At 37.3% G+C, this 65,654-nt stretch overlaps 5 protein-coding genes across 14 annotated transcripts; 2 read left to right on the top strand and 3 right to left on the bottom strand.

The window, feature by feature from the left end:
* Window positions 1–21,438: 21,438 nt before the first annotated feature.
* LOC121988769 (co-chaperone protein p23-1-like) lies at window positions 21,439–23,896 on the bottom strand. Of its 3 annotated transcripts, none has more exons than XM_042542378.1 (6): window positions 23,792–23,896; window positions 22,889–23,075; window positions 22,652–22,814; window positions 22,507–22,541; window positions 22,340–22,424; window positions 21,439–21,746 (listed from the first exon to the last, which is right to left on the bottom strand). In XM_042542378.1, the coding sequence occupies exons 1-6, from the start codon at window positions 23,818–23,820 to the stop codon at window positions 21,649–21,651; spliced, it is 597 nt and encodes a 198-aa protein (XP_042398312.1). In that variant the 5' UTR covers window positions 23,821–23,896; the 3' UTR covers window positions 21,439–21,648. The 3 variants fall into 3 exon arrangements, with proteins under 3 accessions (XP_042398312.1, XP_042398313.1, XP_042398314.1); XM_042542379.1 differs by having other exon boundaries at window positions 22,901–23,075; XM_042542380.1 differs by having other exon boundaries at window positions 23,660–23,792.
* Window positions 23,897–35,044: 11,148 nt separating this feature from the next.
* LOC121988768 (ultraviolet-B receptor UVR8-like) lies at window positions 35,045–40,245 on the bottom strand. Of its 2 annotated transcripts, none has more exons than XM_042542376.1 (15): window positions 39,970–40,245; window positions 39,197–39,273; window positions 38,271–38,349; window positions 37,850–37,909; window positions 37,289–37,390; window positions 37,111–37,204; window positions 36,630–36,672; window positions 36,483–36,528; window positions 36,342–36,388; window positions 36,162–36,264; window positions 35,857–35,911; window positions 35,706–35,772; window positions 35,587–35,623; window positions 35,380–35,459; window positions 35,045–35,224 (listed from the first exon to the last, which is right to left on the bottom strand). In XM_042542376.1, the coding sequence occupies exons 1-15, from the start codon at window positions 40,220–40,222 to the stop codon at window positions 35,102–35,104; spliced, it is 1,266 nt and encodes a 421-aa protein (XP_042398310.1). In that variant the 5' UTR covers window positions 40,223–40,245; the 3' UTR covers window positions 35,045–35,101. The 2 variants fall into 2 exon arrangements, 1 of the variants encoding a protein (XP_042398310.1); XR_006114097.1 differs by having other exon boundaries at window positions 35,169–35,224; window positions 35,380–35,465.
* Window positions 40,246–42,103: 1,858 nt separating this feature from the next.
* Window positions 42,104–48,207, bottom strand: LOC121988766 (general transcription and DNA repair factor IIH subunit TFB4-like). Of its 6 annotated transcripts, none has more exons than XM_042542373.1 (12): window positions 47,919–48,207; window positions 47,735–47,811; window positions 47,515–47,648; window positions 47,179–47,452; window positions 47,049–47,095; window positions 46,790–46,827; window positions 46,669–46,714; window positions 46,182–46,235; window positions 46,040–46,108; window positions 44,721–44,797; window positions 42,517–42,612; window positions 42,104–42,331 (listed from the first exon to the last, which is right to left on the bottom strand). In XM_042542373.1, the coding sequence occupies exons 2-12, from the start codon at window positions 47,769–47,771 to the stop codon at window positions 42,286–42,288; spliced, it is 918 nt and encodes a 305-aa protein (XP_042398307.1). In that variant the 5' UTR covers window positions 47,772–47,811; window positions 47,919–48,207; the 3' UTR covers window positions 42,104–42,285. The 6 variants fall into 6 exon arrangements, with proteins under 6 accessions (XP_042398307.1, XP_042398305.1, XP_042398306.1 ...); XM_042542371.1 differs by having other exon boundaries at window positions 47,735–47,843; window positions 47,932–48,207; XM_042542372.1 differs by having other exon boundaries at window positions 47,932–48,207.
* Window positions 48,208–48,316: 109 nt separating this feature from the next.
* LOC121988765 (eukaryotic peptide chain release factor subunit 1-3-like) lies at window positions 48,317–54,819 on the top strand. Of its 2 annotated transcripts, none has more exons than XM_042542368.1 (2): window positions 48,317–48,443; window positions 53,055–54,819. In XM_042542368.1, exon 2 carries the CDS (start codon window positions 53,091–53,093, stop codon window positions 54,402–54,404), a length of 1,314 nt encoding a protein of 437 aa, XP_042398302.1. In that variant the 5' UTR covers window positions 48,317–48,443; window positions 53,055–53,090; the 3' UTR covers window positions 54,405–54,819. The 2 variants fall into 2 exon arrangements, with proteins under 2 accessions (XP_042398302.1, XP_042398303.1); XM_042542369.1 differs by lacking the exon at window positions 48,317–48,443 and adding an exon at window positions 50,936–51,036.
* An 8,304-nt stretch (window positions 54,820–63,123) lies between these two features.
* LOC121991341 lies at window positions 63,124–64,030 on the top strand. The gene is made up of 2 exons (XM_042545353.1): window positions 63,124–63,938; window positions 64,003–64,030. Exons 1-2 carry the CDS (start codon window positions 63,124–63,126, stop codon window positions 64,028–64,030), a joined length of 843 nt encoding a protein of 280 aa, XP_042401287.1.
* The last annotated feature ends 1,624 nt before the right edge of the window (window positions 64,031–65,654 follow it).

Raw genomic sequence — 65,654 nt, 5'->3', positions numbered from 1 at the left:
CGGTAATGCCCCTTTGATTGCAAGAGAAGCATATGATATGCTCCTTGCTCTTCTTTGTTCCGGGAATGGTCTCCTCGGGCTTCTCCTTGCCCTTTTGCGTCACTTGACCCTTCTTCTTGGCCAAGTTGGGACACTTGCTCTTGTAGTGCCCACTTTCCCTACACTCAAAACATATTATATGATTTTTATTTTTAATTGAAACATTTATACCTTCTTGTGTAGGGATGGCACTTGCTCCTCCATTTGCTATTTCTTGAATTTCGGAGGTGGCACCATCTTCTTCTTCTTCACTTGATCCGGATGTAGAAGCTTCTCCTTCTTCTTGATCCGGCGTCACCAAGAATTGCTCCCCCTCAATCCTAGAGGTGGAGGCTTCATCATCTTGAACATGAAACAAGGAGTATGCTCCCTCCTTGTTCCCTTCGTTGCATTCCCTTGAGGATGAAGCTTCTTGGATTTCCTCTTCTTCGGAGGTTGAGCATCTCTCAACCTCGGAGTCCTCCTCTTGGTCTTGCTCCAAAGAGTCACCCTCTCTGGATTCTTCATGATCTTGTACAGTGGAGGGGATCTCTTCATGAAGCTTAGCCAATTTGCTCCATAGCTCCTTTGCATCTTCAAACTCTCCAATTTTGCAAAGGATGGTGCTTGGCAATAAATTGACCAAAAGCTTGGTCACTTTGTCATTTGCCTCACACCTTTGGACTTGCTCCGGGCTCCATTTGCTTTTCTTTAGAACTTTGCCCTTTGAATTTCTTGGAGCCTTGAAGCCTTCCATTAGAGCAAACCATTGCTCTATCTCCATCATAAGAAAATTTTCGATTCTTGATTTCCAAGAATCGAAACTCGTAGAAGTGTATGGTGGAGCCACCCTTGTGTCAAATCCAAGCCCATCTTGGAATTGCATCTTGAAGTTGAGCTTGATAAAGTCTTGAACTTGAAGAATTTGCTCCAACTTCTTCACCCTCTAGCTTTTCTTGATATGCTTGACCCTTCCGGCGATGATTCCGGTGAAGAGCGGCCTCGCTCTGATACCACTTGTTAGGACCAAAAGTAGCTAGAGGGGGGGGTGAATAGCTCGTCGCGTGCTCGTTGCTCGATGTTGCTTGTTTCTTCAAGAATGCGCAGCGGAATTACATAAACAAACACAAACACGCTAACACTAGGAGTTTACTTGGTATCCACCTCCAACGGAGATGACTAATCCAAGGATCCACACCACGCACGCACCCTCCACTATGAAAACACTCCTTTTCGGTAACTACCGAGGGCGGAGAAGCCCTACAAGACTCTCAGTACAAGAAGAAGAAAGGGTAGTAAAGAATAAGCAAAAGCTTACAAGAAATGCAGTAAAAACCCTAGCTTCTTCTTCTTCTCGTTGCAACTCGCCTCTTGACTTGGATGAACCTCCAAGAACCTTCAAGAACTGGCGGTGAGGAGCTTAGAGTGCTGGGAGGAGCCGTGTTGAACTGGAATGAATCGGTGAAGTTCGATGAAGAAATCGCACGCCAACAGCTATAAACGATGCCTAACGGTCGAATCCCAATCGATGGATTGCTCCCAATCGATTGGGAGGCTTTGGATCGATCCACGGATCGATCCGGAGCGCCTGCTCGAAACTCGGATCGATCCATGGATCGATCCAGACTTATCGGCGAACGGCAGGCCCCAATCGATCCACCGATCGATTGGGACCTCGGATCGATCCATGGATCGATCCAGAGGTTTTTCCGCGAGGACTCACCGGATCGATCGGTGGATCGATCCAGATCTTCCGGATCGATCCACCGATCGATCCAACCTCCTGGATCGATCCACGGATCAATCCAAACCTGCTGGATCAATCCACGGATCAATCCAAACCTGCTGGATCAATCCACGGATCAATCCAAACCTGCTGGATCAATCCACGGATCAATCCAAACCTTGGTTTTTGCCCAAAACCAAGCCCAAAGCCCCCTAAACCAACATCTAGTCAACCATGACTTGTTGGTACATAAGACCTAGCATCCGGTCACCCTTGGCCAGCTAGGACTCTCTCACCAAGTGTCCGGTCAACCTTTGACCCACTTGGACTTTTCTCTTGCCAAGTATCCGGTCACTCCCTAAGACCTACTTGGACTTTTCTTCCTCGTGCCAAGTATCCGGTCAATCCCTTTGACCTACTTGGACTCTCACCGGATGTCTGGTCAACCTTGACCCATCTGGATTTCTCTTGCCTGGCTTCACTCACCAGGACTTTCCCAATTGCCTAGATTCACTCACTAGGTCTTTCACCTGGCTTCACTCACCAGGATTTTTCTCCTGCCTAGCTTCACTCACTAGGACTTCCCAATTGCCTAGCTTCACTCACTAGGTCTTTCACCTGGCTTCACTCACCAGGATTTTCCTCCTGCCTAACATCCCAGTTAGGACTTCCCAGTCAAGTATCCGGTCATCCTTGACCTACTTGACTCTTCTTCAATCAATATCTTATTGTCAAACATCTAAACCCAAACCAAGACTCAGCTTGGTCAACCAGGTCAACCTTGACCTGAGGGATGTTGCACCAACAAAACCCTGCAGATGGACTTAGTCCAACATGACAATAAGGTTGAGTGGTACTACTCTTGGACTAAGATATTAATTAAAGTGAGTTGTCAGTAACTCAATTAATTAGTGGACATTCGACATCTTAAACACAGGGAGATTAACACACTCATAATAAGAAGGAGCCCAAAATGTAATTTGAGATTGGTGCGGTAGTTCAATGATAGTTCTCTAGTGGAATGAATTATTATTGATAAAATTAAGTTGTGTGTTCGGGGCGAACACGGGAAGCTTAATTTCATCGGGAGACCAAAACCAATTCCTCCTCTCGGTCCCTATCTAGCCTCTTGTATATAGAGATTTATACCCACCACATACCCACTTCTTACCCAACCAAAGGGGGTCGGCCAAGTTAGCTTGGAACCCAAGCTAGGGTCGGCCAAGACCAAGTGGTTGAGCCAAGTTGGTGGCCGGCCAATGCTTGGAATCCAAGCATGATGTGGTCGGCCACATCACATTAAAAGGGATTTTAATTATAAATTTTTCTTATGTGGATTCCATGTTTTTAAAAGAGAGTTTAAAATTTAAATCTTTCCTTTTATAGCTTTCTACAAAAGATTAAGAAAAGATTTAAAATCTTTCCTTATTTGTAGATTGAAAGGTATATTTTAATTTTGAGAAAACTTTCCTTTTAAAACTATGTTCATGATTTAAAAGAGAGTTTAAAAATTAAATATTCTCTTTTATAAGTTTCTACAAAAGATTAAGAAAAGATTTGATATCTTTCCTTATTTGTAGATTGAAAGGGGATTTTAATTTTTAGAGATAACTTTCCTTTTTGGAAATCATCCACATGTTTAAAAGAAAGATTTTAATTTATAAAATTTTCTTTTTACAAACCATCATGAAGGGAAAAATTATTAGAGAAATTTTTTATAAATTTTCGGAAATAAATTAGGATGTTTTAATTCTTGTGTTAATTAAAACTCTCCTTGTTTTGGAGATTAAAGTGGTCGGCCATGATGTTTAAGAGAAAATAAAATTGATTTTTATCAATTAATTTTTTTCTTTTTCATGGCAAAGAAAATAAGAAAGTTTTATTAAACTTTCCTTATTTGCCAAGGCCAAGGATTATAAAAGAGAGGATAGAGGTGTCTTCATGTATGCTAACTCTATTCTTTTTCTTCCTCTCTTTTCCTCCTTGGTGTGGCCGGCCCTAGAAGTTTTCCCTCTCCTCTTCTCTTCTTCTTTAGTGGCCGGTTTCATCTTTCTTTTGGAGTTGGTGATGGTGGCCGGTTCTAGCTAGGAGAAGAAAGAGAGAAAGGAGGCTTTGTTTCTAGCATCCCTTGGAGCTTGGTGGTGGTGGCCGGACCTCTACTTTTCTTGGAGAATTGATGGTGGTCAAATCTAGCTTGGAGAAGAAGGAGCTTGGTGGTTCTCATCTCGGAAGATTGTTGCCCACACAACGTCCGAGATTAGAAGAGGAATACGGTAGAAGATCAAGAGGTTATTTGCTTACAAAGAAAGGTATAAATAGTAATTATTTTCAGCATCATACTAGTTTTCTTTGTATAGTTATTTTTGGAAATACTAAACACAAGAGGCAAATGATTCTAGAGTTTTTGGATTTGTTTCGAATTTGTGTTTCTTTTGTTTTATTTTTTGATTTGTGATTCGATTGTTCTTTTTGGTTAAACCTAGAGTTATATAAGGAAATTAAATATTAGCTTTCCTTAAAAGGCTTTGCCTAGGCGGTGGTGGATGCTCCCATATCCAAGAAGGTCATGTGCCTCGCCATGCAGTCTTGGAAGCCAATTTTGGAAATTAATATTTAATTAAATTTATAACATAGGTTGATTTGGATCAATAGTGTTAAGTTCCACTTGCGATCCAAGTCTAAGCCATTAAGAACAGATAAGTTAAATTTGGAATCAATAATGTTAAGTTCTGCTTGCGATTCCTAATTTAACTTCTAAAGAACACAATAGGTTGTTTAGAAAAAGGTTCGACACTTGTATAAAATTTTTCTATAGTGGAACCAGTACGATTCTCCTAAGACCAACCAACACCTAAATGTATACAAATGTATTTTGAGGGGCTAGGAATGGTTACCTAGACTAAAGATGGTTGAAAATGCTGAAATCAAGCTTTCCCAGCCAAAATCAGCATTCCCAATCGATTGGAGTTGGGTCATAATCGATTGAACCTGCTTGAATCGATCCACTAATCGATTCAGCTAGTGTGGATCGATCGGTGGATCGATCCAGTGAGCTTCTGTTCGCGAGAAGATCAATCTCAATCGATCGCCCGATCAATTGAGACCCTTCAATCGATCGGGGTGATCGATTGAAGGTCTGAAGTTGCTGAAATTTCATTTCAGTCAACTTCAGAAATCCCTAGAAAATTCTACAAAATTCAAAAAATCATGAAAATTCATGTAGACATTATTTAGGGTATATATTATCAATGAAAAATAGTTTTCTATGAAAATACTTTCTATTTTTAAAGATTGACACAAATTTGAAAACTTGAAAAAACCTTAGTGTTTTCTTCAAGTTTGTGTCTAACTATTCAATGATGATCACTATCAAAAGATAGTCTTCATCAAGGTTTTCCAAAAGCATTTTAAAATCATTTTTAAAACCAATTTCCAACCATGTTCTTTGGGCTCAATGCACATAACTTGTACATTAGCTTTTCCAATGATTGGAAAACACATAACTATGTGTTTTGATGAACTTAAAACTCAAAAGAATGCACTAAATCAACATCTTGAGTTTTGTCCATCATCCTAACATCTCATTTGTATTCAATGTGTACGAAATCACATACAAGTCACCTTATAGTTCTTAGTGAGATGTAAACTTTGCTTTTGCCCTAATCTAAGGGTCATGCATATCTATCTAGGCATTTTGAGGTTATGAACATCCACCAAGGATGTTACTTGTTAATAAATGTCATTTGTCCTTAATTTCAATGAATTTAAAAATTATGCATAATGTGATATGACATACATCAAAGATAAATAATTTTCAAAAGAAAATTTCCTAGAACTACATGATGTATGTATGACATGACATAATATTTTTTGTATTTTTCATAATAAATCATGAGTGCAAGAATAAGCATGATGTCATGACATATGATGGGTAAACAAAGCATGACAAATTAGCATAAACAAAATATCTAGATTATCTATCTAAGTATCCTAAAACCTTAGCTAACTTAACTTAAATCCTAGATTGCCCATGATTTCCCAAGAAGATGACAAAACCCAATTTGACGTTTCTTTTGCTTTTATAAATTTTGTGCCAATTTAAATCAAGCATATTCCTCAAATTTTGACACAATTTACTCTTTCAAGAGTAACCAAAGAAAAATAAGGCTTAGATTTGCCTTTAACTTCCTAAGAACATACCACAATCCCAACTTGATAGTTCTTATGATTTTCCCAAATGTGCCAATTTTATTTTAAAATCAAACCTCTCACATTATGGCACATCTTACTCTTTCCAAGAGTAAATCAATAATCCTTATCATTTTCAAAGGTTAACAATAACCTTGAAAAAGCTCCTAGAGTGACAACTTTATCATGATTTGGTTAACTACCCTTTCAATTTGAGTTGACACTCTCTCACCCATCTAAGGGGTAGAGAAAATGCTCCTAGGAACCCAAAAACTATTGGTGCTCCTTGAATACTCTAGGTACTCACTAGGGATAACCTCCCTAGATACTTTCCTAGTAACCTTGTTAGGTTTCTTAGAGTCCTTGGTCATCTTTTCTAGGTCAACTCTAGGGATTGCTTCCCTTGTGACCTTCTTAGTGACTTTCTTAGACTTCTTAGAAGTCTTAGTCACGTTTGTTGTTGCAAAAATACTTCTAGAGATAACTTCCCTTGTATTTTTGACTTGACCACTAGACCTAGGGTTAGTTCTATAATTATATGGAACTCTATGGTAAGAAGGCACATCCTTTTTGGTTTTAGTTTTGTATCCCAAACCTTTATGACCCTTGGATGACCCTTATTGTCCTAAACCTAGATTTTACTCATTTTACCCTTTTAGGATATTTTTCATCCTTTTTAGGGTCTTTTCTAATTCATCAAGTCTTGACCTCAAGACTCGATTTTCATTCATTAAATTCTTAGTTTTTGATTTTTCATTTAATCCTTGAGCAATTTTATTTTTAGGCTTGTAACTAAAATCCTTAGAATTCTTGCCTAAATTTTTATCTACCTTCCTAGACCTAGGTGTGGTAGTTTTAGCATGAAGAGCTACATGTTTTTCCTTAATGCTATCACGCTTCCTATTTTTATGGTAAATAGCATTAAAATGATATAAATTAAAACTAGCATGCTTTTTACCATTATTTAAAGGGGTAGACTCAACAAATGATACCTTGCGTTTTACCTTGGAGACTCCCCCTTGAGTTGTGTTTCTTCCTTGAGCCTTAACCGCTTTCTTCCTCTTGGGACATTGACTTCTATAGTGTCCCTTTTGATTGCAAGAGAAGCACACAATGTGCTCCTCGCTCTTCTTTGTTCCGGGAACGGTCTCTTTGGGCTTCTCCTTGTCCTTTGGTGTCACTTGGCCCTTCTTCTTGGTCAATTTAGGGCACTTGCTGTTGTAGTGCTCATGTTCCCTACATTCAAAACATATGATGTGTTGTTTATTTTTATTTGAAATATTTATACCTTCATGTGTAGGGATGACATCTTCTCCTTTTGATCCGGAGGTAGAAGCTTCCTCTTGATCCGAAAATGATGCTCCTCCAATAAATTTGACTTGACTTGTGGAGGATGCATTGTCTTCTTCTCCATTAGACCCGGATGTAGAAGCTTCTCCTTCTTCTTGATCCGGTGTCAACGAAAATCGCTCCCCCTCAATCCTAGAGGTGGAGACTTCTTTATCTTCATCTTGTACATGGAATAAGAAGTATGCTCCCTCTTTGTCCTTTTCGTTGCATTCCTTTGAAGATGAAGCTTCTTGGACTTCTTCTTCGGAAGTTGAGCATCTCTCAACTTCGGAGTCCTCTTGATTTTGATCCAATAAGTCATCCTCTTTGGATTCTTCTTGATCTGGTACAGTAGAGGGGATCTCATGAATCGTTGCCAATTTACTCCAAAGCTCCTTGGCATCCTTGAATTCTCCAATTTACTCTAAAATGTGGCTAGGCAATAGATTGACCAAAAGCTTGGTCACTTTATCATTGGCCTCGCTCCTTTGAATTTGTTCTTGGATCCACTTGCTTCTCTTGAGAATTTTGCCCTTTGAACTTGTTGGAGCTTCAAAGCCTTCCATAAAAGTAAACCATTGCTCTATCTCCACTATCATAGCTTTTTGCCCCTTCCGGCGATGATTCCGATGAAGAGCAACCTTGCTCTGATACCACTTGTTGGGACCGAAAATGTAGCTAGAGGGGGGGGGGGTGAATAGCTCGGCGCAATCTCGTGCTCGTCGTTGCTTTGTTTCTTCGATGATGTGCAGCGGAAATACAAGAAAACAAACACACAACGCTAACACAACGGATTTACTTGGTATCCACCTCAAGAAGAGGTGACTAATCCAAGGATCCACACACTCACGCACCCTCCACTATGAAAACACTCCTTTACCGTAACTATAGAAGGCGGAGAAACCCTACAATACTCTCAATACAATAAGAAACAAAGAGAAGCAAATACAAGGGAAAGCTTACACGGTTTACACAATAAACCCTAACCCTAGCTTCTTCTTCTTGCTGTAGATTCGCCTCTTGACTTGGAAATGCCTCCAAGAACTTTCAAGATCTAGTGTGAAAGTGACTATGGAGAAGCTCTGTGGTCGCTGTTGTCGCTGGAGAAGAAAGCCGAGAGATCTACAGAGAGAAACGCTCGTCAACAGCTAAATACGACGCCAACGGTCGAATCCCAATCGATTGGATTGCTCCCAATCGATTGGGGAGGCTTTGGATCGATCGACCGATTGATCCAGAGCGCCTCTTTGCTCTCTGGAATTGCCTGGATCGATCGACCGATCGATCCAGGGCTTATTCCGCGAAATTGCAGCTCCCAATCGATCAGCCGATCGATTGGAGGCTCCCAATCGATCGGCCGATCAATTGGGAGGCTTTCTGTGCGATCGGGAATTCTCCCCAATCGATCGGCTGATCGATTGGGGAAGCCTTTGTCGAGGGGACTCACCCAATCGATCAGCTGATCAATTGGGCATGAGCCAATCGATCAGCTGATCGATCCAGCTCCTTGTTTTTGCCCAAAACCAAGTCCAAAGTCCCCTAAACCAATATCCGGTCAACCATGACCTGTTGGTACATCATGTCTAGCATCCGGTCACCCTTGACCTGCTAGGACTCTCTCACCAAGTGTCCGGTCGATCCCTTTGACCCACTTGGACTTTTCTCCTCGTGCCAAGTGTCCGGTCATCCTTGACCCACTTGGACTTATCTCCACCAGGTGTCCGATCAACCTTGATCCACCTGGATTTTCTATGCTTGACTTCACTCACCAGGACTTCCCTTCTACCTAGATTCACTCACTAGGACTTCTCATCTGCCTGACTTCACTCACCAAGACTTTCCTTACTGCCTAGCTTCACTCACTAGGACTTTCACCTGGCTTCACTCACCAAGACTTCCCGTGTCCGATCAACCTTGATCCACCTGGATTTTTCATGCTTGGCTTCACTCACCAGGACTTCTCTTCTGCCTAGATTCACTCACTAGGACTTCTCATCTGCCTGACTTCACTCACCAGGACTTTCCTTACTGCTTAGCTTCACTCACTAGGACTTTCACCTGGCTTCACTCACCAGAATTTTCTTCTGCCTAGCTTCACTCACTAGGACTTTCCACAACTGCCTGGCTTCACTCACCAGGACTTTCTTCTGCCTAGCTTCACTCACTAGGACTTTTCACAACTGCCTGGCTTCACTCACCAGGACTTTCTAGTCTGCCTAACCTCCCAGTTAGGACTTTCACCTGACTTCACTTACCAAGATTTTCCAATCAAGTATCCAGTCAACCTTGATCTACTTGACTCTTCTTCATAATCTCCCCACATGAACAATTGCACCTGCAATCTCCATGTCTTGTCTCCATGTATTATCAAACATCGAAATCCAAACATCAAGACTCGAGCTTGACCCAATTCAAGCTCAGTCAACCAGGTCAACCTTGACCTAGGGAATATTGTACCAACAATCTCCCCCTTTTTGATGTTTGATAATACTTCCTTTAAGTTAGGCTAATCTCATAGCCTCAACTTCCTTCATACCAATGTATGACTAAGAGTTTCCTTCATTCTCCCCCTTTCCTAGAGGACAAACTCTCTTTTTAGGTAATGAAAGCATAACTTAACCACACAAAAATTTCATTAGAAAAATTAGCTAAACCAAAAACACATTTATATCAAGGCCACGGGGGTTAGGGTTGTTAGAGTGTATACTAAAAGCCTAGCTTTTGGTATAAACATTTATCTAGAAATAAGAATCACATTGGTCAAATATCTACATTTATGATAAATGTAGTTGTTCAATTAATTTATATTGTAGATAACATGGTGTATGGTGTCACACACAGAGGATCATGTTATCAGTACCTTATAAATTATAAACAGTAGCTCACGACCATAATGGAAAGGAACAAACCATTGGAAGGTCGTAGTGTAATTAGGTATTAGTTTATCTTAACTATATAATTACACTAGTACACTTAGAGTGTATTGAGTAGGACCATTAGAGGTCGTTTCTTTTATACTGACTTTATAAAGAAACAAAGACCTCAGTTATTATGGAAGTGTGTGCTCTTAATCCTAATATAATAACAAGCACATATGTTTGATATTTATTTCTTTAATTTATCAATGGGTGAGATTTAGTTCGATGAATCAATAAACCCGATAAGTTGGGAAATGGTATCACTTATAGTGTGTGTTGTTGATTATAGAAGGAAACTGTGTCCTAGAGATACTAGGTTGATAATGTCCCCAAGAGGAGCTCATAAGGATTGTCATGTTAAACCCTGCAGGTGGACTTAGTCCGACATGACGATAAGGTTGAGTGGTACTACTCTTGGACCTAGATATTAATTAAATGAGTTGTCAGTAACTCACTTAATTAGTGGACATTCGATATCTTAAACACAGGGAGACTAACATACTCATAATAAGAAGGAGCCCAAAAAATGTAATTTGGGATTGGTGCGGTAGTTCAATGATAGTTCTCTAGTGGAATGAATTATCATTGATAAAATTAAGTTGTGTGTTCGGGGCGAACACGGGATGCTTAATTTTATCGGGAGACCAAAACCAATTCCTCCTCTCGGTCCCTATCGTAGCCTCTTATTTGTAGAAGTTTTATACCCACCTATACCCACCTTCTATACCCACTAATAAGGGGCCGGTCAAGCTAGCTTGGGAACCAAGCTAGGGCCGGCCTAGGTATAAAATTGGGTGGCCGGCCCTAGCTTGAACCCAAGCTAGTGGGGACCGGCCAAATTAAATTAAACAGGGATTTTAATTTTAATTTTATTATGTGGAAGAAATAATTTATTAAAGAGAATTAAAATTAAAATATCTCTCTTGTAAAAGATCTACAAAAGATTAAAGAAAGAGATTAGATCTCTTTCCTTATCTGTAGATTGATGAGTTATTTTATTTTCTCTTTAAAAATTATCCACATGTTGATAAAATTAAAATTATAGAAATTTCCTTTATCAACCATGAAGAGATTTTTAAAGAGAAATTTTATTTTTAAAATTTCCGGAAACAAATTAGGAAGTTTTAATTTGTTGATTAAAACTTGTCTAATTTATTTCCTTAGAAGTGGCCGACCATTAGAGATTAAATTGGGAAATTTTATTTAATTTTTCTCAATTAAATCATGTCAAGGAAATTAAGGAAATTTTATTGTAATTAAATTTCCTAATTTGCCTAGGCCAAGGAATATAAAAGAAGGGGTGAGGGTGCCTTCACAAAAAAAACAACATCTATTATTCCTCTCCCTCTTTTGTTCCTTGGTGTGGCCGGCCAACCTCTCCCTCTCTTCCTCTTGTGGTGGCCGAACCTCTCTCTCCCCTTTGGAGCTCTTGTGGTGGCCGGATACTACTCGGAGAAGAAGAAGAAGAAGGAGAGAAAGCTAGCATCTCTTGGAGCTTGGTTAGTATTTTGTTTTTCTTCCTTGGTGAAGCTTCCTCTTTGTTGGCCGAACCTAGCTAGGAGGAGAAGAAGGTGATTGGTGGTTTCTCGTCTCGGAAGATCGTTGCCCACACAACGTCCGAGGTTAGAAGAGGAATACGGTAGAAGATCAAGAGGTTTTTCTACAAGGTATAACTAGTAAATTTTATTTCCGCATCATGCTAGTTATTTATGGAAATAATACCAAATACAAGAGGCTTACGTTCTAGAATTTCGAATATGTTTTTCGAAGTTGTGTTCTTTTGTTTCTTTCTTTTCCTTGTGATTTGATTGTTCTCTTTGGTTAACCTAAAGTTATTTTAGGAAATTAAATATTAGCTTTCTATTAAAGGTTTTGTCTAGTCGGTGGTGGTTGCTCCCATATCCAAGAAGGTCATGTGCCTCGCCACGCCAATATGGGAACCTTTATGGAAATTAATATTTAATGGAATTAATAACTTAAGGTGACTTGGGTCGAACGTGTTAAGTTCCGCAGAGATCCAAGTCAAAACCTAAAGAACAAATAGATTAAGTTTTGGATCAAACGTGTTAAGTTCCGCAGAGATCCAAAATTTAATTTAAAGAACACATGGTAGCTAGGAAAGGTTCAGACCTTTGTACAAAATTTTTGCACAGTGGAACCTATAGATTTTCCGAGTAGCAACCAACAATTGGTATCGAGCTAGGGTTTTGCCTCTGATATTTGGTATTAGTTTAATTATGCACATGTCATACATAATTTAGGCGAGTTAATAGTAGGATGTGCTAACTTTGTGGACGCAGGATCCAACTATTATGGCTTATAGTTATTATGTGTGTAATTGGACCCTTGGACATGTCAAGGGCATTTTATTGTGTGCATGATTGTATTAAAATACAGCAGGAGCTGTATTTAGTTTTATTAGGATTTTATTTTGATCTAGATACATGTACATTCCTTTTATGGAATATAGGATCAAAATGTAAAATTCTATTTATGTCATGGATCGAATCTTGCAAAGCGTGGAACCTTCTAAGGACCGAGGCGCAGTGGAACTAGTAGCAAGATGGATGCGACGCAGCAGCTTGGGATGGCAACAGCTTGGGATGACAACACACGGAGGACAACTAGAGATAAAAGCCATAATAGTTGAAAATTAGATTTTCTATTTATTGCTTTTATATTGTGTGTGTGCATGTTAGTATACATGACTAGTAGGCTAGCATAGGTAAAATTCCTCGTTTATAAATAACTAAGTGGGAGAGGGATTTTTAAATAAATCCCATGGTCTCCATTACTGGTTTGTAAGTGATGCAAACAAGCTTGCGCGTTGGCTCGGAGTGCCTTCCTCCATAACGGATGAGCTTGTTTGTGGATCACTAGAACAGACTTCCATTTTGGATGACTATAGGAAGTTAATTAAGAGCGTGTGATCTTCCCCAACGGAAAGGGCATAATCTTATTAATGGACTTAGTGTCAAGTAATGGTATACACTTAGACACATCTAATAGTATCCTCCCATCGGAGTCACTGCTATTATTTGTGTGACCAAATGAAACCAACTATTAATTTGTCATAAAACTAGGTTGACAAGATAATAAAATTAAAGGGTTAAAACCCCTCTTACAAATGATTGATTTTGTATACGTCCACACTAACGTGGCATACAAAATTAACGGTGTTTGAGATAATTTTATTTGTCATAAAGATACGTTGACAAGATAGTTAATGGGTAAAACCCTCCTTTTACAAATGTTGAATTTGTATACGTCCACACTAACGTGGCATGCAAAATTCACGGTGTTTGAGGTGTTGGTGAATTTAAATAATATTGTTTGAGGAATCAATATTTTATTTTAAATTCAAAGAGTTTTGACCAAATATTTGATCAAAGACAGATCAACTATTAATTTTATTCGTCATAAAGTAAAGTTGACGAGATAATAAAATTAATGAATAAAATCTCCTCTTCGATTTTGTATACACAAAATTCATGGAGATTTTAAGGAGTTGATCTTGACCAAATATTTTTGTGATTCTTAGGATGTTTGTCAATCCCTAGTAGTCATACTATAGAAAAAGACTTATTAGTCCCAATTGTAATGATTGGAAATAGGACTTGGACATTAAGGTAGACTGTCTTCTTAGAACTAAGAACAATTTAGATGTATTTAATTCATTAGTTGAAACATGTCCAGTGGTATTATCTACTAGAACCTGGAGTGTAGATACAAGATGCCATTAATCATGTCTGCAATTCAGGGTTCCAGAAACCCGACAACTAAATGAAAGGTAAATCACCGTCCACATGGGCACTACTGTAAAAGTGGTAGTTGTTGCAGTGGGAGATGTTTATCCTTTGATAAGAATAAAATATGGATTTTAAGTAATTGTCTTTACGCATCAAGTTTAGAAAGAACCTGATTTCAGTTTCTAAACTATTATAGATATTGTGTCTATTTTGATAACAAAGTTGTTATCAAGAAAAATAGGAAAGTTATCTATTCTGGTATGATGGTTGACAATTTATAATCCAATAACTCCCACGATGCAACAAATGGAAATTAGTAACACATCTTCTAATTTTAAGAGAAAGCAACCTTTGAAAATGAACTAATTATATCTTTGGCATATAAAGCTAGGTTATACTTGAGTAGGATTCATTGGTAGCTGATGAACTTTTGGGTTCATTGGTAGTGGAAATCTTTCCAACCTGCGAGTCTTACTTGGAAGAAAAATAACCAAGAAGCTTTTAAGTCCAAGGGTTATAGAGTCAAAGATATGTTGAAATCGGTTCATTCTGATTTGTGTGATCCTATGACTATCCAGACAAGAGGTAGTATTGAATATTTTGTCTAATTTATAGACAACTATTCAAGATACAAATAAATTTACTTAATGTACAAGACTATGTACTTTGATTAGTTCAAAGAGTACAAGGTTGATGTGGAGAAATAAAGTAAAAAGTCACTATGGAAGATCGTAGTGGCAAGTACCTCTTGAGAGATTTTAGGAGTCACTTATCAGAAGTTGATCCCAACTAACTGCATCTGGTACACCCCAACAGAATGGTGTAGTAGAAAGAAGGTAAAGAACTCTTATGGAATAATTAGATAGATGATGAGTTATTCAGAAAATTACCAAATTTGTTTTAAGGATAAACTCTGAAAATGAAAGTGAACATAGTGCCTTCCAAGTCATAACTCTCTACTCATATAGAATTGCTGAATAGGCGTAAGCCTATTTTGAAGCATATTCGGATTCAGGTAATCCAGCATATATGTTAAAGAGAGATAATGATAAGTTGGATAGGAGTTCACTTGTTTGTAAGTTATCCTAGATAAACAAAAGTAGGTTTATAGTCTTAAAAATCAGAAGGTCATTGTTAGCATCAATGACTGATTTTTAGAAAAGGACTATATAATGAACCAAGTGCTCATAAGTAAATTTGTTCTTAAGGAAATAATAAAGGACATGTCTAACCTAGTACCAACTGTACAAGATGAGATACCACAAGAAAACTGCAACACGTATCACAAATGATACACAATTGCATAAAGTGTCTTGTCATAGTGGGAGGGTTGTTAGGCAACCTAAATAGGTTCATGTTTTGGGAGAGTTTTTGGACTCGATCCCTGAAGGACATAAACCTGATCTCCGGACATATGACGAAGCACTCCAAGATAAATATGCAGCATCTTGGCAAAGAGTAATGAATAATAGAATTAGAATATATGTATTCTAATAAAATCTGGAAGCTTATAGAACCACCAAGTGGTGTAAAAGCCTTTGGGTGTAAAAGGTCTATAATAGGAAAAGAGGGATAGACAGGAAGGTTGAAACCTTCAAAGCAAGGCTTGATGAAAAAGGAAACTTTTTTCACTGGTAGCCATGCTTAAGCCTATCCGGATTCTTTTATCTATTTGGCAAGTGGATGTCAAGACAGCATTCCTTAATGGAAGTCTTGAAGAAAGCATCCATATAAAGCAACCATAAGGGTTCATTGCAAAGGGCTAAGAGCATCTTGTGTAAAGCTCAATCAGTCTATGGACTGAGGCAAAGCTTCAAGGTCTTGGAACATCCGGTTTATCAAAGTAATTCAGACCTATGGATTTATTTAGTAACCGGATAAGTCTTGTGTATACAAAAGGTGTGATGGAAGCGTGGTGGTATTTCTTGTACTATACGTAGATACCATTTTTGGTAGTTGGAAACAATATCAAAATGTTGTCAGAAGTAAGGGTATGGTTGTCCAAACAATTAGATATAAAGGACTTGGGAGAATGTATGTATTCTTGAGATCAAAGTAATAAGGGATCGCAAGAAAAGAATATTTTACTTATCCCAAGCTTCATACATCGGAAAAATCCTTGCTCGTTTTAAAGCATGCAAAACTCCAAGAAAGGTTTCTTACCTTTTCAGGATGGAGTAACTTTATCTAAAGATATGTCTCTGTAGACATTAAAGGAGATAAAGGAAATAAAGGCAGTTCTTTATGCTTCGGCTGTCGGAAGCCTAATGAATGCTATGCACGAGATAAGAAATCTGTTTTGCCAAGGGCATAGTTGCCAGATATCAAAGTAACTCTGGACAAGGACATTGAACTGCAGTAAAGTATATATTGAAGTACCTTAGAGGCACTAGAGATTATATGCTAGCCTACAAGGCAGTTAATTTGGTCCTTGTGGGTTGCATGGATTTTGACTTCCAATCGGATAGGGACAATAATAAGTCAACCTCGGGGTTTTGTGTTTACTTTAGGAGGTAAAGTCATAACTATGGAAGAGTGATAAGTATAGGTGTTTTTCTGGATTCCACCATAGAAGCTGAGTATATGGCAAACCTCTGAGGTAGTCATAAAAGTTGAATGACTCAATAACCTCAAGATAGACTTAGATATGATTTTCTGGTTTATCTAAAGATTATTACAATTTATTGTAATAATAGTGGTGGAGTAGCAAACTCGAAGAAATCATGAGTCTATAAGGCAAGTAAACACAAGAGAGCACAAGTACCACCCATTACGAGAAATCGTAAAAACGAGGAAAAGTTGTTGCTGCCTAAATTGCATCAGATGATGACCTATAGATCTTTTCACTAAGGCCCTAAGGCAAGAGCTTTTGATGGGCATGTTGAAGGGTTGGAAAACAGATGTATGGCAGCAGATATGGCAGCTTAGTCTTTTAGTATAAGTGGGAGATTGTTAGGATGTATACTAAAAGCCTAGCTTTTGGTATAAACATTTATCTAGAAATAAGAATCACATTGGTCAAATGTCTACATTTATGATAAATGTAGTTGTTCAATTAATTTATATTGTAGATAACATGGTGTGTGGTGTCACACACAGAGGATCATGTTATCAGTACCTTATAAATTATAAACAGTAGCTCACGACCATAATGGAAAGGAACAAACCATTGGAAGGTCATAGTGTAATTAGGTATTAGTTTATCTTAACTATATAATTACACTAGTACACTTAGAGTGTATTGAGTAGGACCATTAGAGGTCGTTTCTTTTATACTGACTTTATAAAGAAACAAAGACCTCAGTTATTATGGAAGTGTGTGCTCTTAATCCTAATATAATAACAAGCACATATGTTTGATATTTATTTCTTTAATTTATCAATGGGTGAGATTTAGTTCGATGAATCAATAAACCCGATAAGTTGGGAAATGGTATCACTTATAGTGTGTGTTGTTGATTATAGAAGGAAACTGTGTCCTAGAGATACTAGGTTGATAATGTCCCCAAGAGGAGCTCATAAGGATTGTCATGTTAAACCCTGCAGGTGGACTTAGTCCGACATGACGATAAGGTTGAGTGGTACTACTCTTGGACCTAGATATTAATTAAATGAGTTGTCAGTAACTCACTTAATTAGTGGACATTCGATATCTTAAACACAGGGAGACTAACATGCTCATAATAAGAAGGAGCCCAAAAATGTAATTTGGGATTGGTGCGGTAGTTCAATGATAATTCTCTAGTGGAATGAATTATCATTGATAAAATTAAGTTGTGTGTTCGGGGCGAACACGGGATGCTTAATTTTATCGGGAGACCAAAACCAATTCCTCCTCTCGGTCCCTATCGTAGCCTCTTATTTGTAGAAGTTTTATACCCACCTATACCCACCTTCTATACCCACTAATAAGGGGTCGGCCAAGCTAGCTTGGGAACCAAGCTAGGGCCGGCCTAGGTATATTATTGGGTGGTCGGCCCTAGCTTGAACCCAAGCTAGTGGGGCCGGCCAAATTAAATTAAAAAGGGATTTTAATTTTAGTTTTTATTATGTGGAAGAAATAATTTTTAAAGAGAATTAAAATTAAAATATCTCTCTTGTAAAAGATCTACAAAGATTAAAGAAAGAGATTAGATCTCTTTCCTTATCCGTAGATTGATGAGTTATTTTATTTTCTCTTTAAAATTATCCACATGTTGATAAAATTAAAATTATAGAAATTTCCTTTATCAACCATGAAGAGATTTTAAAGAGAAATTTTATTTTTTAAAATTTTCCGAAACAAATTAGGAAGTTTTAATTTGTTGATTAAAACTTGTCTAATTTATTTCCTCTAGAAGTGGCCATTAGAGATTAAATTGGGAAATTTTATTTAATTTTTCTCAATTAAATCATGTCAAGGAAATTAAGGAAATTTTATTGTAATTAAATTTCCTAATTTGCCTAGGCCAAGGAATATAAAAGAAGGGGTGAGGGTGCCTTCACAAAAAAAACAACATCTATTATTCCTCTCCCTCTTTTGTTCCTTGGTGTGGCCGGCTAACCTCTCCCTCTCTTCCTCTTGTGGTGGCCAAACCCTACCCTTCTATTGGAGCTCTTGTGGTGGCCGGATACTACTCGGAGAAGAAGAAGAAGAAGGAGAGAAAGCTAGCATCTCTTGGAGCTTGGTTAGTATTTTGTTTTTCTTCCTTGGTGAAGCTTCCTCTTTGTTGGCCGAACCTAGCTAGGAGGAGAAGAAGGTGATTGGTGGTTTCTCGTCTCGGAAGATCGTTGCCCACACAACGTCCGAGGTTAGAAGAGGAATACGGTAGAAGATCAAGAGGTTTTTCTACAAGGTATAACTAGTAAATTTTATTTCCGCATCATGCTAGTTATTTATGGAAATAATACCAAATACAAGAGGCTTACGTTCTAGAATTTCGAATATGTTTTTCGAAGTTGTGTTCTTTTGTTTCTTTCTTTTCCTTGTGATTTGATTGTTCCTTTTGGTTAACCTAAAGTTATTTTAGGAAATTAAATATTAGCTTTCTATTAAAGGTTTTGTCTAGTCGGTGGTGGTTGCTCCCATATCCAAGAAGGTCATGTGCCTCGCCACGTCAGTACTGGGAACCTTTTATGGAAATTAATATTTAATGGAATTAATAACTTAAGGTGACTTGGGTCGAACGTGTTAAGTTCCGCAGGAGATCCAAGTCAAAACCTAAAAGAACAAATAGATTAAGTTTTGGATCAAACGTGTTAAGTTCCGCAGGAGATCCAAAATTTAATTTAAAAGAACACATGGTAGCTAGGAAAAGGTTCAGACCTTTGTACAAAATTTTTGTACAGTGGAACCTATAGATTTTCCGAGTAGCAACCAACAAGGGTTTAGCTGATTTTTCTGATAAAATTTTAACACCTTCAGAGAAACCAAAATATTTAATAGATGACACTGTTGGACTCCTTTCAATCTCAAAAATCCACGAGGCCTAAAATGGTTATAATATGAGGTTTCTAAGTCGATCAGTATGTTTTAACCAAAATCCACTAACGGACATAGTCATATCCAATTGAACTCCTTTCAGGTCTTGTGAATTTATGAGGCTGTAAGGAGTCTAACGGTGTCATCCATTGTATATTTCGGCTTCTCTGAATATGTTAAAATGTTATAAAAAAAAATCAGCTAAGTCTTAACCTCACAGACCTTATATGAATCATATCAGGCTCATATTAGGCCTGATAAAGAAAATATCAGGCTCAATGTGAGCTTGATATGAATGATTTTTAATTAGTTGATTTTTTCAATAAAATTTTAACACATTAAGAGAAGTCGAAATATACAATGGATGATATCATTGGACTCCTTACGACTTAAAAAATCCACAGGACCTAAAATAGTTGCAATCTGATATCTCTTGGTCGATTAGTGGATTTTGACCCAAGCACACTAATAGACCTAGACAAGTCCGATTGGATCCATTTCATGCATATCCTGTGGATTTTTGAGGCTACAAGGAGTTCAACAGTATCGTCCATCGCTTATTTCGACTTCTCCGGAGACGTTAAAATGTTATCGAAAAAATCAAGTAAACCTTAACCCCGTGAGCCTGATATGGAAAAATATCAAACGCACGTTTGGCGTGATATAAAAAATATCAGGCCCACGTTAGGCCTGATATGGAAAAATATCAGGCCCAACATGGGCTTAATATGAATGAGTTTTACTTTAGTTGATTTTTTTGTTAAAATTTTAATACCTTCGGAGAAGCCAAAATATGTAATGGACAACACCATTGAACTCCTTACAATCTCAAAAATTCACAGAACCTAAAATGGTTACAATACGAGGTTTCTAGGTCGATCAGTGGATTTTGACCAAAATCCACTAATGGATCTAGACATGTCTAATTAGACTCATTTTGAGTCCTGTGAATTTTTGAGGTTACAAGGAGTCCAACAGTGTCACCCTTTGTATATTTTGGATCTCCAGATGTGTTAAAATGTTATAAAAAATTTAACTAAATCTTAACCATTGTGGACATGATATGAAAAATATCAGACCCACGTTAGGCTTGATGTGGAAAAATATGACTTGTTATGAAAAAATATCAGGGCCAACATGACCTTGATATAATGAGTTTTTGTTTAGCTAATTTTTCTGATGAAATTTTAATATTTCCGGAGAAATCGAAATATATAGTGGACGACATCGTTGGATTCCTTATAACCTAAAAAATCTACAGAATAGGTCTGATTAAATTTATTTTAGGTCTATGAATTTTTTAGATGATAAAGAATTCAATAATATTATTCATTGTATATTTCGATTTATCCGGCGATGTTAAAATTTTTTCAGAAAAATTAGTTAAATCCTAATCTCTATGGATTTGATATAAAATCATATGCATGCAACAGATGAAGGAAAGAGAAGGAATGAGAGAAAAGAGAGATTGTATGCATATAAGAAGAACAGGAAATTTAAGTGCTCCATAAATAACAAAGTATAATATTTTAAAAAAAAAAATCACAAAACTAAGTATAAATTGCCGTAGTAAAAATGAAATAATCCTCCTACGAATATTGACGGCTTAAATAGGGCTTAACAAATATTTTCCGATTTATTGGGATCATCGCTAAGAAATTTTTATAAAAATCCGAGATATTATTAAAAAAATAATAAATAAAAACAAAAACAAAAATAAAATTATATATATATATATATAAGTTACAATTCAACTAATACCGACTCAGTCCTACACTTTTCCATGAGTCAGGATAGTAAATTCAAAAATAGAATAGCACAAACAGACCATAAAAAGAAATCCAACATCATCAACGGTTCGAACTCGACGAGCGTTCAAAAATAACTAGCACACTGTAACTAAGGGGCAAATATTTATTATTTAAGAATAATCAATGATGACGGTTTTTCAATCACACTATCAATAATTCGTAGGCTTTGTTAGTTTGTTATCTGCCCCTAATTCTCATCAGCGAGTAGAATTGTAAAAAGGAATGAAAACATGCAAAATAATGTGAATACTAGCATTTGGCATTTAATTTAAACAGGATGTGCTTTTAACAAGATGTCTACTACACTTGTTAATCTCCAATCTAATAAGATACATGATTACTACTGCAACCTCAACTACAACCATTCATCAAAACAAAAGACATAATCGAGAAAGAAGACATGAAACGAAGAGGTTTAAAGAAAATCACAAGGCTTCTAGATACGTAGTCATGCTTTGTTTTCAGGTTCACCAGTAGTTGCAGTTTGAGCATTCTCCGCCCTTTCTTCTCCATTTGGCTTGGCTTCTCCAGCATCTTCATCGTCATCTGAAGAAACAACATCAAATGAATATCAATCAACAAGTCAATTTGAATCACGCAATTAGTGGAGGTATTGAATTAGCATAAATTCACACCAGGAACAGTGTAAACAAGAGCGTTTCTTTGTATCATTCAATCAGATTATAAACAATGTAACAAACTTGATACACCAGAACTACCATGTCACCTATTTCAACAATTTGAACATTAAGTTCCACAAACTAACTAGAAGCTAAAGAGTGTTCCAGTAAGGACACAACGAAATAAGCAACCACTAGTTGCCTGCATAAAACAAAGGTAGCTTCTAGTAACATTTAACAAGAATAAAAACAAAGTAGGAAGGAAAACTTATAAACAATACGTTGACATAGCATGTCCTTTTGATTTAAATCATAACAGCTAAATAAGTATTGAAGGAAGAACATAGAGAACCTGTTGTGCTCAAAATAATCATCCACTAGCTTCATGCATAAAGAAGAATGTTAGCATTCAACAAGAATAATAAACAAAGTACTAACCTCCATCATAAAGAAGCATGTTAGTAACAGGATGATAATTTAAACGTTGCTCTTTGCATGCCAAGCAAATAAAGTACTAACCTCCATCTTTATCAGCAGTATCAGCCAACAAATCGTCATCATCCTCATCATCAAGCCCATCATCAGCACCACCCATATTCAAGTTCTGTAAAAATATTGAAACAAAGATGAGAATCCACAAAGAATATTGATCAACATTCCCTTCATGTTTAGGGAAGTTGACCTACCGAGAAGTCCATGTCATCAAAATTCATGCCCCCAACTGCACAGACAAACATTAACAAAACAAGAAGTGAAATTCCAAAAATAAAATACAAATCAATTACTACTGCAGTGTATGGTAACAACAATATCAGAAGTAGGAGTGATTACATTTGTTTTCCTTCTCATCATCTTCATCAATCCACTTGTCCCAGTCAACTTTCAAATAGACAGGAGGCTTCCCTTCCTGCTTTAACAACCTGCTCCACCATTTCTTCTCTGCTTTCTTGATGAGGTAGCATATGGTCCTCAAGCCAACGGCAGTTTTACTCTCCTGCAGTAGTTCATGTCACTCAAGGAAGTCAAAAAGTGGAGTTGAGTGTAATCAAACAGATTCTTGATACTTACATCAACATCAACCTTATCAAGCAACTCCAGATCGAGCTCATATGGAATGTTCTCTGCTCCGCTGGTTGCAGAGAAATAGAAACGACCTTCAGGCTGCAATGTGAGCTTAACATCCTTTGCATCCGGCAGCTCAATTGTAATATAAACAGTATCCGATTTTTGAGCCCATTTTGTAGATGGATGCCGGCTGCAGTAAAAGAAAATAACAACAAAAACAGTAGAAAATCTTCCAAATAATAATTGCTCCAATTTCAATTAGTGAAGTTTTCTCTACCATACAACTTAATCGTTTTTATGTAAAAAATAAATAAATAATTGATTTCTCGAGATATGAAACAAGAAGATGCAAATGATCAACACGAGAAGCTCTACGCTCACGAGAATCAAATTGTAATTCGCTGCATATAATTCAAATTTCTTTTTGTCCACCCCAATAGTTTGATTTCGCTTCACAACACGTGCAAGCAAATAGAAAAATTTTAAACTCAAAAGGATTCAATAAATCGAATCTGACTAAATTCCACGTAAAAAAGCCACAACTTTGTTAATCCAGAAGTTAGACATGCGGGAAAAAAAATCAGTAAAGGATGCCAATGGCACTGTTGTGATCCTCGTGCAGAAAATCCTCCTAGCCTCCTACCATCATCGATAAGAATCTAAAACCCTAACTCAAAACCGATGCGACAAAAACAAAAACACAACAACAACAACAACAAAAATGGAGCGAAGAACACACTGACGAATCATAAAAACGAGGTTCCGACGCCCTACCTCATCTTCGTCTTGGGGATTGAAAGAGAACGCGACAACACAGGAGGAATTTTTCGTAGAGGCAATCGCAAAAATCCAACGATATAGAGAGAGTCGAGGGTGAAAGAAAGAGACGGGGAGGGAAGAAAGAACCTTCGGCGGAAACCTAGACAGTTCTGCATGACCCACGTACACCGCTTCCTGAGAAGGATCTCAGCCGTCGGTTTGTTTGAGCCCGATAGATTTATAGGCCTTGGGCCGAACTGCAAAGGACTCTTCTTTTGCATGTGAGAAAAAAAATGATATTTATAAATTGTTTTCCTTTTGGGGTGAAATTAAATATTAAAAACATTTTGATATTTCTAAAAATATTTTAAAAACTTATAAAACTAATCATTCGGATTAAATTATTTAACGCGATTTATGTGTAAATTTATTCAACAAAATGAAAAATGTTATAAAATTATATAAGGAAGGAAATATTATTAACCTTTTCTCTTTTTCCTCTCTTTTTCTTACTTATTGAAATGAATAGATATGTATTTATAGGTACACAATTATATTGAAATTTCTCATGAATTTACATAACTTAGGAGTTTAAAAGATGATATGTTACGTAGATGAAGGAGTTTATGAAGTCATTGGGGGTTATGGGCATCCACATACTTTATTTTACAACACTCCTCCTTAGATGCCCATAATTAAGGAATCCGCCTCATTAAAACCTTACTAGGAAAAATTCAATGGGAAAAAACCTAATAAGAAAAAAGAGTACGTCATTTCGTAACTGTATCACTATAAATTTATCAGACAACATAATATGGTATAGTGAAAATTTACTCCCCCTATTTGAAATTTCATTTGAGATCTTTGTACCACCGCATTCCAATACCATGTACTAATTTCTTAAATGTTGTTGTAAGTAATGCTTTAGTAAATAAATCTGTCAAATTATTACTAGAGTGAATCTGTTGAACTTTAATATCACCATTCTTTTGTAGATCATAAGTGAAGAAGAATTTTGGTGAAATATGTTTAATTCTATCCCCTTTGATGTACTCTTCCTTTAATTGAGCTATACATGCCGCATTGTCTTCATATAATATTGTTGGAATTTTCTTATTAGTAGTTAAACCACATTTTTTCTTGATATGTTGAATCATTAATCTCAACCAAACACATTCCCGACTGACTTCATGTATTGCAAGTATTTCAGAATGATTCGATGATGTAGCGGCTATGGTTTGTTTGATAGATCTCCAAGATATGGTTGTTCCATCATATGTAAATAAATAACCAGTCTGAGACCGACCTTTATGTGGATCAGATAAATATCTTGCATCTGCATAACCAATTAACTCTAAAGTAGACATATTAAAATAAAATAAGCCCAAATCGATGGTACCTTTAAGATACCTAAATATATGTTTAATTTCATTCCAATGTCTACGTGTTAGAGAAGAACTATATCTTGCTAATAAGTTTACAGCAAATGTTATATCTGGTCTTGTATTATTAGCAGGATACATTAATGCATCAATTGCACTTAAATATGGTACTTCAGGACCAAGCAGTTCTTCACCATTTTCACTAGGTCGAAAAGGATCTTTGTTCACATCAAGCGATCGAACAACCATTGGGGAACTTAATGGATGAGCTTTATCCATATAAAATCATTTTAGAACCTTTAGTGTATAAGCTGATTGATGGATAAAAATTTCATCCGCAAAATGTTCAATTTGTAATCCAATACAAAAGCTAGATCTTTCATCTCGAATTCTCTTTTTAAGATATCAACTGTATGTATAATTTCTTCAGGACTTCCAATGATATTCAAATCATCAACATATACAGAAATAATGATAAATTTTAGTCCATCCTTTTTTATAAAAACACATGGACATATTGGATCATTTTGATATTTATGTTGCACCAAATAATCACTTAGACGTTTATACCATATACGTCCAGATTGCTTCAATCCATACAAAGATCTTTGTAATTTAATGGAATATAATATTTTTAAAATTTGAACTTGATGCTTCTGGCATTGTGAGCCCTTCAGGGATTTTCATATAAATATCATTATCAAGTTTTCCATACAAATAAGCTGCTACTACATCCATCAAACGCATTTCAAACTTTTCTTGTGCTGTCATACAAAGAATATATCGAAATATAATTGCATCCACTACAGGGGAATATGTTTCTTCATAATCAATACCAGGTTTTTGAGAAAAACCTTGTGCCACTAAATGAGCTTTATATATTATGATTTCATTTTTCTCATTTCACTTTCGTACAAAAACTCATTTGTACCCTACAGGGGTTACACCTTTTGGTGTTTGGACTACAGGTCCCAAAACCTCACGTTTTGCGAGTGAGTTTAATTCCTCTTGAATTGCATTTTTCCATTTTGGCCAATCATACATACTACGACATTGTTCAATAGATTTAGGTTCTTGATCATCATTTTTATAAATAATTTCTAGCGCTACATTGTATGCAAATTTATTGTCGATAACTAATCTTGATCGATTCAATTTCTTCCCTGTCCTGACATAATTTATTGAGATTTCTTCATTATTTTCAAGTATTTGAACCTCTTCTGGAGTTTTATCAAAAGTTATGTCAGTTGTCTCTATAGGAGACTTAGGTGCTTCAAAATGAACATCTTGATTAGTTGCTCCTTTCCTTTTTCGAGGATTTTTATCTTTAGAACTGATTGATCTACCACGCTTCAGGCGAGTTGTAATATCATTAATTGATTATCCAATTGGTACATCAATATGAGCCGGAGCATTAATAGCTGGTATATGTGACTTAGTCACTCTCTTCAAGTCAATGAATGCATCAGGCAATTGATTTGCAATATTTTGCAAATGTATTATTCTTTGAACTTCAAGTTCACATTGATTTGTACGAGGATCAAATTGCGATAATGATGCATTCCAAGTGACTTCTTTGGGAAACTCTTTATTTTCTCCCCCTAGCTTTGGGGAAATTGTTTCGTTAAAGTGACAGTCAGCAAATCGTGCCGTAAAAACATCTCCTATCATTGGTTCCAAATATCTTATGATTAAAGGAGAATCATATCCAACATATATTTCCAATTTCCTTTGAGGTCCCATTTTAGTGCGTTGTAGTGGGTTAATTGACACATATATTGCACATCCAAATATTCTCAAATGGAATATATTAGGCTCTTGACCAAAAGTCAATTGTAAAGGGGAGAATATATGATAACTGGTTGACTTGATGAGTATAAGTGTTGTTGCATGCAAAATAGCATGCCCCCAAATAGATGTAGGAAGCTTAGTTCTCATAATCAATGGTCTAGCTATTAACTGTAGACGTTTAATAAATGATTCAGCTAAACCATTTTGTGTATGAACATAAGCAACAGGATGTTCAACAGTTATTCCAATAGACATACAATAGTCGTTAAATATTTGGGATGTAAATTCACCGACATTATCAAGACGTATTTTCTTGATAGAATATTCTGGAAATTGAGCTCTCAACCGAATTATTTGGGCGAGCAATCTCGCAAACGCCAGGTTGCGAGTTGATAATAAACATACATGTGACCATCTTGTAGAGGCGTCAATTAGCACCATAAAATATTTAAATGGTTCATATGGTGGGTGAATAGGCCCACATATATCACCTTTGTTGGTGCAATATTCTCTAGGTCGGGGGAGATTGCTGGTGCAATATTCCTTAGGTCAAGGTTGACCTGGTTGACTTAGCTTGAATTGAGTCAAGCTCGAGTCTTGATGTTTGAGTTTCGATGTTTGACAATACATTGAGACAACATATGAAGATTGCAGGTGCAATTGTTCATGTGGAGAGATTGTGAAGGAGAGTCAAGTAGGTCAAGGTTGACCAGATACTTGACTAGAAAATCCTGGTGAGTGAAGCCAAGTGAAAGTCCTAACTTGGAGGTTAGGCAGAATGGAAATCCTGGTGAGTGAAGCCAGGTGAAAGACCTAGTGAGTGAAGCTAGGCAGTGAGAAAATCCTGGTGAGTGAAGCCAGGTGAAAGACCTAGTGAGTGAAGCTAGGCAGTGTGGAAATCCTAGTGAGTGAAGCTAGGTGAAAGTCCTGGTGAGTGAAGTCAGGCAGAAGGAAGTCCTAGTGAATGAAGCTAGGCAGAAGGGAAGTCCTGGTGAGTGAAGCCAGGCAGAAGGGAAGTCCTGGTGAGTGAAGCCAGGCAAATGAGAAGTCCTGGTGAGTGAAGCTAGGCATGAGAAAATCTAGATGGGTCAAGGTTGACCAGACATCTGGTGAAAGTCCAAGTAGGTCAAAGGAATTGACCGGATACTTGGTACGAGGAAGAAAAGTCCGAGTGGATCAAAGGGATTGACTAGACACTTGGTGAGGGAGTCCTAGCAGGCCAAGGGTGGCCGGATGCTAGACACATGTACCAATAGGTCAAGGGTTGACCGGATGTTGGCTTAGGGGGCTTTGGACTTGATTTTAGGGCAAAAACCAAGAGCTGGATTGATCAGCCGATCGATTGGCTCATGTCCAATCGATTGCCCGATCGATCGGATGAGTCCCCGCGACAGGGATCCTCCAAATCGATCAGTGGATCGATTGGGGAGGAATGTCGCACGAACAGAACCTCTCTGGATCGATCAGCTGATCGATCCAGAGGCTCCAATCGATCAGTGGATAGATTGGAGAGAGCTAATTTCGCACGATTAGTTCTGGATCGATCGGTCGATCGATCCAGGCGTTTTCCCGAGAGTACAGAGGCACTTTGGATCGATCGGTCGATCGATCCAAAGCCTCCCCGATCGATTGGGAGCAATCCAATTGATCGGGATCAGACCGTCGGCGTTGTATTTAGCTACAGGCGAGTGTTTCCTTCAGTAGTGCTTCACCGATTCATCTCAGATCTTCACTGTGCTCCCAGAGCTTCTCCACAAAGTTCAGATCGCTAGTTCTTAAAGGTTCTTGGAGGTCTTCCAAGTCAAGAAGTGGATCTACAGCTGAAGAAGAAAGATAGGGTTAGAGTTTTCAGTTGTAAAACCTGTAAGCTATTGCTTGTATTTGTTTTCCTTTCTTTCTTCTTGTACTGTGAGCTTGTAGGGTTTCTCCACCTTCGGTAGTTACCGAAAAGGAGTGATTTCTTAGTGGAGGGTGCGTGAGTGGGTGTGGATCCTTGGACTAGTCACCTCTTGTGAGGTGGATACCAAGTAAACCCTCCTTGTTAGCATTGTGTAGTTTGTTTCTGTATTTTCCGCTGCATATTTCTGAATAAACAAGCAACGACGAGCACCTAGCACGCGACGAGCTATTCACCCCCCCTAGCTACATTTTCGGTCCCAACAACCTTGTATACGTTCCAGAAATACAGGAGATTCAATTCCAACTTTAGATGGTGAAGGCCGCATAATAAGTTTTCCTTGAGAACAAGCAGAACATGAGAATTCATTAAATTGGAGAATCTTCTGGTTCTTTAATGGGTGTCCATGTGAATTCTTGATAATTTTTTGAAACATTGTAGAACCAGGATGTCCCAATCGGTCATGCTAAAGTATAAAATCCTTTGAATTAGTAAACTTCGGGTTTACTATTGCATTTGTTTCTACTGCATATATTATTGTGTAATACAAACCATATAAGAAAGTGGATAATCTTTCATATACATGTTTCTTACCCAACACTAATTTTGTAATATAGAGATATTCAATATTCTCATCATATGTTTCAATGTGATATCCATTTCGGCGAATATCTTTAAAACTTAACAAATTTCTTTGAGACTTAGGAGAGAACAATGTATTATCAATAACAAATTTTGTTCCTCCAAATAATGATATATTAGCTCTTCCAGAACCTTCAATAATATTTATAGTACCAAATATTGTATTAACATTACTTTCACCCATTTCTAAATAAGAAAAATATTTTTTCTTTCTGAATATAGAATATGTCGTTGCACTATCAATAAGGCATAAATCTCCATTATTTAATCCAAAAGTCATGATATTCTTCATTAAAACAAAAGAGATACATAATGAGAAACAACTAAAAGATTAGTAAAAGAAAACATAATAGCAAATGAACTAATTTATTTTAAAATATTTAATTGATTTAGACATTTCCATAAATATCTTCATTTCTAGTCAAATTGTCTATCCCTCCATTAGATCTACAAAGAAATCAGAAACATCCAAATGTGTTGTCATAGAAGGACCAACAATTGTATTATTGTCTTGAAAGATAACATTTGTCTCTATATCTTTTGTTTTGCCCTTTAAAGAGGCTTGGTAGAGATCAATAAAGTATTTTGGAATACGACAAGTACGTGACCAATGTCCTTTCATGCCACATCTATAACATGAATTTTTTTTATTTCTTTTCATCATTATCTTGTCCACTTTGAACCCTTTTACCATTGTCATTTGTCCACTTTTGATGAACATTATTGTTAACCCACTTCTGGTGAGTTGTTGTGTTTCTTTTATTATAACCATCATGATTTTCTTGAGATCGATCGATCATTTCCGTATCTACGACCACGACCACGATCACGACCACGACCACAACCATGATGAAATTTTTGTCTGTGCTGTCGTTTATCACTTTTACCAGTTATCTCATTCACTTCAGGGATTGGACTAGCATTAGCTGGACGGATCTCATGATTTTTCATCAAAAGCTCGTTATTTTGCTCAGCCACCAGAAGACATGTAATCAACTCAGAATATTTTTTAAAACCTTTCTCTCTATATTGCTGCTGCAGGAGCATGTTAGATGCATGAAAGGTAGAATATGTTTTTTCTAACATATCTTCATCAGTAATTTTTTCACCACATAATTTTAATTTTGAGCTAATTCTAAACATTGCTGAGTTATATTCACTTACAGATTTAGAATCTTGTAAACGTAAATGAATCCATTCATAACGAGCATTTGGAAGAATCACGGTTTTATAATGGTTATACCTTTCCTTCAAATTATTCCATAGCTCAAGTGGATCTTTAATTGTCAAATATTCAATTTTCAATGCTTCATGAAGATGGCGACGAATGAATATCATTGCTTTTGCATGATTTTGTAAAGATTCCTTATTTCCATCTTTTATGGTGTCACCAAGACCCATAACATCCAAATGAATCTCCACATCCAAAATCCACGATAGATAATTTTTTCACGAAATGTCAAGAGTCACAAACTCTAACTTTGAAAGATTTGACATAGTAAGAATTTATTACAAAGAAAACTAAATTATTAATAATAATTATCGTGCATCATATACATTTATTAATAAATGATAAAACATGATATAATCAAAAGATGATTTGGTAATATTTAACTGTAAAATATTGTAAAATTTTTAAAACGTTGCAAATCATACAAATAAGTAACTAACTAATAGTTAATCGGATAATAGCTAATAAATGATAAAAGAATTATAAATTTAACTTCTTGGCATGTGAATAATTTTGATTGAGAATATATATATATCAAAATTATTTATTTATTTATTTATTGATTGATATTACCTATAACTGATTTAAAAGAAAAAGTGGAGCTCTTCGTGCTGATAACATGTTATAAAATTATATAAGTAACTACATATGAAAAGGAAATATTATTAATATTTTCTTACTTATTGAAATGAATACATATGTATTTATATGTGCACAATCATATTGAAACTCCTCATGCATTTACATAATTTAGGAGTTTAAAAGATGATAGGTTATATAGGTGAGGGAGTTTATGAAGTCATTAGGGGTTATGGGCATCCACATACTTTATTTTTTTTAAAAAAAAAATGATTTTTTTCCTTTTTTCCCTTTTTTTCTAAGGAAAAAATGAAAAGAAAAAAAACATAATCTAAAACGCCAATGAGCTACCCTGGTCTTCCTCCCTCCTCCGCCACCTCACCGACACCTCCGGTAGTGGCAGGACCATGGCGTCTGTTGTCGCGCACTCCTTTCCTCTTCCAAGGCAGAAACTTACACAACCAGATGCTCAAGGAAGTAGACGGCGGCGACGACGATGACGAAGAAGAAGATGGAGCACGAGAAATAGGTTTATTTGTTCCCTTGATTTTTCCCGCGCAGTCTACACGTGGCGAACGCCTCTGTTCGAGGGGTGGAGACTGAAAAGTTGAAGGCTTAAATTTCTGACTCGTTCGGTGAGGGGATCCTTCCGTCGGAGAAGCCTCGAAGCAGCATATCGCGGGCTTCTGAGAACTCCTTCGGTGGTTCTGCTGCGGCGCCGTCGGCGGTCGTCCATGAGAAGAGGAGGAGGGAGCTTGGGAAAGGAGGGATTGGCGGATTGCGGTCAATCCGGTTAAAATTTTCTGCGATGGATTCATCTTCCCAGTCCCACTTATGTTATAATTTTAGATAGAATCAGGTGGCCAGAAGCCGCCGGCTGTGGACGTGACGAGCAAGGGACATACTTTGGCCGCCTAACTCAATTCATTGTAGCAAAAAGGTGAATACGTTAGCCCCCAGCACCCCCGCTAATCCGTCCCAGGGTTAACACGGAGGAGATAAATCACGGACGACTACTAGTCTTTGGAATAATGACTAGCACATAAAAGAGATATTTACTTCGATTTTACCAAAATTCGAATCTCAAATTTCATTATGATAACACCTTATAATGATATAAAACGAATACGTCCTCTATAAGTAAGAGGATAAATCCTGAGAAAATCACCTTTTATTTTGACCGAATTTTGCAGACCAGAGGAATGCACTCTGAGCGCAGCATAAGAAGAGAATGGCGAACTGCATCGTCAAAATCGTGCCATATTCATGGAACCGAACCGGATAAGTACATCCAATGGTCCAATCGAGTGAACTGATTAAAAATTAGGAATCATTAATTCATATACCAGATTGAAAAAGTCAAGGGGTAGTTAAGAAGTCAAAATCAAAATTTAACTAAGTTAAGTTTTTTTGAGGGGCGCTTTAAATTCTTTGATGTTATTTTGACTTGAGGTTAACAAAAAAATTAACTCTAGTTAAACTTTAAGATAGAGTTATTTCACTGGGGTTGAATACTGATTGGATTGATTTTTGAGATTGTCATATTTATATCTTGAAGTTTAGCATTATAAATAAACAATATAAAAAAATAATTTACTTGGATATATGCGTGAAGTAATTTTTTTTTATTAAAACTATACGGATGATTTTTAGAGTGTTTTTTTGGCAAGTATTTAGTGCGGGAGTATATTAATTAGAGTATGAATACTATTCATATTTAATTATGTAAAAAATTTAAATAAGCATTTTGCTATCAATGTGACACAATTAATTTAATTTTATGATAATCAACCTTATGGTTAAAATTAATCAAGTAGTGTATTTTTATGATTTTGATATATGCATCATGTGTGTAAAAATTGGATAGTTCAGATGGAACTCATGAAATTTATTATTGTCATCACTAGCCAAGTAACATCTCGTTTAATCTCGTAATTAATTACTTAGATATCATGACTATGATTATATTAATCTTCTAGGTATTTTATCAGCCAATCCGAAGCCATTGCATAAATTACAATGTTTGTAAGCCAAGTGAACCTAGCTAAAACCATTAATGTGTTAATTAGTCAGTTGATTAAGTGTGTCAAATCGAGATCAGATGTTGTTTTTGGATGAACAAAATTTGCTGATTAATTAGTCAATTGAAGGCCTCCATAATTGAGGCATTTAAACCTTAAACCTCCAACAAAAGTTAACCATTTCAACTTAACCTCTTAATTAATAATCTACTTCTCCTCGTCCTTATATTTTTCATTATCTTTGGAAAGAAATTATTTAATATATATGTTGTATTATATACTTATGACACAATCAATCCAACGCACATAACCACACTCATCTTTATTTCTATCGACCAATTAATAAGAGAATGAGCGGGGAAATGATGATCATGAAGGGACTGAGACACATAATTAAGAGTTTTGGAGTTTGAATTTGTACATCTTGTAGGTAGCCCGCCGACTGAAACAGAATCTAAAACACGAGAGCGCCCGGCGGCGGCAGTTCGATGCGAAGCCCATCAGCCGCCGCTTGGGCTTGGCATGCTCTCCTCCTTTGCCATATGCTGCCCAATTCCTCCTCCTCCTCCTGCCTTCTCCTCTGCCGCCTTACCACAGGCAGCGGCGGATCCATCTCCTCTGCCACCCCGCACTCCTCTTCCCGTCGTCGTCCTTCTTCCTTGGCGCTCGCGCTTCTCCAAAGCCGAGCCATCTTGAACTTCCACAACCCATTGTTAGAGGAAGAAGACGAGGACGACGAGGAAGAAGAAGAGGAAGAGCGAGAAGAAGGCTTCCTTCCCATGATTTGCCCGGCGCACCCAACTCTCGGCGACACTAGAGAGAAGGACAGGGAGCCGAAGCGGAGCAACCGCCTCTGTTTCGGGGGATGAGAGCGTAAAGCTGAGGGCTTGGCGTTCCGACCCGGACGGCGAGTGGGCTCTTCCGTCGGAGAAGGTCCGAAGCACCATATTGCGGGTCTGTGAGTGCGAGAACTCCGGCGGTCGTCCATGAGGCGGAGGAGGCAGAGCAGATAACGCGCTGCAAAAGGCGAAGTGGGAGACGGTATAAGAAGACACGGAGGAGTCGCTTAGTCAACGAGTCAAGTTTTATGAATACGACCCACGGTCGGTTCGATCTGATGGTCCAGTCGACCGAACCGGTGAAAGATATATATATTTACATTGCATTTCATTTAGATACTGTTTTCCCTAACATAATCTTTGAAAGGTTTACCTGATCAGCCGGAGCTAGTGACACCGATCAGGACTTCCGGTACTACTAGCACGCAAACAAGCATGCTCAAACCAGAAAACACAGCTTGAAACCATCATGAATTCAAAGTCTTTGATTGTTCTAGTCTAAAGAAAGAAAACAAAAAGTTGTAATGGTACAAAAACCATGACTTGGATGTGTAAACGTTGAGGTCAAGCTTTGAGACAGGCGTGTGGAGAACGTTGTAGAATTTTAAATCCTTAATTAGCAAACAAGTTAAATTAAATCCTAAAAAAAGTAGAAAAAAACTGAAGGATGAGAAATTGCTTGCTATTGCCTACTGATAAAGACTCATGGACGTGGACTCACTCGTCAATTCTTAATTATAACGTGTTGAAAGGGAACATAGACGGACCAAGTCAATTAGTTTGATGGGCAAACTAAGTTACTATGTATATACATATACACACATTTAGCAAGTATCCGCACCCGAATTACACAGTCATGAATACCAAAAGTACTCATCTCGCTATCATCTTTATGGACGAGACCGCCGGCTCAACTATGAATCCGGCTTTATAATGGACGCCACTGGGATGGCTTTATGATGAATCCGGCTCAAAATGACTTGTTTGCTATTTTTATGTACTCACATTGACAAATGCATACAAACACCTTGGAATGGAGGTGGATATTATGATTATTATTATTATTTTATTAAAATCAACATGTATGCTCTAATATGGCACCGGTATGGTTGAAGCCACAGGATACATCCAAAGCCTTCACTTGAGAACCAAAGTTCACCATCTTGGGTACAATGCAATCCAAATCATCACCATGGCCCTGCAACATCCGATTGCATTCTTAAACTTTGACGACATACAGACTTACAATGCTCGCTCCAAAAAGACGGTAATTTTGTTGAGAGGATAGCAAAACTTGAGTTACTTGGCATATTTGAGTGAGTAGATATATGAGAACAGGAACTAAGAACTCACAAGTTGTCCAGCGGAAGAATGACCTTCTTCAAAAAATGTTCCGTTAGCGCCTCCCCAGCCCCAGGTAAAGATTTTGCCATCTTAATCTCAATGTCATAAGATGATTATCAAATAGTGCGATATAAATCAAACAGAAAAAATAAAAAACATTCACTTTAGTGGGCATGTTTAGACATTGAGCTGAAGAAATTATGTCACCGAACTTACCAGAAACCACAGCTGTATGTTTCCAACCGCAAGCAACCTGTACATTTCACCGAGTAAACTCGGTAAACGGCAAAAGGAAAATATATCTAGAAATCATAAGGGTGAAAGATGATTATAACCTTTGATATGGGAGACTTCAGTGAAGGGCTTTTGACATTTTCTGGAGTTCGGATCATCTCAGTGCATCTGGATAGAAAATAACCTTTTGTTAGCGCTTTTGAAGAGAAAAAAATTATTTGAGTCAGCAGCAATGAGAAGTTAAAAAAGTACCCAAGGCCAAGGCACCCATTCTCATTTGAACCCCAAGTATACAACTCTCCTCCATCTACACATGACAGAGTATTCAACATTAGAATTCAGTAATCATTGCACTTGGTGAAAACGACTCGAGAATGCCACAAGTGTTTTATTTTCTGAACCAAATAAATCTATGGTGCAACCATGTCATACTCTGCAACTAGACTTCCACAAAGAACAGCAAATCTAGTACAATATTTTTGAACTTTGAATCGCTAACGAGAATTCCAAGATTGAATTAGTATTTTGATAGGCAATCAGTTGAGGATAGTTAGTACTTGTTAGAACACATGTATGGTAGCCACCACAGGCAACTTCTTCGGAAATTGGGAGTTCCTGAACTACTGTGGGTGTCCGCAAATTCTTTCCTGCTCCAAAACCCTAATATTTAAATCACAGGAGTTTCATTAGCAACTTGAACTTGAAAAATTATGAATGAAATTAGTGAGTGTGGGTACCAGCTTATTTGTGGTCCTTGCGCCAAATACAAACACAGTGCCTTTTTCTGCTTATTAGTAACAGGGATTAAGAAAAGAATTAGATGAACAAGGATAAAGACCTCTGAAGCTCGTTGAATAAAAAAGATATTGTAAACCCACCATCAATGCAGGCTGAGTGCAACATTCCTGCAGCAATTGACTTGATCTGGAAAGGTGTATTTGCATCCAATCATCAAAGACCAACTATCCACAATATTCAATTGCAGACGAAAACTAGAATGAAAAAAAAGCTTCGAGAAGAAGTACCTTGATGCCTTCCAATTTTTTGATTAACCTCGGAGTATGTTCACTGTGTAAATACTGTCTTAATTGTTACTATGTATTATACAAAAAGGCCGTTATACTAAAAAACGTTAATCTGTTAAAGGAAAATACAAAGTGAAATATTTAACTGATGGATATATTTATTTGTTAGCCTTCACCAAATTCAACATAGTTGCAAAGTTTGTCAAATGATTTAGATTCTTCACACCCATTAGATCATCAAGAACTAGATGGCTTGTTTTGAGCATCCATGTAAAGTGAATGACTAAGACACACCTAATGCCCTTGAAAAGTACTGAGGTTAAATATAAACGCTAAATTTTTAAACCCATGTTTTCAAACATGATCCGACTTAGCTTCTTCAATTGGTTTCACATGGAATCAGATTAGAGTATGGTCTTTATTCCATTACAAATCAGGTTCAAGAAATGAATGTTGAATTGACACATGATCAATGTGAAACCTTGAGCTAATAGAGAAGCCAAATATGCCTGATTTGTAATCATGACCAAGTCTACCAGAGCCACTTGCTCCCCAGCTTAAGGCTTCACCGACATCTGCAAAGCAGAATATGCTACCACTAAAAAAATGACAAATCATATGATCAAAGACAATGACAAGGTTGTATTCTCTTTTGTCACCTGTAAGAGAAACCGAGTGCTCTGAACCTAAGGCAACCATCTTAATGTAGATTCCTGCCAAGCAATCAACTCTTGTAGGGGAACATACCATCCTCTTTGCACCTACAATGAGTACTAACTCAGATTATTTATCGTACTATTAATACAATTTGAAAAAGAAAGTTCTTATCAATAGAAGACCAAAAAAAGAGTTGAATACCCAGTGCAGTGAAGACTTGTTGAATACAAAAAAAAAAAAAAATTGCAGGAGGTTCTTATCAATACACTAAAAAAAGGTTCAAAGGCTGGTATTCCTGTACAGAGACAACCAAATTTCAAAGATGAGAACATCCCTTCTGTTCTTCTAGGTAGGGGACCGAGGGAAAAAAGGAGGAGAAAAATAAGAGCTTTTATAGCACGGACAAATCTGTGGAAAGATTCCGGTCAGTAACCAAGTAAATTTTGCTTCTATTCTGCTTCTTTACTGAAATGCTAGAGGTAGGCAAAATCCTTAAATGAAAATAGAAACTGAAAAAATTCTCAATAATCATCATAATGAATACGAAATAGCAAAATTATTACTTTTTCCAAGACCAAGCTGCCCACTTGAGTTGTCGCCCCATGCTAATAGTTCTCCATCAGCTGAAAGAACATTCTCAAAGAAGAGGGAATTGACATTAGATGCCTAGTAGATGAAAAACAAAAAATCAAATTGCAAATACAAAAAGAACGTGCATTCTTTTAGTAAATAAAATGAAATAAACATTATGTGGCAACTGGAACTGTATTTCATGGCTCATTTAGAGATAATCTGAATAAAGGAAAAAACAAACACAATGCCTTACACACAGAATTTTGATTATTGCATATGAAAATTATGAAAAAATTAAGGTTTCTAATTTCTAAATAAAACACAGAACTGAATCTTGAACTTCTGCAGAGACACTCCATAGCAAATAATTTGTCAAGGATATAGAGCTTGCAGCATATATTAATCTCTCACCAGTGACAATGGCTGAATGATTGTAGCCTGCTGAAATTTGTTTGATATTTTCAGGTAATCCAGCAACTTGAATTGGCTCCTGCACAAATAATCTCCGTGTTTAGAAAGTAATACTGAGATTATTTTAACTGATTTTCTATTGCATATCAAGAAAGCATCGGAAGTATTAACATGCATTTTATTGGCATTTTTGTTACACTGCTACACAACAGCTAACTTAATAGATATAGACTAGACAATAAAAAGGCTATCAACCAACAATGTTATCACGACTTGCAAAGATGACCATTAATTTCCAGGTCTAAGTGTCTAAGCACTAGCATAAAATGCTCACTCGTCTAAGCTTATAGATCAACTTCATATCTCACCCTGTGCGACTAAATTGAGGTATGATAAACGAGCTACACAGAAAAAGCAAAAGTCCAAACCAACCAATTGATTAAAGAACAACAGTTTTCTGCATGGCACTGAAACAACATAATTTGCTGGTTAAAAAACAAAATAAGCTCAAAACTATTTGCTGACCAATTATCCAAAACTTAGCAAAGGGCCACTAAACTCCACTAAATGTATGGGCAAGCAGACTAGTCAAAGCCTCCTAATCACTGATGTCGGATTATGAGCACAATACATATGTCAGGCATGTAATTTGGTCACAGATTGCCTTTTTATCACAAAAGCTTGAATCAGAAAAAAGAAATACTATCTATATCTTTATATTCTTTGAAAACTGAAGTCAAGCAAACTAAAAATTAATGAAGAAAAACAAACTAAAATTTGGTTTATAATCTAATCAAGATTCGAGCTAATTACTGATATAAAGTCAGTGAGAACTGAGAAGGAATTTGACTTTTTTGTTATACAATTATATTTTGATGATTTATAACTCTATATATACTGAAAAAAAAACAGGGGCAGCAGCATACTGATACATAATTTGTTATCGATGATCTGCCTAACTGTCCAAAGTTGTTCAGTCCAGATGCATAAACTCGACCACTTTCTGCTTAACAGGAAGAAAGAATACTCATAAAATCAGGTAGGTAATAATAATCAGATTGAGAGAAGTCATATCAGTAAACTAATCCGAGAGAATTGGTAAGCAGAAAAAACTAAAATCCCAGAGAGAGAGAGAGAGAGAGAGAGAGAGAGATAAGTGCACAATTCCAAAATGTTCACAAGAACAAAACTGAATAATAATATATCCCTGATTAAGGATCTATTCTTAGGAAGTTACATACAACTCTTGCCACTTGCTTGCTGTCTGTTTGATGTCAAACTGTAGTAGGAACGCATACTTCATTAGTCAATGAGTGTGAACCTTACCCAACGTTAGCTGCTAATGCAATGAATATGTACACAAGGCAACAAGAGAAGTTATAATGTCACAATCCAACACAACACAATTATAGACTTCTTAGATTCCCTTGATGGAGCAACTACCGCTGATTCATATAATCACGAGCTAGGAAGATGCAATGTATGAATTATAACCCCCTAGCGAACACTGAGATACCAGTACGATATCTAATTTTTAACCCTTAAAATTTTTTAAGAGAATCGATTTCGATTTATAACCATTTTTTTCGAAATAACTCATATCGAACAAATCGAATAACATAACCCACAGGATCACTAATACTTTGTTTCTCGGAATGCAACCAAAAGATCACAACTTCAGCGCAGTTACGACAAGTACCAGTCAGAAAAAGTGTGTGCGCGCCACCACACGCGATCGAGACCGGGGGATCACTGTCGAAGAAGGGGCAGACCGTGGGTTTGAAGCGAGACCCCAATCCGCCCAGCCCTAGTCTCCCGAAATCCCCGTTTCCCCAGAGCGCCGCGAACCTCCGCGGCGCCTCCCCCGACAACCGCCTCGAGAGGCCGAGGCAAGGGGACAACCTGGCCAAGCGAACGCGCAGAAGCGCCCTCTTCCACGGAGCCGAAGCCATTCGCGGTAATTGTTCGAGAAACACCGACCGGCTTGTGATTATAACGGTTTGATAATATTATGCACTTGACGCGATAGCGCGGCGACGGAAAGGTAACGATATTTCGGCCTTCATAACGTAACAGCTTTTTTCAAAGACCACTTCAATTTTTATTAATATTAAAATTACGTTTAATGCTTTCATCATTATTAAAATACCCCTTAAAATTAAAAACACCTATTTATTCTTCTAAATTGTATTACTTTACTATAAATGAGTATCATTTAAAAAAAATACTTGGATATTCAGCATGCAAAATTGACCATAAAAACTATACTTAAGTTATATTTAAAAGAAGAGAAAGAGAAAAATTTAGAAGATTATGTACATGGTTTAATTATTTTTATGTAAATTTTATTAATTTAGAAGATTTGAGAAAAAAGACTTTTGTTGATGACCATGAATTATTTAATTAAAATGTGATAACATCATAATTAGAAGATTATGTCAATTGTTAACAATTAATTGTTTAGCAAAGTTTATATGCAATGCATAACTTCTTTTCTTACTTCCTCTCTACAAACAGTCATTCTACTTCCTCATTAGAAAAAATAAAATTAAAAATTAAAAAACAAATGGATAAAAAAATAACATAATGGAAGAATTAGAAGAAATTATGTAGATAAAAGGCTACAGGAGGAACTTGTGTTCGAGAGGAAAAAAACAAAGTTAAAGGGAGATTCTAAACAAAGAGCTTCACCCTTAATCAAAAACTAAGGAAGAGCTTAATAGATCACTAACCATGCACCTCTACTATATTCTCGGAATGCTTAATCTTGAACCAAAAGCACCACTTATTTGCCTTTTCCTCCTCTTTCCTCTTTTTTTGTCTCCCAAACATGGATGAAAATAAAAGACCCTGTTTCAAGAGCCTTTGTTGAAGCTCTGAAATCTTTGTTCTAGTGAATCCATGGTGAGGAGGAGGAATATGAGGAGGAGGAGGAGGAGGAGAAGGAGGAGGAAGAGAAGGAGAAACCAAGGTAGAGGAGTTGCTAGAATTTGATGAAAAAGAAATAGAAGAATTAACGGAGAGATTGGAGAGCTTCTCGATGAGACAAAAAGGGCACACGCCTTGGGAGCTTCTCCATTTTGGATGCCTCTTGCAGGTACCTTCCTCCATTTTCATGCAAACTTTTAACTTTTCTACCCTCTTTATAAATCCTCCTTCTCAAGCTCCATTGGTCCTTAGATTCATCTTCTTAAATTGGGTTAGAAGAGATTCAAACAATGAAAAGGATTTGAAAAGTCAAAGGTGAGTAAAAAATTGACTATTTCAAGGTGAGACCTTCGAATTCCAAGTGAGCATTCTAATTCGGGCTAACAAAACAACTAAATAAAAGGGAAAAAAAACTTACTAGAGTCAAAGCCTTATGAGCAATGGCGCAGACGCGCAGTGAATCTTCTCAATTCTCATACATTTTAAAGATTGAACTCAAGTCTCCAACTTTGGCCAAATAAATGATTGATCAAAAATACTGAATTGATATGACGATGAAAAATTTCCATGAAAATAGGTCAATCATCTCAGAATTTGTTGACAAATTTTAATACTTTTGGAATTTCATGTGACTTTGTTAAATTAGCACTTTTTATGAAAATTGTGAACATTAATGTGTTTAGTGTTTTTATTTTATTTTTACAAAATACGCAAACTAAAGATGAAAGCATTTTAGGGAATTGTTTTTTTTTTTGTATTTATTTATTTTTGACAACTATGTTGAAGTTTGCTGGAACTCCCATTCATAATGTGATGTACAGTGAGTGATTTGATAGTTTGTCATATTTTGTATGGGGAAAAAAAACGGAGGAAAAGAAACTCTCCACTTGCAAAACCACCAAAACTCACAAAATTGTTTTCTTTGGTATCAAGTGTATAAACACAATCCACGATTAAAAGATCCTAATACTTGAGTTACACAATGTTAATAAGATGAAAGAGGGAATGATCAACCTAGGCACATTATAACGAGTTCAATATCACAACCTATTGAAAATTGGAACTTCTGCAGTTTGAGATTCTACTTCTAGTGAGGGGCATTGAGATCGATATGGCTCGGACTGAAATCGGACCTGTGTCAACCAGCAAGCACAGAGATCAAAATCAACCGTAGTTATGGAGAAATGAAGCTTATGAATAATATCGACGACAGCTAAAACAGTTTGAAAGAAAACAAAAGGGAAATTCTAAATGCATTAGACTGTCATAGATTTTGAGTTTCCAGAAGGTATTTATTAACAAAGATTTTAACACAGACCCACAAGTGGAGCACTTCTTGTGACGCTTGCAAAATATTGACAAACAAACTGAGCATACATAACCCATGTCGATAGTCTTTTTGTGGCAAAAACATCTGCATAAGCACAGAAATCCTCAGAGGTATCAGTGTGTAAAGGAAATATGGCAAAAGCAAAAGACAGGAAGTAGTACATGGCCAAACATTGCATAAACGAAGTAATGTTTGCGCGAGGAAAATGATTGCTCAAATGTCATGACAAACTAAAGACCAGGTTCAAAACCCCTTAGTATCCATGGATTACTATAAACCAACTCAAGGTGAAAGTTACTGACCAAAATTTAAACACCCAATAATCAGAAGTCAAGTCCCCCGTAATTCTGAGGTCATTTAGTTCCTAGAAGTTCGAGTGGTCATCGTCCAGTAACACACTAGTTCACCTGATCACTTGATATATTTAACATTCATTTAGAGAGCAGAAATAAGATCCGGTGCTCGTCTTTCTAAAATTCATACCAATCTTCTGTGGGCTTCCTTGCAAATTGAAATATGGTATGCCAACCATTGGTTTCTGAAGGTCTTCGTATTTCTGATGTCCAGACTTCAAATCGGGCCTTTCTACGTCACTGGTTGTTGTTTGTTTTCTCTATGCCTCCACCTCCTTCGTCTCTCTTGGTGTTTTCTCTGCATTTCTCCCTCAGCTGTTGGCATGAGGCAATTCCAGATTATAGGTGGTCTTCCACTTTGGAAAGGTATCTGCATTGTGAGAGATTTCTGCTCTTGGCATGGATTTCTGTGTCCCAGTCTACTCCCATGAAGTTGTAGAATTCTTGGGAGTGTAGTAGCATGTTGCTGAAGGTCATCTTCCTGGCTTGAATTCAACTTGTAGTAACAAGCATGTTAATTAGTTATAGCGTGACCTTGATTACTAAAGGTTCACTCTTAAACATCCTTTGGTTGCCTATTGACCTGAGTGGCTTGCTATAAGTTTTGTTCGGCTGTGACTGGTATACCTTCTGGTCTTAATATCACCAAGGCCTAGTGTTGGTTGGGCTTCCATGAGGATCTTCTTCATCAAGTTGGCATATTATATTGTCTAGCAGATAGAGGGCGTCTGTACTTCATATTTCCTCTAGTTAGGATTCATGTGACTGACTGCCTAGAGTTGAAGTCTTCATATGGCTATGCTTACATGGCAAATTGAACTTGAAGAATCTATTGGTAAAAAAAATAGGTGCATTTGGTTGACTTATCTTGTGCTTTATGCAGGTCAGGAATTTAAAATAATTTAACATCTATTCGAGTGCATTGCATACTCAAAGGTTGGACAATACAATTCAGTGCTCTATCATTTGATATGGTTAACTTACCTACAGTGGCTGCTTGATTTAGCAGGTTTAATATATTGCCTTTGGTGCAAAATCTTCCTTTACATAGGGTGTGCTCTTTAGATGGCTCAAGCTGTTGAATTGTTGGGTTGTCCAAATTAATTTGAGGGATCAGGATTGGTACCTGAACTCCTTGAGTAACCTGAATAACTTTGTTGCTGCTTACTATTTGGTTTCTCAGGTTGTTTCGGAACTGTGGTGTTAAGTGTTTCTCTGCCGCTCTATTGTTTTGTTTTCCTTCAAGTTCTCTCTGCCATTTCGGAACTGTGGTGATGTTCTGGGGCTGCCTCCTTTTTTAGTCATCGGTTGCTAGCTATCTTCTTTCTAAGCACTAAAATTGTTTTGATTGCTACTTTAATTTGTCTGGATTCATGCTGTGATTATTTCATGATCCTGCTACTATCCACGTTTTTTTAATACTTTGCTATTCAGTAATATATCTATGCATAGGTGGACCTTGGTCCACGCTATGCAATGGTTTTTTGCAACAAGAAAGAAACCCATCACTGTTGGATATTAATTTATAAAGCACAAAAGTTTAATTTGTCATAGAATAAGGTACTAAGGTTTGTACATATCTATGTTATATCAGACAAATAAGAAAAAAGAATAGCAAAATATCTGGTTGACGATCTCAATCTACAATATTTGATGTTTGTGAATATCATCATTATCCAAAGCAAAACAATAATCAGATTATTTGCATAATCAAGTCACAAACATGCATATGGAAACATGGATTTAGAGTGAAAAATGCTAGTGCCAGTAAAAGATAAAATTACCATTGGAATAATGAAGCAAAATATGATTTATTTGGACAAGTAAAGAAGCACTTACGAAGCACGAAAATCAACTCCTGCAGGTCTGGGAAGTTGCAGAAAGCTGCGTGATTGAAGATCCGTTGCAAAAACAGACTACAATTTCAATAAGAGAAAAGAAACCCATAAACAAGGATAATGAGATTTGACATCGGGTAAATATTCTTTTTAGTACCAATGCTTCAACATGAAGATCAATATAACAGAAAAATCAACTATATAAAAATTCAAAGGGTGAGGAATATCATATAGTATGTTATTTGACATGCCAATCCTGCCTGTAAATGAAGAACCTCTTACATCAACTTGTGCACTAACTAGAACAAGAAATGTGTTAATCTTGCAGCAGTTAACACATGCTGGAATGCATTTGAATATACAACCATCCTTTAACATAACGAATTTAAAATATATTCAAGAATACAAGAGTGCTACCTGTATAACTGAAATCTACCTTGCACGAGTTAGCACTCATGCAGTCATGCTTTTGTTACCTCCTGGTTCCTATGCTTAAAATAAAATGGACATATGGAAATCAATGTGCTAAATGATACATGACCTAGATTGAATGTAAGAACCAAGAATTCTGATTGACACAAAGTTACAATTAGAGCTGTCAATTTGGGTTGGACCCGTCGGATTGGCCCGACCCGCCAAACAATTTGAGCGGGTTGGGTTGAAATTTTATCAACTCAAGTCTGTCACGGGCTGACTTGCCTAGGCCCGTGACCCGTGCGGCCGTGCGGGTCGACCCGCGAAGGACTTGGGTTGACCTGTGGGTTGAAAAACACATGTAAACTAAGTTTTATATCAATTTAGTATCTTTCTTTGTTATAATTTTGAAATAAAAACAATACTTTTTATCAAACATGTGTACTCGTTTGTGTCCATTTACATTTAAAATATCTGTTTTTGGATATATTTGATCGATGAAATCTTTCCGAAGTAAAATGTTGAAGATATGAAACTTATTTTTATTTTTTTAAATTTTTGATGGGCCCACGGGTTGGCCCGTCCCCACCTTGAATTGGGTTGAGGATTTGCCAACCCACCAAAATGACGGTCCGACCCACCCCGCCCCACCAAATGGCTCACCACCCGTCACGGGTCGACACAGGTTGGCCTGTTTGACAACTCTAGTTACAAACTTACAATGAACCAAATTTTCCAGTAAAGTTCAATTGAAAAAGCACATGAAGTTGGATTTAGTAATTGGTAATCTCAAGTGTGTGACTACACATTGCCATTGATAAATACAATTTTGACGGCCTTCACACCTGCTTCATAATTGTAAAAAATTCTTCGAAGGGGAGCTTAAAAGAGGGCAGAATTACTTACAGAAAGATACTGAAAGAGTCCATCCAGATGTTGTGGCTTCAAATAAACTCCACCAGTGATATATGAAGCCTGCTTAAATATTAATGGATTATGTTCAAAAATTTCAGAAAGCTATCACTACAGTTGGGTGTGAGAAAATTACTTGCTGTAAAAAAGCAGAATGCTGGACCCCCATGACACAAGAATCAATAGGAATCTGCCAGAGTATTGATTTTCAGTACATATCAAATAACCATGAGTTATATGCAGAAATATAAAAAGTATGTCTTCTGAGAATCATGATACAAATAACTGATAACTTAAGTTGGAAATACTTAATAGAATTCAAGCATATATAAAATAATCTGACAATAAGGAGGAAAAAAAAATGATAAATCAACCAGTATACATTTTCATTTGCAAATGTGGAATCAGTGCTTACAAATATTAAGAGATTTATTTATACTGCCTATAAGGTACAAAAGATGGATTCAAAAACTTTAACACCATAACCACAATGTGGACAGTGATCATGGTATGATCTCAACATTCTAATTACAATGTAGACAGTGATCAAGATACCATTTTGATACCATATCCATAATCCCAGTAACATTAATATTTCTGAAAATTAATCTTGCACAACATACCATGGAACGCTGAGCAGTGAATATTGCATTCATTACAGCAACATATCTGCCAATATACAACCTTAGAGATGAAACAAAACTATATAATCAAGGTATTCCCAATGTTTCAAATAGAACATACTGTTCTGGCCCATCTGGAGAACCCTGCAGGCATAAAATCTGTGCATTGTGTTAGTCAATGAAGCCATGGAGAAAAGACAGAGATAAATTATAAGCAACAAGTTGGTTATATAAAAAATTCAATTAAACGGAAAGCAATATAAACGAATGATAATTATTCCAATAGAACACCAATAAGATTGCAAAAAAAGAAAACAAAACTTCACAATAACAACAACAAAGTTTAAGTACCGGAACAAATAAAGCAGAGAAAAACATACCCTGGGTTGTGGATGTCGAGTTCCAGACCTGAAGATCCTTTGTATGTCTACTCCAAAATCAAGGGCCAGCAAGTCAACCATGCCAGCATATGAATGAAAAAAAAACATTTTGTAGAAGAATTAAGGATACAACACAATGCAAGTGAGAGCGATCCAGAGAGCAAGGAAGATACACTTGAGGCTACCGCCTTATCAGGGCCCTTCCCCAAGAGTCGATCCTTTGTCAGAAACTCTTCCAGTCTAAGAAGAATTTTGGAGCAAGCCGCAGGTACCTTCCCAGTTGCGGATTCCGCTCCACCTTCTTCTGAGTCATAGATGTAACTGCAGGAGTTGACACCTGTGGTGATTAGGACAACCTGATTGAACTGGTTCAGGAGGAGGAGCGAGCTGAGGAATGGAATAACCTGACAAAGATCAAACCTTGGGTTATATTTTAGAAGTTTTCGTGGGATTTAAATGGACTCACGTGATTAAGAAGCTTGGAGAAGGAGAGGACGGCAGTGGGGTGGTGCTGGGAGGCAGAGTCACCACTGGCGGCCGCTGAGGACGCCCAAAAGAAGGGATTGGCATCAAGAAGGACAACGAGGAGACTGACATCATCTGCAGGTAATAAATTAGCAAACACATGAACGTGAAACACAACAGGGAGGAATAGAGGGACAGAGAATGAATGAAAATGGTATTACTAGAGTAGAGCTTCGAAGGAGCAGACGCGGAATTCATTTGCAGGTAGCGAGGATGATTCTTCAAGCATACGCTAATGCTGTTGATCAACACAGAAACAAGAGCATTGCTCTTGTAAAACTTTCGTCAAACACCTACTGATCAAACTAGAATATGCTACACAAGTTATGCTTAATTTCAATCAACCCTTGGTACTGACTTCCTGTAAGCTCCTCGAAATCTTAATACAACAAACGTTGTAATAAACGCAAATCAGCGGAGCGTGATTCTCGAACGATCACCGAGAATGACTTCTGCGATGCGGAAGAGGGGGCGCTTCTGCCAAGCCGCCTCCTCGCCTCGGCTGCTCGAGGCGGTTCTCCGGCGTGGCGCCGAGGAGGTTCGCCGCTCTGGGGAAATGGGGATTTCGGGAGGCTCGCTACAGACTCACGGTTTGCCCTCTTTCCTCCCACACGGATCCGTGGAGTAATGGGTACCCGATTATTTATCGGATCTGGAGCATTTATCATCTAATTAATTAATTTCACTTTTTTTTTAAAAAAAAAATTTCATCATTTTATTGATTTCACAGTGTCTTTTTGTTTGGGATGGAAAGTATAATTCAATGAAGGATAAGGGTGAAAGTGTAAAAGCAGACCCTATTTCTCCAATTCGATCCAAAAGGAAGCCCTCTTTGCTACGTTCCTTGTGCCGCCGCAGCGCCGCCCAGAGGTGATTCCTACTTCCTTAGACGTTCTTCCATTTATGATTTCATTTTATTTGATGTGAACTTTGATTATCCCTTCCCCTTATTTTATGCTTGCTGTAAAGCACATGGTTTTTTAGGTTGTAAATGAACTTTTATTTTTTACATCTCCGAGTATTATGTGTCAGATCTGTTGCTCTTTGAAGTTACTTGTTGATTCTTTTGCATATGGGTTTGTTTTTCGTTGTGTTTATGGTTTAATCGTTGAAGCTGGATTCTGATCTCTTAACGAATTCTATAGCGATCCCATCTGCGATTAGATATTCTTCCACTGCAGAATAAGATCCATGTATTTGCCCCTTAAATAGTTGGGGTACAGCTATTGTTATTATAATCCCCTTCTATTCACTTTGATAACAAATAAATGATGTTTTTTGTTTTTTTTTTGTGGAGCACAAGAGATCTATGATCGATGTTTGTCCTGATTGATTGAGGTTAATTTTAAGATTTTCTACTACATCAAAACTGTTGCAAGATTATATATTTTAATAATATTCATCTATTTTAAATATTTTGTAATTATGATTTTTTAGTGTTTTTTCTTGGTTTCCTTCTACCCACCACATATTCAATTCAGGCCGATTCAACTTGTCTGTGTATAATCAATTGGTCGCTTAACATGCTCGTACCATCTGTATATATTTACTTTCATTTTATGTTCTACTGTAGCTATATGTAATAGTTTTATTTATTTATTTATTTTTACAATACCACGTGGACTTCTTAGCATTTTCATTCCTTTTTTTTCTGTGCACATCTCGTTTTCTAATTGTTCAACACGTATGCTGAGTTAAATCTAAGTCTTATAAAATTTTCTTTTATCCTAAGGTACACATGATGTACACAGTACACACAAGATTCTAAACTTCTTTCTCAATTTCTATCTTCTGCTTTTTTCCTATTAATGATATATTCATCAATATTTCCTTATTGTCTTGAAAACTCTTGTGAGTGAACTAAATTCATAACATAGCTTTACAATGTGTGATTCTGTGTAGAAGCATGATACAACACAACTTGAATCTGAATATAATATGCTTTTTGCACATGACTAAATGGTTTTGATTCATAACCTGCTCAGTGCCTTGAATGTTTTTTTGGAGATGTCAAGGGCCGTAATGAACATGTTGAAACACTGCAATGTTATCAGATTTAAAGTCACTGGCAGGTGTTTATTATTTTTTTCTCCAAAAAAAAATCTTGTTATGTGAATCATTATCAATTTTTTTTCAGATGATAGTTCATTAGTTGAGGTGGATTAAATGCTTTTGCATGTTAGTCATTGTCAACACAAACTCAGCTGCATGTTCAGTTCTAAAATAATGTTGGAAAGCTTGAAGTTTAGAGATGTTGCTTTGTGAAACATTATATAAATGGATACTTTCATGCTGCCATACATAGTTGTGAAAAGCGCTCACCTACTGCGCCTAGGCGCAAGGCGCAGCCCGGTGTGCCTGGGTAGTAACTCAGGCACAATACTTGAACGAAGTGCGTGCCTTTTGAGAGGGTAAAGCGCTATTTCCCCTACTTTATTGAAGTGAAAAAAAAAATTAAAGCCTAACCCATACCTTTAATTACCCTTTAAATTAATTAGATTGCATGCATGCTGCACATTGTGCAATCTGCGCATTTTTCTAGCATGACTCTTTCTCTCTCCTAGAAAATGAACATCAATCTTTAATTTGGTTGCATGCATACTGCATATTTTCCTGGAGTGACTCTTCCTCTCCCCTTGAAAATTAACATCAATCTTTAATTAGGTTACATGCATACTACACATTTTTTGGTTGCATGTATACTACACATTTTTCTTGCATGAGCCCTAGAAAATGAACATCAACTTCCCTTGCAAACTTATTTCTCTCTGCATGGCTCTTCAATATTTGAAGTTTGTTTTTTCTTTAATTTAAAGTTTGATTTTGATTATGAAGATAAACCATTTCAATATTTGAATGCTAGTGGATTTTATATTTACATTATTATTTAATATTTTATTAAATATAATTTTGTTAGTGAAATATGTTGGCAGAAATTTCTTATATATGTTTGAATTATATAAATTTATATCCAAAGTGTCTTACTTCGGTAAGGCGTGTGCTTCACCTTGTGCCTAGCGCCTTAGGCCTCATAGCATCTATGTGCTTTTGAGCGCCTTACACCTTAAATAACTATGTTGCTATAGAGTTTCAGCACTATGATTTCACTTGAGCAATAATTTCTCTTATTTTGTCTTGCTTACTAGATGACTTGAATTAAATCCACTGAAATGTGAATCCTTAGATCAGGTTACAAACTTGAAACTGTTTATCATATTTGTTTGCATAATTAATGCTCTACTTTCTATCATTTTTTTCTGTATAGTGTCACGATAAGTTTTTCTTTTCTCTTACACTATAATTTTTCCTCCACTATGGCATTCTTAAACCTTTCATACATGAATAAGTGAAGCCTTAGGAGACATTTTTGGATTTCTACACCCTAGCCATATGGAGGGTACTAGTACACCTGGGAATTTGGAGGCATATTTGATACAGCAACAACCAAGCTTTATTCCACTAGGTGGGTCATCTATATGGGCCCTTCTACGTCATTGGTTTCTATCCCCTACTATATCATCATTTATACTTAAATAAATTTTGTCCAAGTCTTTTTTATATCTTCTTTGTTTGTTGTGCATATTTGTCTTTTTTGATGGTACTTTTTAAAAAGAAATTAACAAAGTATTCCGCTCTCTTTCTTTCTCTCCAAGGAAGATAAAATCAGGGAGATGTTACCCCATCTTTTTCCATTGCGTTTTTTTTTTCTTTTCACATCATTTTTCTTTCCCTAGCTATTTTATTTCCTTTACAAGGCCAAGGTTAAACAACCTGTATAGATGCTATATACCATATATGATGCTTCATACTTGATAGTATAAATCCTGTGATATTTCTTGCATTTGAAGAGTCTTTGGGTTTTGTTTACTTAATTTTGGTTCTCACTTAATTAGATACAAATTTGGCTAATGTGCCAAATAAAGATTCAGAGATTTGGTCAAAAAGTAATAGAAATGGTTAATTTTACCATCTACAGCATTATCAACAATAAGATTTAAGGAGACAAGCAGCAAAATGTAGGATTCTACTACCCACAAACCGTCTTTACCCTTTATAATTATTTGAATTTTTGTTTGTTGCTGCAATTTTACTTCATGCATAACTGATATTTAAGAATAAAGCAAAGGAAAAGAATCATTATATATATAGTATGGAAATCTGTGGAGGTTGTTGAGGTTGGAATGTGTAGTCCTTTCTTGTACGTGGGTAATGTTTTTTTAAATGAAGAATGAGATTGGTATACTGAATAAGCTTGGGATGGTGGAAGGAAGATATATAAATACTAATACTGTATTGGTCTAAATTGGCGCTTATCTTGTGTAGTTATAACTAGGTCACTAGGTTAAACTTGTATGAAACCCAATGGCAAAATCTTCTTTGGTGGTTGTTACAATTAAGGGGAATTATTCTTCACTCAAGCCTAGGTAGCCCCCTCTACCTTTAGATATATTATTAAAAAATATGGAATCTCAGAAATACTCTCCCATAGTTTATATATGTTCATATATGCTCCTGGATCAATTAGAGATTCCCTTGTCCTACTACTAATATGATGTCGATCTTAAGATCCATGAGAATAGTATGCCCACAAGTATATTCAATACATACATACGTTGGGAAATGTAGATACATTCTTATGAGCCAATAACCTCTACACCAAGGGAGTACTTAAAGCTACATAAGTCTATAATTTGCAAGTATTGCTAGAGGTGATCTTTCAATTTTGCAATCCTAATAGTTTCGTCACTAGTGAGGATAATATTGTCCACATAAACATTAAAAAGAATGTCTTCCTGGCTGTGAAACAATATAGAATATTGAGTAAACTATAACAGTTCTAGTCATGCTGTACTGAAGAAGTGCTCTTCCTGATTATTTCAGTTCATATAATGACTTTTTCAACTTACACACAAGATCTATCTTCACTTTCCCTTGGGCATTTAACTTGAGATCTTGCTCCGTATAAATCTTTTCTAGTACTTTAGAAAGACCATTGTGATGGATTACATTTTTACGTCAAGTTGATAAAGTGGCCAATGGAAGACATGAGAGGAGTGGTGGATGAGGTATACTTAGTGATCTTTGCTACTTGGGAGGAAAATGTATCAATGTAGTTAGTACCATAAATTTATTATAGCTCTTTTCCATCATTTGAGCTTCAGTGTGGTCAACTATGTCATCATGTGAAATTTATCCGATTAAATCCATCTGCAACTTACATGGACATCCTCGGAGGAAGAGAAACTAGTTCCGGTACTATTGAAGTGTTCAATCATGATTTGCCACTATCCTTATCATTATTTGTAATGTTAAAATTAGTAACCGCCACTGATCAGGTTGCTTCTGATTAACCAATGTATACACCGACTGCTGTAGATATATTTCTATCATCTGTTTTGTTATGTGGGAAAGAAACTGGTTCCAAAGCATTTAAAAATCCACTATTTACTTGTTTCTATTCTCATTTTAACTCTTACACAGGTTATCAGTTTCTTGCATTCTAGAAACTTCCTAGACATGGCAGATGGTCATGAAACTGATAAGAATATCGAGATCTGGAAGATCAAAAAATTAATCAAGGCCTTGGAATCTGCTAGAGGTAATGGCACAAGCATGATCTCTCTCATTATGCCACCGCGTGATCAAGTTGCTCGAGTCACCAAGATGTTGGCTGATGAATATGGAACTGCTTCAAACATTAAAAGTAGAGTGAATCGACAGTCTGTGTTGGCGGCCATTACATCTGCTCAGCAGAGGCTGAAATTGTACAGCAAGGTTCCTCCCAATGGTCTGGTTTTGTATACTGGTACCATTGTCACTGATGATGGAAAGGAAAAGAAGGTGACCATTGACTTCGAGCCTTTTAAACCCATTAATGTCTCACTCTATCTTTGTGATAACAAGTTCCATACTGAAGCTCTGAATGAACTTCTGGAATCAGATGACAAATTTGGTTTCATAGTTATGGATGGCAATGGAACACTGTTTGGTACATTGAGTGGAAATACACGAGAGGTGCTTCACAAATTCACTGTTGATCTTCCGAAAAAGCATGGTCGTGGAGGGCAATCAGCACTGCGATTTGCTCGGCTCCGCATGGAAAAGCGTCACAACTATGTGCGGAAAACTGCTGAACTTGCCACCCAATTCTTCATAAATCCAGCTACTAGTCAGCCAAATGTGGCTGGGTTGATCTTGGCTGGTTCAGCTGACTTCAAAACAGAGTTAAGCCAATCAGACATGTTTGATCAACGTCTTCAAGTTAAAATTCTCAATGTGGTTGATGTGTCTTATGGAGGAGAGAATGGTTTCAATCAGGCCATTGAGTTGTCAGCAGAGATTCTGTCAAATGTGAAATTCATACAAGAAAAGAAATTGATAGGGAAATACTTTGAAGAAATAAGTCAGGACACAGGAAAATATGTTTTTGGTGTGGACGACACTTTAAAGGCTCTTGAAATGGGAGCTGTGGAAACCTTGATTGTGTGGGAAAATTTGGATATCAATCGCTATGTGCTCAAGCACAGTGCTTCTGGAGAGATTATAATAAAGCACTTGAACAAGGATCAAGAAGCTGACCAAAGCAACTTCCGGGATCCTGCTACCAATGCAGAACTAGAGGTGCAGGAGAAAATTTCTCTTCTAGAGTGGTTTGCTAATGAATACAAGCGTTTTGGTTGCACATTGGAGTTCGTCACGAACAAATCTCAAGAGGGTTCGCAGTTCTGCAGGGGGTTTGGTGGCATTGGTGGTATCCTACGCTATCAGTTGGACATGAGGTCCCTGGATGAGTTGTCTGACGACGGGGAAGCATTTGAAGACTCCGACTAGCAATCAGCAACCCCATGCCCGAGCTGGCCGGGGGAAGAGATCTTCAACTGCCATATTCTTTGCCAGCAAGTCACTTCATCTTGCTCCCTTCCACATGCTGTTAAGTTCGAGCTGCATACAAACAATACACTGCATATGCATTTCAAGTTATCCACCAGAAGACTCGTGACGATGCAAAACTGTGCCTTGTTTTGCAGTTTCTGAACTTGGAGCTTCTCTCTAATTCAGACTTTGAAATTTGGTTGAGAAGCTTAATTCTGGTATAGCTAGAATCCTAAAGTTTTAAGACTTGTCTTCCTTTTAAAGACTGAAGTTTTATCTGTAACTCTGTTTGGGCTTGGATACCAAAGTTTGTGTCTGCTACTATTGCTTGTACTATTTTATCTCCCTTTATTATTGTTGTCAAACATTTCAATGATGTTTTTCTTCCTTTAAAAGATCAAGATTTTCTTTTGCATTTGATCATTGTAATCAAGAAAAATTGTTGTTTCTTGATTTATAAATTGTTTAGTAATAAAAACTTTCAGATAATCACCTTCTAATTATAGTATTGTTTGATCATGCTATTCAATGAACTCTGTTAAAGTCAGATTACTGAAAGTGTTTCAATCAAATGTACTTCTATGTAAAAAAAAAACGTATTCCTAAAAATATTTGGAATAAAAAAGGAAATTTAGCTGCAGCAAAGACTTTTTCTTTAGCAAAATTGATTTCTACCGGACGTTCAAAAAGTTTTTTTTACGACAAACAAATAATAAAGTCATGGAATAATCGGAACTCTGGTCGGATTCCTCGAAGAGAAATATGGAAGGAAGAAAAATAACAAAAAAAAAAACTTTATAATTACTGAAGTTTCATGTATAATTGTATGATTTTTTTTATCCTCTCTCATAGTTTCTATAAGTAATGGTACGCTAAAGGGACAGATAGCAACTATGTGCTTTTGAACACAACTGCTTCCCTTTTGGAGTTGTTTTTAACACTTAGTGCTTCTCTCTTCTAAGTCTTCCCTTTTTCATTTTTGTCTGCTCTGCCTACAACTCCGCGCGGCTGCACTTTTTCCTCTGCTCTACACAGCTGCACCTCCTGCATGTTGCATCTGAAGGTTCTGAACCTTTGTGGCTTGTGTTGCAACTTGCGAGTTGCGACGGTTATCATCTACTCATCTTCGATCGTATGTAACTGCAAGTGCAAGACTGCACCTTTGCGTGACCTGCATCACCTTTGCGTGATCGTAACTCTAGTCTCTTCATACTCACATACTGCAATCTTCAATTCTTCATTCTCCATCATTGGTGGCTTTGGCTCTGTTCATCTATTAATCAAGGATAAAGTTATGAACTTAATTGTTCATCCGTTTATAACATAGGATTTTGTTTGTTAATTAATTAATTGTAAATTTAGAATTTAATGTTGACTTAATTGTTAAAACAAGTGTTAAATTTTATTGTCTCATAGTCTGTTGACTAGTGAGTAAGTGAGTCAGCGACTTCCGACTACGGTCTATAAAGTTTGAGGTGCTTAAGTTGCTAATAATGTCATCCAGGTGCAATTACTCCCTTCATACTGAGTAGATTTAAATTATAATTTTGAAATTGTTGTGATTTTATGTATTATAATATGTTGTCTAAAAAAATATTTCTAAATGTGAAAAAAAAAGACTAGAACAATTAACTGAATCATAAAGAGATACTCTTAATAGTTTTTTTTTTAAAAAAATAAGTTCTAATGAATATATAGAAAATTTAAATAGAGATAATATAGATGAGTCTAATGGAATTCATGATATTAATGATGAGCCTAATAAAATTTATGATACTAATTAGCATAGAGATAATTTAAGAGAGCATGAAAATGTTACTAATGTAGTATATAATGAAAATACTAATATTGATAAACAATTTATTCCTCCATTTGATATATATGATCTAAAAAATTGAGATAATATTGATAACAATACACGTGATATTTTAGTTGAAAAGGGACCTATAAGAGAAATAAATCTCATATTTCCTTTTGATCACTACTCTAGATATTTTTCAAGTGCTCATTATTTGAAAAAGTGAAGTAAAGGAGTGGTAAGAAACCGAAACTGATTGATATGTAGTAAATATATAGATAAAATTTATTGTTTTTGTTGTAAGTTATTTAAATCTAAAAATAATAGAAGTTCTTTAGCAAATGATGGATTTAGAGATTGGACACATATGAGTGAACAACTTAAAGAATATGAAAATTCTATTAAACATATAACTAATATGAACTCTTGGAAATAATTAAAAATGAGATTAGATAAAAATAAAACAATTGATAAAGATCTACAATGAGAAATCTCTAAAGAAAGAGAGCGTTAGAGACAAGTTCTTACAAGAATATTAGCAATTGAAAAATGTCTTTCTAAACATTGTTTGACTTTTCGAGGATCTAATGAGAAACTATATCAAAAAAGTAATGGAAACTTTTTAGGGTTAATTGAAATAATTACTGAATTTGACATTGTGATGCAAGATCATATTAGACACATTCAAAATCATAAAATTTATCATCATTATCTTGGTCATAAAATTCAGAATGAGTTGATTTCTCTTTTAGCTGATAATATTAGAAGTATTATCATTAAAAAAAATTAAGGAGGTAAAATATTTTTTATTAATTCTCAATTGTACTTGAGATATAAGTTATCAATAACAAATGACTTTCATAGTACAATGTGTTAATATATCATCTTGCAATGTGAAGATAGAAAAGTATATTTTAGAGTTTCAAAAAGTTAATGATATATTTACGATAATGGTTCTAATATGAAAGGAAAACATCAAGGGGTTCAAAAGAGGTTGTTTGAAATAAATCCAAGAACATTATACATGCCATGTGCTTATCTTAGTCTTAATTTGACTCTAAGTGTCACGCCCCCAAAGGAGTTCCTACCGACAAAATTTCGGCAGCATCTCCCCTGTACCGGTGACAATATGAAGCAATATACATACACAAATAACATATTCAACAACCTACACGGCTAGACATAAACACAACCACACAGTATAATAAGTCCACACGGCTAAAAGTAAATACACAACCACACAGTATAATAACAGCCCACACGACTTAAAGTAAACACAGCAGAAAATCATAAAATAATACGAATGTAAAACCAATAAAGCCACTAACTAAAATACATGCAACTACCAGACTAGACTCCAAAATCCACATCGACTTATTGGAAAACAAAATACGCAAAATCAACATACCACTTAATCAATAACAAAACCAAAAAGAAGACTATCCTCGAGTGTGACGTGAGACTGGCAGCCGGGACTCTCCAAGCATCCATGACTCATCTACCTGCTACCTGGCGAAAGAAAAATCATTTTGTGGGGTGGTGAGTATTGAAACTCAACGGGTAAGGAGAGATAGTGTATGAACATAATATATAAATAGAGAATGCCAAAAGGAATACAGTCTCATAAGGGAAGTATCAGATACTAAAATAAAATCAAAATAAATACTCATACATGAAATAATATCCTAGGCTAGTAATAGAAGGTCAGAAGTAGTACTAGGGATGGCAATGGGGCGGGGCGGGGGCGGGTTTGCCATTCCCATCCCCGCCCCGTTCTTATTTTTTCGGGTTCGGAGATTCCCCGAACCCGAACCTACGGGTTCGGGGATTCCCCATCCCCGCCCCATGTCATTAGTCGAAACTTGTGTGTTAGAGGTCCAAAGTAATTTTGTCCTAGTTAACAATATATACTCCATCTGACCTTTACTGTGGCCTCCTTCAAGAGGGATATTGTATAACTATAGTTCTTTTTCATGAACACACAAGTTTGAAGAAAGTATGTTGACAAGAATTGGCAAAATTACATCATTGTATCTCCCATCATCACAAGTATTCGGGGCGGGTTCGGGGATGGGGATAGTATTCCCATACCCGCCCCAAACCCGCCCCATCCCCGAAAAATCGGGGATCCCCATCCCCATTTCGGGTTTTCCCCGCGGGGCCCCAAACCCGTGGGGAAAATTGCCATCCCTAAGTAGTACTAAGCTGCTACAGTACTGCTCATAGCTACAGAGATAATATATAAGGTATATAAACATTTCCAATTAATAAACCAATGTTTAAACACCTACCATGAGAGCATATCTCAACATAAGGAAGCATATCAGCATAAGTGAACAACAGCAGTGAGTAAGCAATAACAACATATGTAAACAGCAGCAACCAAAGCAAGTATAATAACAGCGTATGCACGGATGGTCACCCCGCCCATCTCTCTGCACCACGGCCCTTGTATGGTCGAGAGGCCGGATCAATGACAACCGTACCACTCAAAGGCCGCCACTCCTACCAAGTGACCGAGTGGACAGGTGCTGAGTAGCTAACTAGCTACACAGCGAAGGGGGTCCCTGCTGCTCGCAACTCTAGCTACCACTACCCATGAGTGGCCGAGTGCGGTACGACAGGACAAGCGACATCAACTCAAGGTACCACTCTCTCGAGTGGCCGAGGATGTGGCCCCGGTCAACGACTCTCTCGACCGCAAGGGAGAATTTGTCGTTGAAATGTATGCAATGATATGATGCGCACAATACAACAGTATATATATATATATATATATATATATATATATATAAAATCAGGTATGCTACATGAAGCCAGCATACTCAATACAGAATATAACTAAACAACAATCAAAACTTGCAAACATGGTATCTAGTATCTACTAAATATTCTAGATGCCAACAAGAGACTGTATGGATATAGAAACAAATAACTCAAAGGCTTGAGTAGAAGTATCAAGCGCAAGAAAAATAAGAGTGGAGTCAAGATAAAAAAAATAGTTTCTTATCCAAAATAGTTCATGCACCAAGGTCAAAGCACTAAAAGAAACAAAGCAAGAAGTATCCGCCTTAACTGTAGATCGAGCTAAACAATCCCCCGCGTCGAAGTGCTCATCTCGAAACAACGTCTTGCAAATCATATACTGTACAATTTAGCTAATTTCATTGGCAACAACTAGCTAAACCCAAACCCAACCTAATTAGGGGAAAACCCCAATTCAACTATGAACCTTGATTCATCCAAATCCATTCAGAAATTTGAGACTAGCATGCCCAAAATATAACCAACATCGAAACCATCTCACAATCTTCCAAATCTGTCCAGAATTCAAGGCTATTTGTTGAAACCAAAATAATATTGAGATTGATTGAAAATATACAAATCTGCCCAGAAATCTAAAGTTGTCTTGCCGAACAAAAACTACATCAAAATCGATTCACAACCCTTAAGTCTGTCCAAACAAATCCCCAGTCGGCACAAGAAGCGAAAACACACACGAAATAGATTCCACTTTCGAATCTGCCTTGAAATTTCTGCAGCCAACACAAGCAGTAAAAGTACGACGAAAACAATTTAACCCTTTGAATCTGTCCAAACAAACTTGAAGCCATCAAAAGGAATGAAAACCTATTAAATTGATTCATCAAAAACCACAATCACTCTGTCCAATTCGGTCATCAATGGAAGAAACATTTCAAAAGAGCTAATCCAGAAACCTAAAACCCTTTACAAGCTCTCAAACCTGTTCGAGCAGATCAAATACCCTACGGAAGAACGAAGCAACATCGGAAAAGAAACAATCGTAAACTCCCCAAATTTGGAACTGAAAACCAACATGAAACTTCATGAAAAACTAGAGGATTTCTTCAAAATTTCTTTGCACACCTACTCCTATTCCTTCCCCTGAAAAATCCATAGCTACTAGAGGAAGTATACTTGTCAGATCCATTGGGGCACAACGCGGAGGTAAGAGGGTCGGCGACTGTGGTCTGTGAGGTCTTGTGAGAGGGAGATCAATTGGTGCTCGCGCGAGGGAAAGAAGACGATCGCCGGCCGCTTTGGTGCTCGCGTGAGGAGTAGAGGACATGCAGCTGTGGCTTGAGGGAAGAAGAAGGCCGGTGGCGTCCGGGGTGCCCGCGCGAGGGAGAGTGATAACCATGATTTCATTGTATTATTTTGATTCATATATGCATGGTTTTGATGTTGGTTTCATAGTTTAAATCATGGTTACATTACATTTTTGTGCATTGCATAGATTTTGGACTTAATTGCAAATTATATTATTTTTGGTGTTATTTGATGCTAATATTTGATTCTTATTTTGTAGGCATCAAAGAATCTTAGATTTGGATCTATTTGGACCGGAATTGGGCTCGAATCGGAGTTCAAAAGACAAGATCAAGCTTTGGGTCGATTTGGGCACTTTATCAAGAATAGTACAGATCTGGACCATCCGTTGAAAATCTGGCCGATCCAACCTAATGGGGAGCAGATCTAAGCCATTGATGAAGATCCAGAAGTTTTGATCCAGATCTGAGTTCATCCAGCCATTGATCCAGCCGGATTAATCTGGGCCGTTCATTGAAGATCGGCCGATCTGGGCCATCCAGTGATGATCTGATCGATCCGACCTACGGGAGAGTAGATCCAGACCTTAGATCCACATCAGTACCTTCGGATCAGATTTTTGATGACTTTTTACCGTTGATTTAGCCCAGAATCAATCTCAGCCGTCGGTTCAAATCTGAGATATGTTTAAATGAGAAGCTACAGTATTCTTTCTGCTTCGTCGATTCCTCCACACGCTGTTCGCGTCCCGCGGCGCACTTCTTCAGGATTCCGACCCCATCTCCACTCCCGATCCATTTTCCGGCAAATTTGATCGGCGTCGATGATCTCAGCTGCTTGCGACCAACGTCCGGCGATCTGACCTCGCTCAAAGGTGGTCCTACGGCGAGAATTGTGCTCTGCGACACTCTGCTTCTGCCGCACCCGATTTGGAGGTGTTCTTCCGATTCGAGGTTCCGCTTCCATCCGTGAGCTTTGGCGGTGTTCCTCCACTGTTTCTGGACCATTCCCGATGACATTCCATCATTCATCTTCTCCACATCAGATCTGAGGTTGCAGCTCACAGATTTTCAGATTTCCCGAGTTGGGCGGCTCCGATTTTCATTAGTTCCGTTTGGAGTGGTCTCCGATGGTTCTGGTAAAGGTTGAGCTGAGTGTAGCTACTGAGATTGTCTTTTCCGATTACAGTTGGAGTGTTCTCCGTTGTTTCCTTGTGTGACGGCAAGGAGAAGTTGCCGTGAGACTTGGTTTGGTGTTGAGATGGTTTAGGGTTTACTTTTTGCATTCTTTTTATTGTTGATTGATTTAGATTTCAGTTTTCGTTGTTGAATTCAGTAATCATAGTTCATTTTATGCTTAATTGTTTTAATTCATGTGTTTTGAGTAATTTAGTTTCAATTGATTTTGAAGTTGTTGTTAATTTAGCTTAAGCTTAAATTTCAGCACTGTTGAGTAGCTTAGTTTTAGTAGTTAAGATTTAAATTTTGCTTTAGAACGTATTCATTCATGTCTTGTTGTTTATTCTTAGTTTAAGAGTGTGTCAATGATTTAATCTCAATGTAGGAGTGACAATGCGTTAAGGTTTGATTGTTGGCACATAGGTAGGTTTTAGTTATGCTTTAGATTAATTTCTTTACAGCTGTGTTTTCCTTTGTAGATTTATATTCAAAGCTTTAAAACCCCCAACTCCATTTTTATATCGAAAATCCCAAAAATAAGAAATAAAGACAATCCTAGATTACATCATACTGTTGATTCCTCGAGAGCGATCCTGGGCTCGTTACTACAACGTTATTGTGAAATTAAGGGGTTCAGTAAATAATACATTGTTAATTTGATAAGCCTATTTGTGACATTTAATATAGATTTTAGTGCTTACCAGAGAGCCGGCGTCGAGAGGTGTCCGCGTGAGGAGGAGCGACCGTCGGGGGTGCGGGGGCTTTCGAGAAGAGAGGAAAGATTGACGGCGAGGGAGGGATTAGGGCACGGGTAAAGAAGAGAAGATGCGGCGGCTGGTGCCCGCGTGAAGAGGAGGAGAGGCCAGCGGCTCCGGTTGCAGGAACACACGAGAGGGAGAGGGAAGGAGGTTCGGTGCGGGTGGAGAAGGGAAGGGATCGACGAGAGAAGAAGAGGAAAAGGGAAATTAGGGAAAATAAACTTAGGTATTGGTTTTATACCTTAAGTTAATAGAATTAATCAACCCTCAAATTTGGGTATTCCAAACAGACAATTTCCAAAGTCTATAATTTTATCCCCTCAAAATACATCCTACGATTCCGATTAAATCCCCGAAAATTTCTAAAAATTTCAATAAGATTATTTTTCTCAAATAACCTTATTATTTAATTATTATTTTATTCGGTATTTTACACTAAGTGATATGGTATATTCTTGTGTTAAAGTCAATACTATTTTTTTTATTATTTATACTGGTGTAAATATAAATTTTATGAGGATTTTTATTAAAAAATATAATAGTCAATTCAATATATTTTTCTCCTTTATAATTATTAAAAAACTGATAAAAAGATAATATATATATATTTTTAATAAGGGGTAAAATACTACTAGAGAGAAAATACAAGATTAAAAGTATTTTACCCTTTTTGAAAATTGTTTATTATTCGATTTTTTTTATTTTAAATCTCGCATCCAAAACAAAAAATTACTTTTAAAAAGATCTTACGGCATTCGAACACTCGTCTTTCCTTAATTCGTACCCCGTTCTCTTCTGCCCTATAAATATTCCACCGAGAAGCCTCGTCGAAGACGCTTCAATCCACTTAGGGCTTTTCCGTCGATCGAGCGATGGCCGATCGGAGCGGTAGCGGAGGATGGCCCGCCGACGCGTGGCGGTCTCCGAGTCCCCATCGTGGGGCACCGGACGGTCACCTGGTCCCTATGTGGGAGAGGCGGTTTTGCAGCGAGGCTTGCGGCATCCCGTGGGAGCGCCTATGTGCGATCCAGCGGTGGATGACCGGCGACATGCAGGAGCGGGTGATGCGGTGGGACGACTCCGCCGTGGCGGAGGCTTTCCGCAACGCCAAGGCCAGGTACTGCGCTCGCTACCACGGCCGGCCCTGCTGCATCCCCCTTCCCGACCCGGATATGTACATCGATGACGTCGACCACGACGCCTTCGGCGATCCTGAGCTGATCGCCGACCTAGAGAAGCCGCCGCCGAAGTATAGCGAGCTGGACTACCCTGCCGCCGCCTCGACTACCGGCGGTATGGTTCTTCTTGAAGACATCCGTCCGACCGGGTGGGACGAGGTGCCCGAGCCTAATCCCTTGAACCGCGGTGGAGTTGCCGACGCTTGGGATCACTCGACCGGGTGGGACGAAGTGCCGGCGCCTAATCTCTTGAACCGTGATGGATTTGTCGACGCGTTGAATCAGGGCGATCCAAGGAGGAGTAGCGGTCCCGAAAGATCCGATTTTGTTGCTCAAGACAACAGGAGAAATGCCCAATGGGATACCTGGGAGGAAAAAAATAGGACTTTTGATCGAGGTAGAAGAAATGGAAGAAAAAGGGAGGGAGGTGATCGCTGGGGGCCGAGACATATCAGACCCCATTACAAATCGAACAGCGAGCCTTGGGGAAACTGCAGAGGAGGTGGAAGGTATTTGACAGGGATTCAACGGTATGGGGAGCATTATCCATGAAATACTTGTTCTTGCTGGTAGGCAAAAGAGTGGTGCTTTTGCTGTTTAAAGAGTAGATACTTTGATAGAGTTTTTGATTAAATACAACGGAGACTAATGGTGCTTCGGATATGCATTAGAGGAATATTGAACTGAGGTTTAGAATCATCGTGTAAGCATTTTGAGATATGTATCCTTACTTCTAACCATGGAATTGTTTAATCTGCGTTTTAATATACCGACATTACTATACCTGTTCATTTCTTAGACAATGGTTTAGTGAGTTAGACCAATTGATGATTCAGAACTATCAACACAAAAATACAGCTCACCTTAAGAAGCCAAACAGAATTTATGCAAGTTGATGAGTGCGGTTGATATTTTCCTGAGGAATGGTATACTTTTAGCTTTTGTTTAAATGTTTTGTAGGATTATTCTTAGTACTATACCCATATTACCAACTGAAAAAGAAAGTAGTTGATAAATCATCCTTTTCATTTTCAGGTTACAAGTTAAGATAAAGAGAGAAGTGCAACAGCATATTCTTGAGTAAGTATATATATTTGTTTCAAGCGACAAAGAAATTCTTTTACGCTTTCTGCATTAGCACCTGAATTAGTGTTGTTAACATTTTTTTTAAATGCCAACTCTCTATATTGTTTTCTGGTATTTTCTTCATGACATTGGTGCTCCTTAGAGCAACAAGACTAACTGATGCTGGATGTGCCTCTGAAGCAAGAATAAAGTAGCATTCTTGTTTTAGTTGCAGATATGTTGTCTAAAGTACTACAACAATGACAATAATACAACAATAAACACGTTTTTTTGGAGAGAAATAACATTTTGAACTTTGTATCAATGGTTTAACCGATACAGACTAATGCGGCGATAAGGAGGAGCCTATCTGTCACGAGTCAATTGCCACGTGATAGGTTAAAGTCAAGATGGTCAACGCTAGGACTTAAGGCTCGGCCGCGCTGGAGCGGGAAGCGGTTCATTGGCCGATCAGAAGGATCATTGTTCGATCGGCCATCTGAGTGAACAAGTGATTGGGCAGCCAGTGCAGCAAGAGAGCAAGTTGAGCGGGTGAGAAGCTCGAGGTGGACGGGCTGATCGGAAAGATCATTGTCCGACTGGCCATATGAGTGAACCAGTGATTGGTCAACCAGAACGGCAAAAGAGCAAGTTGAGCGAGCCAGAAGTTTGAACTGAGCGGGCCACCCGTCCGGCTTGAGGTATGTCGTTGGCATTATACACTTAATGAACTGATACAATAATAAAAGAGAAAAAGATAGATAATTAATAGGGGAAGGAGAAGACAAAAGAGAGCAAGCACTCCATCGATCATTAAATAAGAAGCAACCAAGACAAAGATGCCTTCCGTTGGTAATTAATAGCATTAAATCAGGGAAGATGGAGGGTCACCGAGAAATGTATAAAAGAGTATGTTAGGTACGAAGAAAGGCAAGATAGATCTTTGTCCCTAATACTTTCACTCTTTTCTTTTTCTGTTTCTGACTTGAGCGTCGGATGGCCAACGCCAGGGACCCCCTTCCCTGATTTTGGTTTTTGTTTTGTAGAAAGGAGTGAGGTCTTCATCCAGTCAGCGGAATTGCCACCTCCTTGGCTTTTCAGCTTCGCGCCTTCAGACAGGATTATTTTGGCGCCGTATGTGGGAACGTAGCCTGCATCTG

The sequence above is a fragment of the Zingiber officinale genome, chromosome 6B (assembly GCF_018446385.1).
Source record: "Zingiber officinale cultivar Zhangliang chromosome 6B, Zo_v1.1, whole genome shotgun sequence".
NCBI lineage: Eukaryota > Viridiplantae > Streptophyta > Magnoliopsida > Zingiberales > Zingiberaceae > Zingiber > Zingiber officinale.
This window is presented reverse-complemented; position numbering and strand designations above follow the sequence as displayed.

Excerpts from the sequence above, each read along its gene's own strand:
- LOC121988765 (XM_042542368.1), top strand. The coding sequence starts at position 53,091 with ATGGCAGATGGTCATGAAACTGATAAGAATATCGAGATCTGGAAGATC.
- LOC121988766 (XM_042542370.1), bottom strand. The coding sequence starts at position 47,771 with ATGAATTCCGCGTCTGCTCCTTCGAAGCTCTACTCTA. Across the intron at positions 47,649-47,734 it reads TCCTTCGAAGCTCTACTCTA|ATGATGTCAGTCTCCTCGTT; the intron begins GTAATACCATTT and ends TATTACCTGCAG. Across the intron at positions 42,332-42,516 it reads AAGAAGTGCTCCACTTGTGG|GTCCGATTTCAGTCCGAGCC; the intron begins GTCTGTGTTAAA and ends TGGTTGACACAG.
- LOC121991341 (XM_042545353.1), top strand. The coding sequence starts at position 63,124 with ATGGCCGATCGGAGCGGTAGCGGAGGATGGCCCGCCGACGCGTGGCGG. Across the intron at positions 63,939-64,002 it reads AACTGCAGAGGAGGTGGAAG|GCAAAAGAGTGGTGCTTTTG; the intron begins GTATTTGACAGG and ends TCTTGCTGGTAG.
- LOC121988769 (XM_042542378.1), bottom strand. The coding sequence starts at position 23,820 with ATGCAGAACTGTCTAGGTTTCCGCCGAAG. Across the intron at positions 23,076-23,791 it reads TGTCTAGGTTTCCGCCGAAG|CCGGCATCCATCTACAAAAT; the intron begins GTTCTTTCTTCC and ends CTTTTACTGCAG. Across the intron at positions 22,542-22,651 it reads TGATGAGAAGGAAAACAAAT|TTGGGGGCATGAATTTTGAT; the intron begins GTAATCACTCCT and ends TTGTCTGTGCAG.
- LOC121988768 (XM_042542376.1), bottom strand. The coding sequence starts at position 40,222 with ATGGCTTCGGCTCCGTGGAAGAGGGCGCTTCTGCGCGTTCGCTTGGCC. Across the intron at positions 37,391-37,849 it reads GCAGCTTGGTCTTGGAAAAA|GTGCAAAGAGGATGGTATGT; the intron begins GTAATAATTTTG and ends TACTCATTGTAG. Across the intron at positions 36,265-36,341 it reads CAAGGACCACAAATAAGCTG|GGTTTTGGAGCAGGAAAGAA; the intron begins GTACCCACACTC and ends TTTAAATATTAG.